This window comes from Lolium perenne, chromosome 7 (genome assembly GCF_019359855.2).
Source record: "Lolium perenne isolate Kyuss_39 chromosome 7, Kyuss_2.0, whole genome shotgun sequence".
Lineage (NCBI taxonomy): Eukaryota > Viridiplantae > Streptophyta > Magnoliopsida > Poales > Poaceae > Lolium > Lolium perenne.
The window spans coordinates 83,222,797-83,294,885 of NC_067250.2; the positions used below are offsets into that span (position 1 = coordinate 83,222,797).

The 72,089-nt window shown below is 45.7% G+C and overlaps 2 protein-coding genes across 6 annotated transcripts; one reads left to right on the forward strand and one right to left on the reverse strand.

The window, feature by feature from the left end:
* Positions 1–30,251: 30,251 nt before the first annotated feature.
* Positions 30,252–35,506, forward strand: LOC127316847 (uncharacterized). Of its 4 annotated transcripts, none has more exons than XR_007860682.2 (4): positions 30,252–30,968; positions 32,046–32,111; positions 32,190–32,300; positions 35,070–35,506. XR_007860682.2 is itself a non-coding variant. In XM_051347315.2 (3 exons), the coding sequence occupies exons 1-3, from the start codon at positions 30,333–30,335 to the stop codon at positions 32,247–32,249; spliced, it is 762 nt and encodes a 253-aa protein (XP_051203275.1). In that variant the 5' UTR covers positions 30,252–30,332; the 3' UTR covers positions 32,250–32,571. The 4 variants fall into 4 exon arrangements, 1 of the variants encoding a protein (XP_051203275.1); XR_007860681.2 differs by lacking the exon at positions 35,070–35,506 and adding an exon at positions 32,699–34,468; XR_007860680.2 differs by lacking the exon at positions 35,070–35,506 and adding an exon at positions 32,389–32,571.
* Positions 33,586–37,619, reverse strand: LOC127316845 (squamosa promoter-binding-like protein 17). 2 transcript variants are annotated; one of them, XM_071822997.1, is made up of 3 exons: positions 36,816–37,619; positions 34,570–34,703; positions 33,586–34,467 (listed from the first exon to the last, which is right to left on the reverse strand). In XM_071822997.1, the coding sequence occupies exons 1-3, from the start codon at positions 37,190–37,192 to the stop codon at positions 33,818–33,820; spliced, it is 1,161 nt and encodes a 386-aa protein (XP_071679098.1). In that variant the 5' UTR covers positions 37,193–37,619; the 3' UTR covers positions 33,586–33,817. The 2 variants fall into 2 exon arrangements, with proteins under 2 accessions (XP_071679098.1, XP_051203274.1); XM_051347314.2 differs by having other exon boundaries at positions 33,586–34,470; positions 36,816–37,614.
* Positions 37,620–72,089: the final 34,470 nt, after the last annotated feature.

Here is a 72,089-nt window from a genome sequence, read left to right on the forward strand (position 1 = left end):
AAATACGTTCTATTACAATACCATCTATACTACATTATTCTTCTCCAGAGCTCTACTCCTCATCGTCTTCATTCGCCTCCGTGTAAATGCCTGGAGTCCATCCGGTACAACGACTTGTCTTCCGAACACCGTCCGGAACATAGGTCCTTCCAGTAGGTATGTAGTCTGAATCGGATGAAGTACCGAGACAGAGATCTTTCATGCCAAAGTAACTGGACAATGACTCGTATGTATCCCCAGTAGGATACACACCTCCCTCATTCGCCATCCATGAAGGGTTTCTATCAACCTGCCCCCTCATCTTCTTCTTTTTCTTCTTCTTCACTCCAGAACTCTCACCTACCTCATACTGAGATGTTTTGGATACCCCCATCTCCAAGTCTAAAGAAATGGAGTTGGTGCCACTAGTAGGAAAAGCATCATCAGTGGCGCATGAAAACATGATTCTGTGGCGCACGGGCGGTGCGCCACAGAAACTTCGCCACAAAAATAGGCTTTCTGTGGCGCACCGAACCATGCGCCACAGAATTAAGGTGTTCTGTGGCGCATACGGTCCAGCTGCGCCACAGAAATAGGTGCGCCACTGAATTCTATTTTGGTGCGCCACAGAACAATGTACAGGTATACTCGATTTTGTGCTCCCTGGTGTATTATACAGGTTTTGTACACAGTATACAGGTATAATATAGACAGATAGACAGATATAATATGGACACATATAACATAGCAACATTATACATCATCATCACAGTACTTAGAGCCCGATTGAGATACATATATAGTGGCAAGTGCCAAATGTTTTGCATACAACTCTTAATTCATACAAAATTCACAATTTCGAGATACAAAGTAGTCTTCCTCCTTTGCTCCCTCCTCTCTACCCACCAGGCTCGCTTGCATCGGGGTCTTCATCCGGTTCCTACTATGATTAAAATGGAAGAAAGTGAGACCAACAAGTCCGATGCACAAGAGAAATGGAATAAATGCCTCATACATTGTTGGTCAACACAAATATTAACATTCAGGGATGGCGTAAGTGAGACCAAGTCCGATGCACAAGAGATTGATATTTGTTCTATCTTACCAGGCTCACTTACGCCACCCCAGAGTGTACCGGCGACCAAACATTTTAATTATCGGCATTTTGAAAATACCAAAGCAAATGGAATGATAAAATGGAATAAGTGCCTCATACATTGTTGGTCAACACAAATACTACGGTCAGAAACCATAGTTGCAGTATACGCCGCAGTATACTTTGCAGAAGGGCCCCCTTTCCCCGGCCGCCGTTCCGTGAACGGGTCCTTGACGAGACAACAACGCCGATCTGCCTCTCCGGCGCAGAACCACGGCAGTTCCAGCCGCCTCTCTTGTGGCCGCGTCTCCTGCGCTCTTCTCCATGGCCGGACCACGATTGGACTCACCGGGGGAATAATGATAATCTCCATCACCACTATCGCCAGACTCCACAGGTGCAGCAGTTTGCAGCAGATGCCACTTTTCTTACCTCGCCGTGCAGTGAACGAGTCCTTGATGCAAAGACCGTGTCGGCCTGCCCAGCATTATGCCGGCCCGTGTTGCCGCGCTTCAGGCCGTGTGTCCCGCGCCCTGCACTGTTTGCCTTCTTGCCCGGTGAACCAATAGACTGATCGTTGGAATAAGGAAACCGATGACGGCCGGTCGCAAGATTAGATTGCGATCGGCCATCATCGGCTTCCTTATTCCAACGATCAGTCTATTGTTCACCGGGCAAGAAGGCGAAGAGTGCAGGGCGCGGGAGACACGGCCTGAAGCGCGGCAACAGGGGTCGGCATGATGCTAGGGAGGCCGGCACAGTCTGTGCATCAAGGACTCGTTCACTGGACGGCGAGAGAAGAAAAGTGGCATCTGCTGCAAAGTACTCTACACCTGTGAAGTCTGACGATAGTGGTGATGGCGATTATCATTATTGTAACACCCCAACTTTTGCAACCTTGTTTATTTGTCCTTAGTGCAAAAATTAGGGGAACAAAAACTTTTTCTATAAACTAATGAGATGAATTGCCTTGATCTGTTTGTTTTAATGGATTGCTTTGATCTGCTGGTAGATGAATTGTCTTGATTTGCTTGTTAAGCTTTGTCTTGACCTACCCCAAAGAACAACACATCTAGTGGTAAAATCATCCTTGAATTCAAAACTTGGGATCATCTACCCCTTAATACATGCTTCTCTCTTACCCTAGTCAAAAACCCTAAGGCATCATAATTTTGACTAAGTCCCAAAATCTGTTTAAGGTTCCATTTTGGAACCCCTGGATTAAGCTACCCCTTGCCATCTAAGACAATGCATTTGGTCCTAGACCTAACTTATCATGAGCACTTCCCAACCATATCCTTGCCTTGAACCAAATCTCTCTTATACCCACTTTTCCTTGTTGGTTTTGAAGTCAAGTCAATAAGAAGTTTTGGCAGGCTTAAAATGTTCCAACTTTGGCAGTTGTTTCTTAAGCACCGACAACTGTTATTTGTGACCTCAATGCATGAATCTCATCTATGCAACACCCTCTGCAACTTCCACATCTTGCATGTCCCCATCTAACCCCTCAATTCTTATTTTCACTTGATCTTGCACCCTACCCACTAATTCAGCACTAGATCACTTCATCCTGTTTTACCTCTTGTTTTTCTCCACTCTTCACAAAACCAAGAGTGGAATGATGGGTACATTATGTAGCCACCCTCTACCCTTGAGATCACTTCTCCCACAATATTTTACGTGCCAAAAATCCTATTTAAGTTTATTCTCAAATTTTCACTACAAAACTAATCCTAGTTTTATCATAGCTTTTCAAGCCTTTAAAATAGGAAATGTGGATGGTGTCTTGTATCATCTCATTTCCTTCAACCCAAAAACACTTGCTATTAAAACATTTAATCTATTCCTTCTTTTTAACAAAATGCATGGTGCATATAGATACACCATTTCTTGCCCTTTTTATTACCGACTAGCATAGAGAAAAAAACTCTACTATGCTTTGTATGCAAGTAGACCAAATTTGTTTTAAAATATATTCTTGTCTCTTTCAAAACTTTCAAAAGGCAAGATCAATGTTAACACCTTTCAAAATTTGATCAACTCTCACATAGTGAGAGATGCCCACCCCTTTTTCATTCAAAAATTTAAAATAGCAATTTAGGTTCTTCAACCACCTCTCACTCATATATTGTTCCCCATCATCACCTTGACCTCATGGGTTGATAATTTGTGTCACCCTCTTCATCCTTGATTTTATGCCTCACTCACTATCTCACTAAACCTTTCCCAACCATCATCTAAACCTCAACCAACACCACCTCTTGGGCAACCTGCGGGGTCACTTGATCTCACTTGTGATCTAGTTCTACTTAGCAAGAAATGGGGCCGGCCATGTTGCTTGTATGGCAATACTTGCCATTACTCCTCTCTCTCTCTACCTTGCTCTACCTTGGGAAGCCCCACACCTGCAAGCCCTAGAAGAACACCACCCCCTCTCTCTTTCCCTTCCCTCTCTTTTCTTCCCACATGACCGGGCCATGGTGCACCAGCACCACCCGCCCCTGTTGCTCCTCTATGACCTCGGGCCCAGCTCAGGGACCACCTAGGCTCCCCTCTCCCCTTCCCCAAGCCCAAAAGCAGGCCAGCCCAGCCCCCCGTACCGAAACCCTTGCGAGTCCAAGGAGAAGCGCTCGCAGGCAGAACCTTCCAGCTCGACCCCTTCTATCCCGCGCGCCACTCCCATCCTGCTGACGTCCTCTGCGTGACGTCACGCCCCAGCACCGCCCAAACGTCAGCAGACTCGCAGCCATTGGTCGTCGCCTCCCGCACGCCCATCCATTGGCCGCAGCCACGGTGCACACCCGCCCAGCGCCTATATAAACCCACCCCGCCCACTCCACTCTCTCTCAACTCCCACTCCACTCTCCTCCACCTCCACAGATGCCCCTGAGAACGCCCAGGGCGCTGCTCAGGGCTGCTGCTCGCCACAGCCCCGCCACCGTCCGTGGTCACCGCCCGGTGACAAGAAGGTCACCGGGCCCTTCTTCGACGACGGCACCCTCTTCCCTCCGTTTCATTCCGCCCCTGGTCGCCCCAGTAGCCTAACCCTGCCCTCCCTCTTCACCAGGGCTGCCGGAGACCGCCGCCACGGAGCTCCGCCCGGGATGTCTGCGGAGGAAGACCCTCCGGGGCGAGGTTGCTGCGGAGAAGGAAGACGGCCCGAGCCTACCCCTGCACCGCCCCCACCCACCGCCGCCGTGACCAGCCGCCGCCGTCGACCGCCGCCGCCCAGGTGAGCTCCGCCCGCCCCTGCCTTCTTTTCCCGTCCGCCAGGACGCGTGCGTAGTCGCGAGGAGGAAGAGGTGGCCCGTGCGTCTGCATGGCCACGTCGGCCCATGCAGATGGGCCCCGCACCGGGCCCTCTCTCCCCCTTTTCTTTTCTTTTTTGTTTTTTTCCCTTCCCCAACCGGTATCAGTGTTTGGGCCGGCCCACTTCTCAAATCTGTGCGGCCCAAGCTTTCCCGCCCGATCTCAATTCAAATTTCGGTTAAAAATTGTGCTAAAACCAGAGACATTAAAATGCAAATATCTCGAGTTATACTTACCCGAATCCAGTGAGACCAATTGCATTGGATCATAAATTTCAATATCTTTCCAATGCCACTGGCCTTGTATTTTTAAGATTTTATTATGATTTTTGGTGAATTAAACTTGTTCTATGTGTGCTGCAGACTCTAGCTAATTCCTAAAATTGTAAAATTAATATTTTTGGGTGAATCCAATTGTGCTAGTATTGTTTTAGTACTGGCCATCTAGGAAAAATATTTTTAGTTTCTGTTCATGCATATTTGTTACTGTTTGTGTTATGTGTGTGTCACATGAAATGTTGTACCAAAACTTTTGTTTATTTAAAATCTTTGACCAACTCTTTTTATTTAAAAATAGTCAACCTATGTTTTATTCTTGCAAAACAAACCCTATGCAACTTAACCTTAGACCTATTGGTTTGCTTAAGTTTTCAAAAGAGTGTAGCATATTGTTTAGCTCCTAATTTTGTATAGTGTCTATTAGCCAAATAAACTAGGAAAATGATTTCCTAATTTTCCAAAAATGTTTAAAAATAAAATATGAATGCTTTTGATGTCTAACCAATGCACTTGTCTTCTTTGTGGTGTTATATACCAAGGGATAATTAATTTATGTCATGGTGATACCCAAAGAGGCAATTGATAATTGGTGAGGCTCTTATGCCCTTCTTAGATGATTAAATTGGGTTTTCAAAAAAATCAAAACTATTAAAGTTGTTTTGTAGTATCTATAAGACCTTAGTATGTTAAGCCCTTAGTAGAGTGGTTATCTATTGATTGTTGCTTGTTGTATGTTGTTTTGTTGGTACAATGTGTTGATTGTGTTCTTTTTCTATTTTCCGGCGATAGATGCGAACAATTCCGGAGAAGAAGAAGTGGTTCGGATAAGGATTTTATTTATATTGATGGGATTCTTATATTGATGGAGTTGAAGAATTCCAGGGACAAATAAGCCAAGGCAAGCCATTTACTTTGATCCATTGTTCTCTATGTTCTTGACTGAGATCTTGCCATCCTTTGGTCTCTTGCCTCCTTGTGTTCCTTGGGTTTCGGTTATTTTGTTTCTTTACATACTTGCCACCAAGTGTGTAATTCTCTTTCGTTACTTTGCGTACTTACTCTAAGTATGCGAATTACATTCATCGCCATTTGACACCTACAACTCTAGTAACAATATGGGTTAACATCATTAGTATTGCCCCAATCTTTGACTATCTCCCTTCATGCTCAATGTGAGTATGGATGTCTTTGACACCCTTCATGGTATGATGGCAACCTTTGTGCTATTATACATCTTAGTCACGCATAAACTTTAGGCTGGGAAAACCCTCAAGGTTTTACCTTGTTGTAAAAGTTTTTGTTAAAACCTTGGGTATAATGTTATGCCCAAGTGAGAATTTGAGAAAGGAAAGGATTTGGTAAAAATGATGGGGATGAGAAAGTGGTTGGGATATTACGAAAACTTTGGCGCCTAAGTACTCACCCATGACAACAAACTAGCGCAACCACATTACTCCAACATGGGCACAGGGCTTAGCTCGACGTTCGTTCTCTTTAGCATGAGACACCGCATAACTATACAAGGGTACGGATACCCCCGAGTCCGGATTGTCGAGGTTGGGACAATAGTATAACGGGAGGCCTTCGGGGCTGACCCGTCCGGAAGACACTATGGGTCTCCTGGCTTGGCGGTGGAGCCACGCTCAAAAGGAGGTGAGCTGCCACGGTGCCGGGGAGGTACATACTCCATAGGGTAGGACCTCTTGCTAATTAGAAGGGGCGAAAGGCTTCGACTGGTTATCCGATACCCACATACTTTCGTATGATGGCCCGGGGATGATCCCGGCGGATTTATCAGATCTTGTGGGGAAAGTGTGCAAACTCTGCAGAGTAAAATCTATTCGAATAGCCGTGTCCGCGGTCATGGACGGTTGGATTGGCTGTTGCTTAGCCTGATGTGTTTTGTTTATGAAAATGTTTGACAACGGAAAGAAACGGGATTTGTGTTGGAGTACTCGGAGTACTGGAAAAATGGTTGATGACCACAATGAGGTGGTCGGAAAGGAATTGATAAAAATTGGGTCTACCCTTCCTAAGTGTTTATGTCGTGAAAGATCTTCCTAAATTGAGTCAAGTAGGGATGTCTTAGATATATTCTCTCATCTCCTTCACCCATGAAGTTGAGATGCTAACTCCACTAAAACACTTCTTCTCGTCTACATAACATATTCTTGTTACATAAGTGGTCATTCCCTCTTGATCCCCTAGTTAGACCTCGGTACCTTGTTCTCTTTGTTAAGTTACTTTGTAAATGGTTTGCGAGTACAATTCAAAATGTACTCACGGCTTTGTCCCTGGCTATTTACTTGGCTAGACCTGGAGGACTTCGACAGATGAAGAAGGAGTTGACGACGTCTATGCGAGCTAGGAACGTCTTCCCGCCGCCGTTCTGTAGGTTTATGGCAGATGACTTGGGCTCCGCGCTGTTGAAGTGATGATACTACTCTGATGTTTGGTTAGGCCCTTCGAGGCTATTATGTAAGTTTGGTCATGAGACCTTATTGTAATTTTCTTATTCCGCTTTGTAATGGATGGTGTAATTTGATATCAGTTCGGTTATGTGTTCACGGCGCACTGATCATGGGATCGTGAACTGTATACATAACAGGGTATTTCGGGCAGTTGGTCCGGGGTGCCACAGAGCTGGTATCAGAGCCATCCTGACTGTAGGAGACCTTAGTTAGCATGGACGTTAGTTAGGAAACGAATACTTGGGAAAAACTATTTACGAAACGAACTCTTTCTTTAGTTGGAAGCATAGCTTCTACTCCTCTTATTTCCTCGAAACTTCTAAACTCTTATCTCTCCGCTTTATAAATGTTTGAAAATTCTTACTCTATTGTCTCATCCACTTCAAACATATTGGACGATGTCCCCAACTCAGACCGGAGACTCGAACTTAAAGATGGATCAATCCCTTGGGAAGACTCTTGAATCTCCAACAACAAGCTATTGAAGATTGGATGCCGACTTAGTCGTGCACATAAAGAGATAATAAGATCATGTCTTTGGTTGTCACCAAAGTTTGTCAAGGAGCTGACCTTGTTTCTCCATGGACTTGCACCTTTTTGCAGTTGTCTGGGATCAAGTCCTCAGTTTCTTGACTAGTATTTTTTTTAGGCCAGCCACCATAAGTTGTCGACTTTGGGAGTTCCTCGACAGCTACCCCTCAGAAGACCTCACATCCCTGGGAGGTTGAGACCAGAAGCCCTACGCAGTTTTCGCCTCCACTTCAACATCGGCGACTCAACACCATGCCACCAACTGCTTCGAGAAATACTTGTTAAAGACAATGTCAACAAGATGAAGACGCCAACATATGTGACCAGCCCCGAACCTATAGGATGGATAGGACGAACTCAATCGCTTTGATTGAGCTACCCCCACGTGTTAGGTATCGCTAGATACTTAGAGTGCCTTGTTTGGTGTGATGATTGCTTGTAGTTCCCTCGTGTGCTGCCTTGAGTGTTTTTATCTGTTTGTTGTGTGTATGATTGTCTTGGTCTTTAGGCCTGAAAAACACTCTTAGTGTGACAACCCAACATAGGAAGCCTCCCAAAGATGTTTTTACCCCACCTACCTCACAAATAGAATGCTAATTTCTAGTTAATTGAATAAGTTAACAAATGGCTCTAACTTTAACCCCGTTAGCAGTTGATTTTTCAACCATGAGGAAAACTAACTCAAAGCCCTATCTGCGTTGACTACCTTCAAGATCAGCTGAAGCACCTCTACTATGCCAAGGAAGCAGAAGCCAGTACCTTCAAGATTAACTGCACCTTCGCAAGAAGACATTCTAAATTGGTCTAACCTTGGAGTATAATCGTGCTAACCTCGAGGATATTTTTTGAAACTACCCTCTAACACACTGTCTAACAAGCTGAGAGAACAATGGCGTCAAAACCAAGCTACATCACATGGTTCATCTGGTCCTCATCAAGAGAAGCTCGTGAAGATACCCCAAGACTCAAGATTAGGTGTAGTTACCGCTCATACCGGATATAAGTCAGCACCGACCCTCGAACTCAAGATTGTTTCCGACGACCTTTGATGCTGCCTCATAGGGACAACAACCAGGCGCTTCATCGACTTACTAACTTACCGCGCGTTATATGGTCTAATAAACCCCGTGAGTGCCTTTTGAAGTCGTGGTCTACATTTCTCTCCTGAAGATTCTTCAACTGATTACGGAAGATCGGCGACTTCTTCAGAAGCCCCAGACAGGACTACAATGCAGAAGCTCTGAGTTTTTCCAAAAACCCGATGAAAAATTGGAGCTAACCCTAAAATTTTAAACCTTTCTAAAAACACCGTTGGGAACTTGGAATGCATTAACTTCTCTTGAAGCTGTGGACTACACATCGCCCCTGGAGATGTTTCAACTCAAGACGAGAGATATCACTTCTTCGTAAGCACCGACAAGACTCCGTGGCCGAAGCTTAGAGTTTTTCAAAACCCCCGATGAATGATTTAAGGGTGGAAGACTTCGTCTTCCATTAAAATTTAAAGCTAACTCTAAAAAGTTTTCAACCCTGCTAAAGCACCGCTGGAGTGCACTAACTCTCCCAGGGTCTTGAACCCCCGCTAGGATCGCTTAGAAGCTACAGATCTAACACCTACATGGAGGAGTCGATCAACCTCTTCACGAAGCTTGCCCTCGGCAGGAATCGATCATGTTTCCCAGAAGATGAAGCAACGACCTTCTCGACAACTGCATGTCTACAAGAAGACGAGTCTAACTTTAGTCAACTAAGAAAACCTACCTAGTCCTACGCTTAGTAATCTCGGGACGAGATTATTTTAAGGGTGGAAGATCTGTAACACCCCAACTTTTGCAACCTTGTTTATTTGTTCTTAGTGCAAAAATTAGGGGGAACAAAAACTTTTTCTATAAACTAATTAGATGAATTGCCTTGATCTGTTTGTTTTAATGGATTGCTTTGATCTGCTGGTAGATGAATTGTCTTGATTTGCTTGTTAAGCTTTGTCTTGACCTACCCCAAAGAACAACACATCTAGTGGTAAAATCATCCTTGAATTCAAAACTTGGGATCATCTACCCCTTAATACATGCTTCTCTCTTACCCTAGTCAAAAACCCTAAGGCATCATAATTTTGACTAAGTCCCAAAATCTGTTTAAGGTTCCATTTTGGAACCCCTGGATTAAGCTACCCCTTGCCATCTAAGACAATGCATTTGGTCCTAGACCTAACTTATCATGAGCACTTCCCAACCATATCCTTGCCTTGAACCAAATCTCTCTTATACCCACTTTTCCTTGTTGGTTTTGAAGTCAAGTCAATAAGAAGTTTTGGCAGGCTTAAAATGTTCCAACTTTGGCAGTTGTTTCTTAAGCACCGACAACTATTATTTGTGACCTCAATGCATGAATCTCATCTATGCAACACCCTCTGCAACTTCCACATCTTGCATGTCCCCATCTAACCCCTCAATTCTTATTTTCACTTGATCTTGCACCCTACCCACTAATTCAGCACTAGATCACTTCATCCTGTTTTACCTCTTGTTTTTCTCCACTCTTCATAAAACCAAGAGTGGAATGATGGGTACATTATGTAGCCACCCTCTACCCTTGAGATCACTTCTCCCACAATATTTTACGTGCCAAAAATCCTATTTAAGTTTATTCTCAAATTTTCACTACAAAACTAATCCTAGTTTTATCATAGCTTTTCAAGCCTTTAAAATAGGAAATGTGGATGGTGTCTTGTATCATCTCATTTCCTTCAACCCAAAAACACTTGCTATTAAAACATTTAATCTATTCCTTCTTTTTAACAAAATGCATGGTGCATATAGATACACCATTTCTTGCCCTTTTTATTACCGACTAGCATAGAGAAAAAAACTCTACTATGCTTTGTATGCAAGTAGACCAAATTTGTTTTAAAATATATTCTTGTCTCTTTCAAAACTTTCAAAAGGCAAGATCAATGTTAACACCTTTCAAAATTTGATCAACTCTCACATAGTGAGAGATGCCCACCCCTTTTTCATTCAAAAATTTAAAATAGCAATTTAGGTTCTTCAACCACCTCTCACTCATATATTGTTCCCCATCATCACCTTGACCTCATGGGTTGATAATTTGTGTCACCCTCTTCATCCTTGATTTTATGCCTCACTCACTATCTCACTAAACCTTTCCCAACCATCATCTAAACCTCAACCAACACCACCTCTTGGGCAACTCCGCGGGTCACTTGATCTCACTTGTGATCTAGTTCTACTTAGCAAGAAATGGGGCCGGCCATGTTGCTTGTATGGCAATACTTGCCATTACTCCTCTCTCTCTCTACCTTGCTCTACCTTGGGAAGCCCCACACCTGCAAGCCCTAGAAGAACACCACCCCCTCTCTCTTTCCCTTCCCTCTCTTTTCTTCCCACATGACCGGGCCATGGTGCACCAGCACCACCCGCCCCTGTTGCTCCTCTATGACCTCGGGCCCAGCTCAGGGACCACCTAGGCTCCCCTCTCCCCTTCCCCAAGCCCAAAAGCAGGCCAGCCCAGCCCCCCGTACCGAAACCCTTGCGAGTCCAAGGAGAAGCGCTCGCAGGCAGAACCTTCCCGCTCGACCCCTTCTATCCCGCGCGCCACTCCCATCCTGCTGACGTCCTCTGCGTGACGTCACGCCCCAGCACCGCCCAAACGTCAGCAGACTCGCAGCCATTGGTCGTCGCCTCCCGCACGCCCATCCATTGGCCACAGCCACGGTGCACACCCGCCCAGCGCCTATATAAACCCACCCCGCCCACTCCACTCTCTCTCAACTCCCACTCCACTCTCCTCCACCTCCACAGATGCCCCTGAGAACGCCCAGGGCGCTGCTCAGGGCTGCTGCTCGCCACAGCCCCGCCACCGTCCGTGGTCACCGCCCGGTGACAAGAAGGTCACCGGGCCCTTCTTCGACGACGCCACCCTCTTCCCTCTGTTTCATTCCGCCCCTGGTCGCCCCAGTAGCCTAACCCTGCCCTCCCTCTTCACCAGGGCTGCCGGAGACCGCCGCCACGGAGCTCCGCCCGGGATGTCTGCGGAGGAAGACCCGCCGGGGCGAGGTTGCTGCGGAGAAGGAAGACGGCCCGAGCCTACCCCTGCACCGCCCCCACCCACCGCCGCCGTGACCAGCCGCCGCCGTCGACCGCCGCCGCCCAGGTGAGCTCCGCCCGCCCCTGCCTTCTTTTCCCGTCCGCCAGGACGCGTGCGTAGTCGCGAGGAGGAAGAGGTGGCCCGTGCGTCTGCATGGCCACGTCGGCCCATGCAGATGGGCCCCGCACCGGGCCCTCTCTCCCCCTTTTCTTTTCTTTTTTGTTTTTTTCCCTTCCCCAACCGGTATCAGTGTTTGGGCCGGCCCACTTCTCAAATCTGTGCGGCCCAAGCTTTCCCGCCCGATCTCAATTCAAATTTCGGTTAAAAATTGTGCTAAAACCAGAGGCATTAAAATGCAAATATCTCGAGTTATACTTACCCGAATCCAGTGAGACCAATTGCATTGGATCAGAAATTTCAATATCTTTCCAATGCCACTGGCCTTGTATTTTTAAGATTTTATTATGATTTTTGGTGAATTAAACTTGTTCTATGTGTGCTGCAGACTCTAGCTAATTCCTAAAATTGTAAAATTAATATTTTTGGGTGAATCCAATTGTGCTAGTCTTGTTTTAGTACTGGCCATCTAGGAAAAATATTTTTAGTTTCTGTTCATGCATATTTGTTACTGTTTGTGTTATGTGTGTGTCACATGAAATGTTGTACCAAAACTTTTGTTTATTTAAAATCTTTGACCAACTCTTTTTATTTAAAAATAGTCAACCTATGTTTTATTCTTGCAAAACAAACCCTATGCAACTTAACCTTAGACCTATTGTTTTGCTTAAGTTTTCAAAAGAGTGTAGCATATTGTTTAGCTCCTAATTTTGTATAGTGTCTATTAGCCAAATAAACTAGGAAAATGATTTCCTAATTTTCCAAAAATGTTTAAAAATAAAATATGAATGCTTTTGATGTCTAACCAATGCACTTGTCTTCTTTGTGGTGTTATATACCAAGGGATAATTAATTTATGTCATGGTGATACCCAAAGAGGCAATTGATAATTGGTGAGGCTCTTATGCCCTTCTTAGATGATTAAATTGGGTTTTCAAAAAAATCAAAACTATTAAAGTTGTTTTGTAGTATCTATAAGACCTTAGTATGTTAAGCCCTTAGTAGAGTGGTTATCTATTGATTGTTGCTTGTTGTATGTTGTTTTGTTGGTACAATGTGTTGATTGTGTTCTTTTTCTATTTTCCGGTGATAGATGCGAACAATTCCGGAGAAGAAGAAGTGGTTCGGATAAGGATTTTATTTATATTGATGGGATTCTTATATTGATGGAGTTGAAGAATTCCAGGGACAAATAAGCCAAGGCAAGCCATTTACTTTGATCCATTGTTCTCTATGTTCTTGACTGAGATCTTGCCATCCTTTGGTCTCTTGCCTCCTTGTGTTCCTTGGGTTTCGGTTATTTTGTTTCTTTACATACTTGCCACCAAGTGTGTAATTCTCTTTCGTTACTTTGCGTACTTACTCTAAGTATGCAAATTACATTCATCGCCATTTGACACCTACAACTCTAGTAAAAATATGGGTTAACATCATTAGTATTGCCCCAATCTTTGACTATCTCCCTTCATGCTCAATGTGAGTATGGATGTCTTTGACACCCTTCATGGTATGATGGCAACCTTTGTGCTATTATACATCTTAGTCACGCATAAACTTTAGGCTGGGAAAACCCTCAAGGTTTTACCTTGTTGTAAAAGTTTTTGTTAAAACCTTGGGTATAATGTTATGCCCAAGTGAGAATTTGAGAAAGGAAAGGATTTGGTAAAAATGATGGGGATGAGAAAGTGGTTGGGATATTACGAAAACTTTGGCGCCTAAGTACTCACCCATGACAACAAACTAGCGCAACCACATTACTCCAACATGGGCACGGGGCTTAGCTCGACGTTCGTTCTCTTTAGCATGAGGCACCGCATAACTATACAAGGGTACGGATACCCCCGAGTCCGGATTGTCGAGGTTGGGACAATAGTATAACGGGAGGCCTTCGGGGCTGACCCGTCCGGAAGACACTATGGGTCTCCTGGCTTGGCGGTGGAGCCACGCTCAAAAGGAGGTGAGCTGCCACGGTGCCGGGGAGGTACATACTCCATAGGGTAGGACCTCTTGCTAATTAGAAGGGGCGAAAGGCTTCGACTGGTTATCCGATACCCACATACTTTCGTATGATGGCCCGGGGATGATCCCGGCGGATTTATCAGATCTTGTGGGGAAAGTGTGCAAACTCTACAGAGTAAAATCTATTCGAATAGCCGTGTCCGCGGTCATGGACGGTTGGATTGGCTGTTGCTTAGCCTGATGTGTTTTGTTTATGAAAATGTTTGACAACGGAAAGAAACGGGATTTGTGTTGGAGTACTCGGAGTACTGGAAAAATGGTTGATGACCACAATGAGGTGGTCGGAAAGGAATTGATAAAAATTGGGTCTACCCTTCCTAAGTGTTTATGTCGTGAAAGATCTTCCTAAATTGAGTCAAGTAGGGATGTCTTAGATATATTTTCTCATCTCCTTCACCCATGAAGTTGAGATGCTAACTCCACTAAAACACTTCTTCTCGTCTACATAACATATTCTTGTTACATAAGTGGTCATTCCCTCTTGATCCCCTAGTTAGACCTCGGTACCTCGTTCTCTTTGTTAAGTTACTTTGTAAATGGTTTGCGAGTACAATTCAAAATGTACTCACGGCTTTGTCCCTGGCTATTTACTTGGCCAGACCTGGAGGACTTCGACAGATGAAGAAGGAGTTGACGACGTCTATGCGAGCTAGGAACGTCTTCCCAGTCAGTTGCCTGTAGGTTTATGGCAGATGACTTGGGCTCCGCGCTGTTGAAGTGATGATACTACTCTGATGTTTGGTTAGGCCCTTCGAGGCTATTATGTAAGTTTGGTCATGAGACCTTATTGTAATTTTCTTATTCCGCTTTGTAATGGATGGTGTAATTTGATATCAGTTCGGTTATGTGTTCACGGCGCACTGATCATGGGATCGTGAACTGTATACATAACAGGGTATTTCGGGCAGTTGGTCCGGGGTGCCACAATTATTCCCTCAGTGTGTCCAATCGTGGTCCGGCCATGGAGAAAAGCGCAGAGCGCAGGAGACGCGGCCACAAGGGAGGCGGCTCGGACTGGCGTGGTTCTGCGCCGGAGAGGCAGGTCGGCGTTGTTGTCTCGTCAAGGACTCGTTCACGGAACGGCGGCCAGGGAAAGGGGGGCCCGTCTACAAAGTATATTGCGGCGTATAGGTGACCAAACATTCTAATCATCGGCACTAAAATGGAAGAAAGAGCCAAGTGGTATCTCAACTAGATATCATATGCCTCATACTTTGTTGGTCAAAAGAAATATTAACATTCAGGGATGGGGTCAGCGAGGCCAGGTAGGATGCACAAGAGATTGATATTTGTGCCATCACACCAGGCTCACTGCCCCACCCCAGAGTGTACAAGTGACCAAACAATTTAATCATCGGCACTAAAATGGAAGAAAGGTCAATGTAATTAAGAAGTAGCTAGTATGAACTAAATGGAATGCCTCATACTTTGTCGGTCAAAACAAATATTAACATTCAGGGATGGAGTAAGCGAGGCCAGGTAGGATGCACAAGAGATTGATATTTGTGCCATCACACCAGGCTCGCTTGCTCCACCCCTGAGTGTACAAGTGACCAAACATTCTAATCATCGGCCAATGCAATTAAGAAGTCAACTAAATGGTATGAACTAAATGAAATGCCTCATACTTTGTTGGTCGAAACAAATATTAACATCCAGGGATGGAGTAAGTGAGGCCAGGTAGGATGCACAAGATATTGATATTTGTGCCATCACACCAGGCTCACTTGCTCCACCCCCGAGTGTACGAGTGATATCGACCAACCATCTAATCATCGGCAAGTACAAAAACACCACCAAACCAGCAACCATGGTGACATAAGTCAAGATGCTCAAACACACATAGCATGCATGGAGCAGATGCTCCAAAGAGATTATTCATCACTTGGTATATAGACCAAGTGATGCTAGCAAAAGAGAGGCCAATCAAGAACTAGTAAATCCAGTAAGTGATAGATATGCCTAAACAAGCAACAACACATAGCATATCCCAGCTAACCAGATGAGACAAGTCTTGGTAGCCAACTTAATCACCTAGCACCACCTAGCCTTTTAAAACCATCAGAAACAGTCCATTTTCTTCAAAGGATACCACAGTGGCATTCATTTACATGATCCCCTACTGTGGATATCTCACTTTTCATCAAAGCCAACAAGAAATAGAAATTTATCATTACTCAGTTGAGTTCAAAACAAAGCTGGGGTACCATAAGGGATTACTCATCACTTGGTAGTAACCAAGTGATGCTGGCAAGAGAGAGGCCAAACCTGAGCTAGTCAATCCAGTAGAGATGGATATGCATAAGTAAGCAAGAACTACTTCCCATTTTCTTCAAAGGATACCACAGTGGCATTCATATTGGAGTCTAGCTAATGGAAATCAAGAACTAGTCTTGATCTCCAAATGGTGATTAGAGAGAATTTATTCATCTTAAGCAACATTAGGGACAAATGGGATCATGCAAGGGACTTGGGTCATTTGGATCATAAGGCATCAATTAAGGAGGCAATTAACCAGGGACAAAGGGAAACATTTGATGATCCAGTAAGTGCATGACACTTTGAGCTACCAAGAATAAAGGCCAACAGTGGATAAACATCTGCAAGCAGCTCACACACACATGCAAACACATGTGTTAACAGTAACTAAACAGCAGAAGAACACCACCAGATATTCATGGGTACTTAGGATCAGTAGGGAATGGATAAAGTACAGTGAGGAGCAAGCATACCATCAAAAACTGTCCATTTGAGAGAAATAACATTGGGGTAATGTTAAAATGTTTGTCTCCATATTTGGGAGACATTTTTAATATTGGAGTCTAGCTAATGGAAATCAAGAACTAGTCTTGATCTCCAAATGGTGATTAGAGGGAATTTATTCATCTTAAGCAACATTAGGGAGAAATGGGATCATGCAAGGGACTTGGGTCATTTGGATCATAAGGCATCAATTAAGGAGGCAACCAGGGACAAAGGGAAACATTTGATGATCCATTATCATAGGCAACAAAGCAGCAACTTTTTCCCCTCTAATCTAGCTAGAGTCCTTAAAAGAAATCCATCATAAGCATGGTCAAATACACATATATAGCATGGGGCAGATGCTCCAAAGGGATTATATATTCATCACTTGGTAATTTGGAGAGCAAACAAGCATTAGCCATATCACTCAATCCAATAATATATTAATTTGGATCATAAGGCATCAATTAAGGAGGCAACCAGGGACAAAGAGACAAAGTAATTTCGTCGAGCACTTTGTGCCCGCACGGGAGAGGAAGAGGGAGGGGAGGGGAGAGGTGGAGCTCACCGACGATGCTGTTGGAGGAGTGGCCGGGTAGAGGAAGAGGGAGGGGCCGGGTAGGGGTGGAGGAGGAGGTTGACGATGACGGCAGGGGTGGAGGAGGAGGAAGACGCGGTGGCTCCTCCTCCTTGACGCGGAGCCGGCCCCTCCTCCTCCACGCCGCAGTGGCTTGTGCTGCTGGTGGCGGGGATGGGTGGAGCTTGGCGGCATGCGGCCCTCGCGGAGGAAGGAGGCGGCGGCGGCGACGGCGACGGCGACGCTCACCATGGAAGGCGGCGGCGCGCGACGGTAGGGAGAGGAAGAGGGGTGGAGGAGGAAGTACGGGCGGGGGAGGGGGTACGGTTGGATATAGAAGGCGTTATTTCTGTGGCGCACCAGCACAAGTGCGCCACAGAATCAACTACTTCTGTGGCGCACCAGAACCAGTGCGCCACAGAAACACTTATTTCTGTGGCACAGCACGCCATGTGCGCCACAGAAATACCTACACTAATAATTGGTGGTGGCAGGATGTGGGCCCCACATAATTTCTGTGGCGCACGGTTCAGTAGTGCGCCACAAAAATAGCTTATTTTTGTGGCGCATTCTTCCTCGTGCGCCACAAAAAATCTTTCTGTGGCGCATTTCTGCTGGTGCGCCACAGAACTAAGCTCCACCTATAAGCATTTCCCTACTAGTGTGCCTTTATCTTCCTGTCCATAGTTTTGGTTAATATTCTGGTTAACCTCTCCCCCGTCATCATCGGTATCACAAGTGATGGGTTCTCCTTCATCCCCAAATGGTTCCCCGAAACGCCAGCAAGTCGAGTTCTCGATTGGTGACTCCGAGCAGTTTAGGTTTCTGGAATCGTCTCCCCTATATCCCAAGCCATATGATGTTGACACTTGTGGATAATGTGGAACGAAGTTGGGTGTGAGTGGTTCTCTTTTCAGCTCCTGGTCACTCAAATCTACAAAACTGTTTAGCTTAAAGAAAGGTGTGGTGTGTTGTGGTTGTGCCCTAAGTTCATGCATTCGAGCCTGGACTTTGTCAGGGTCCGTGAACTCATCTAGCATGTGGGTGACCTCCTCCACCATCTTCATGTGCAGTAGGTACATAGAAGTCAATAAAGACTTACAGCTATCCATGTGTTGGGCTGCTACCTCAGGATGTTTGTGTGCCATAACCAGGTGATTCAAGGAAGGATCCTCATCTTCCTCGGCATGAGGCACATGTGAATATGTTGAACACCACAACTCCACAGATTTGTGTTGCCTGATTTCGAGTATTGCTTTGAAAATACCCATATGGTATGCCGTGATAAGTGTTTTGGCTTCTCCATACGGCATGATTCGACTCATCAGCAATGTGTCAGGAAGTTGTGGAGAGACTCTGCATTTGACCACGATCTCTCCATCATAAAAGATGTATTTGAGAACAGGTATCCTGGTCTCACATTGGAGTTCCTTTAGCATCCCACGCAGGAGATCTGTAAGACTTCCATCGTAACCACCAAGCCAGCCTTCAACTTTCCTTAAAGTCCTCTTGGGAAACATGTACACCATTATGGCTGTATACAAGAATAGAACATTAGTAGTGAGAATGTAACAACGATGTGATGATAACATAACAATAATGTGGTGATGATGTAGTGGTGACGTGATAATGATATATCATAATAGTTATAATAAAGAATTATCGCACTAAAAGATATGATTATGCCACTCTCAAGTGAATAAGCACCATATTTCTAGAGAATTCTTTACTATTCCTACTTGACTCCTACATGTTTTTCCCTTTACTAGGTTTTTCCAACCTAAGGTCGCAACATTTGCTCTGATACCAGCTGCGGTGACCCAGCATACCACTGCATGTTGTAGTATACAAGTCGTTGATATGATCTTCATGAAGGGACTTCTTCACAAATATCACATCCCTCAGAGTGGTACAACAGAAACATTGCAGGTCATAACACTCGATATATTAGTACAATCACAGACTTAACAAGTTTGTATTCTCACAGTTCCGATGAGAACACCCTAAGATCCTACTAAAGTTATTACGAAACCAGCATAACTAACAAACTGAGCTCAGCAACTTATTTAGGTAAGTTCTACGCTGCTCGGCTCTATGATACTAAGGTATGTCACTACTCCTCCATCTCATTGTTGTCGGGCCCGTAGACTATCTCATATTCTACGCCTTCCACTCCTCCGGATAGATCAGGTTCTTCATAGACCAGCTCGTAGCCTCCTTCCGACAATCCATCGTTGGCCTCCACTTCCATATCACAGTCTAGCAAGGGTGTCGAAAGAAAGTGAGTACAGAGGTAGTCAGTAAGCTCAAAAGAGAAAAAGGTGTTTGATGCACTAGCTACGACCGTGTTGATCAGGAAATCTCAGGTCAATGCATGTTTCGAAAACATTTCTTCAAAAGGTTGATTTTATTCTGAAAACTATGCCCGCCAGTCTTCACAGGTTGACCAGAACTTCACGGAGTTCCTTTCCTGCCGCGTTCGTAGTTCCCTTCCCGGAACTGGGAGTGACAAGCCACAATTTTATACACTCTGCAGAGGTGAGTTACTTTTCCCATAAGAGACCTTATCCTTTTTGCCAGCCGCAGGAACTTGTCCCCGTCCACAATTCCTTGGTGTGAGGCCAGGAAATAAGATCCAAGCCCACACCGCCTTCTCCGCGACCCCGCAGACCCACCCTTTTGTAAGTCCGCCCTGCCCTTTATCTATGGAGAGACTGACCCAGGCATTTGTTCTCACCTTTACCATTAAGGTAGACCGTTCCGAACAATTCATATGCCCTATCCTATACACCATAGATAGACTGACCCGGACAACCCTTACAATCCTTCATAGACCTTTAATAAGTCTGCCCTCTCCTGTATCTAATGGTAGACCGTGACAGACCACATGTCCCCACCTTTACCAAAGATAGACCGATACAGGCAACCCTTATCACTAGTCCGTTGGCATGCGAGAGGGAAAAGATACAGTTGGCTTCCCCAGAGCCATTATAGATCTTATGGTTAACGCGAAATGTACGGCGCTAGAATCACTAGACGGCATTGGTGATTAGTCCTAAATAAATAGAACCCTTGCAATGGAAGCTCCACCATGTCAACACACACCATGGTTCCATTGCCAACCACATAGTCATGTTCATAATTGGAAAAGTAACATTTCATTTTCAATGCAGGAATGATAAGTATATAGATTTGCGGTAAATTGATAGAAAATAATCAAGTTGACATGAGCAAGGGTGAACTTGCCTATGGACTACGAGATAGTGCAGTTCAATGCAGTGGATGGAACCTAGACCTCGGGTTCTGTAAAGAAGCATCATTGTCCGGTAAGGACAATGTTATAAAATCCAAATAATGCATGCATGGATGTATTATTTTATGTTGAATCCCTTACCCCGACATATTTATTAAGATTTAGGGTTAAGTTAAGACTTCATGCCTATGGCGGTACTTTGTAGTCATTAATATCATTTTATTTTATAAAGAAAAGAATTTAAGAGTAATAGAATTTTCCTTTTGGAAAATACTTATTTCAAATATAATTTGAAATAATAGAATTTTCTTTTATTTTAGAAATAAAAGATATAGGATTAATAGAATACTTTCCTTTGGAAAATATTCTCTTAAAGGAAATGACTTGGAATAATAGAATATTCCTTTGAAAATATTTGAAAACAAATATTTGAATTCATTTGAAATTCTTCCGCGATTTTGAAATTCCAAGGAAAATTACAAATTAAATTCCAAGTTTAAATTTCAAATTCAAAATTCCAAAATTTGTATTTGTTCTTAAAATTCTGTTGATTATTTTATTCTTGTTAAGAATAATTTTTTAGTTCACTAATCCAATTTTTATTGGATTTTTAGATGTATATTTTATTATTTAAAAATTTGGTTAAATTCTAGGGTTATTTTAGAATTGGAAAAGACTAAAATACCCCTGGCCCCAATTGGGCCAGCCCACTTATTTGGCCCATTTGGACAGCCCGTTAAGGCCTGCCCAAAAACGGTTCGGTGGAACCAAATTGGTCCGGCCCACCTCACTCACTCGCTCGCTCCTCTCTCTCACGAAACCCTAGCGCTATGGCGACATCGAGACGATAGCGTCGCCGCCATGGTCGCCGCCATGCTCCGGCCAAGTCCGGCCGCCCCTGACCTCGCCGCCAACACCACCTGAACCGTCACGTGAATATCTATCGATCCATCTGCACGGTTTCGTCGAATCCTTCCTCCTCTTCCAGATCGCCACCCGGTCAGATCTGGAAGCAAATTGCCTCCAGCGATAGGTGGTCTCCGGCGAGCGATGGACCTCGTCGTCGATGCTAGCGTGTTCCTGGCACTGTCCTGGCGCGGGTGCTGCATTGGCAGCGCCTGTGCCGTCGTCCCCAGGGTGTTGTGCTGTTCGTGGAGCTCGTCGGTGTAACACCGACATCCTCCCTGGATTTGCAGCTGCTACGGCCGCGCGGGCACTGCCTCGCCATGCCGTAACTTCTGCTTCCAGGCGCGGGTAAGATCTTCTGCTCCTCCTCCTTCTCATCACTATGTCTGTGCGCCTCCATGCTGCTGTACTTCTTCCTGCTCTGGCTCCCAGGCTTCCTGATGATCCAAGAATCACAGAGGGCCTTGCTGCTGTCGCCTATACATTCTATGCTCCCTCTCTACAAGCCCTGGCCAATCAACTCATCTCTGGTTACTGGCCAAGTGTATGCTGCTTGCTATTCATGGCCATTGTTGCCCTTCTCACTGGCTTCTGCTATACTATGCCTTGCTATGCCAGGCTCAACATGCTACCTAGGCTTACTGGTGTCCCTTGCTTGCTTGTCTAGGTATATTGCTATGCATTTGCTTGCTGGTGATGATTATTGTCATGCTATGCTATTAATGTGCCACTTGTGATGCCTGTGAGGTGCTTCTGTGCCTTCTATATGATCCAATGATTCATTGGATTAGTAGATCCTGGTGGCTAGACTCTCTGTGTTGCTTGGCTTGATCTAATTGATCCATTTGATCAATTAAATGCTAGTGGATGGTTTGCTTGCTGCTGCTGCTACTCATGCATGCCTATGCCCTTGTGTGTGTGTGCTGCTGCCATCCATAGCTCCCTGGACTTGATCCAGTAGCTAGGATGCAATGGTACATGCTTGTGTTGCCTCACAGTGATGCTACTATATAATTGTTGCATGGATTTGTTATGTTTTCATGCCTGGATGGATTAATTATTGATGAACTGCTTATGCGGTGTTGATTAAATGACTTGCTAAGCATGATTTGATATTTCCATGATTAATTTGGAAATAAATGAAGTCTGAATCCATTGCTGGATAGTGATGACTTAATGTTTTGCTTTAATTGGATGGATTTGTGCTTGTTGTGATGTCAGTAGCATTGCTACTGACTGGTTGCTCACACAGTTGGCTGGATCTTGTTGGCTACTCATCTTTGCTTGCATAGTTGGGAATCATAATTAATATGAATGCCATTATGCTTGCCTGTGAAAAAAATCTAGGTTTCCTGATGGTTACTTGCTTAGGATCTCACTGGGTGGTTCTTGGTAGCTTCTATTCCTAGTAATCCATCTACTGGTGCTATCTGTGCATCAGTGCATGTGTGCTTGCTTGTATGCACATCTGTGCATGTGTTTTAGTTTATATGCACAGGATTTGTATCTGGATGGTTCTAGCTCTAGTGGTTTTCCTTTTCTGTCAGTGATCCTTGGTGAAAACCAAGTGATGATCACCCCTTGAGCATCTGCTCAATCCCATGACTTGTGTCATGCATAAATAATGGATTGGATCCATTGGATCCACTCCAGGAACTAGGTATACCTTGTTCCAGCTCCTAGAAAGAAATATTGTGTTGATGCAGTGCTTCTGGTTGGTTTCTGTTCACAACCCTTCACCTCCAGCTCTTGATTGATCTCCTCCTTAAGTCACCATGTTTCTCTGGTTGATTGTTTGGTGGTTTTGGATGGATGGTTGGATTCTGTGTTGGTTGATGCTGTTCTTGAGCAAGAACAAGATGAACTCTAACCTATTTTCTTTCTCTGGTTGCCTGGTGAATACTTATTTGGTCGACTGTACATGGTTTCTAGGTTTTCTGCCCTACTTATACATCTGGTCCTTCTTCTTTAGCAATGCCACACAAGCCTGGCTTGGCCTGGTGACTAAGCTTTGCCTTGCCTTGTTGTTGCTTGCACAACAACCCATGAGCTGTGTGCTCACATGGTGAAACTTGAGCCCCTGGGTGTGCTCAGGTTTGGTCTGCTTCATCTTATCCTTGTGCTGTCCATGGTTTTGGACAAGCACAAGCTAGTGTCTATGACACTTGGTTCCTTCCAAAACTGAATACAGGCTTACTATTAAACCCCTGCACAGTATTTCCCTTTTTTGTTCTTGCGGGTTTTGAAGATGAATCTGACTACAGAAGCATTTCTTCCAAGTCATTAGTTTAGGATTTAGTTTAAGATCAGCAATGTAATCTTCTTTTTATTTATGTATGTTATTCATTCAATTCTTGTATCAAGAATATTGTAAAGACAATGTATATGTGTATGTCTATCAATAAAGCTCCAGGTTTTCCTTATGAGCTCATTTGTATTTGTATGATTCAATTTTTAATGTTTGTTGAATTTATATTTCAATTTGGAATTCAAAGTCATTTGAATTATGAGTTGTATTTAAATTATGAATTCATATTTCATATTCACTATTGCTTATTGTTTAATCTTTGAGTTATCAATTCAATATTACTTATCAAATGAAATAAATTCCCAAAATCAACAAGATACAAAAGAGTTCATGTCAAAATTCATAACTCAACTTGCCTAACCCTAATTGCAATTGAGAGAGAACCTCGATCCCTCTTAGGTTTAGTTGCAATAAGGCGCGAAAATTTCACTCGTTTTGCGATGAAATGCACATCCCATTCCTAAATCTACCCTTCGTTGTTCCTATGTTCTGGGTTATTACATGTATGCATTTTACATGCATCACTCACGTGTTAGAATCCTACAAAATAGAAATAGTATCCTATCATTTAGGCAAAATGACAATGAACATGTAGCAACAACTTGGGAAAGGATTATAAAATATGCTTAGAACTTGCCCATCACATGGAGTAAATGAATGGACAGTCCTACACTTGAATGTACAAGGATGTCGTCTAGAGGGGGGATTAATAGGAGGGTTATAAAAATTCTACTTGAGGGCTTAACAAGGCGGAATAAAACTACAGTTTACTTGTTAAGCACAAAGCCTACAAACTAGGCTTTACCTATGTGCACCAACAACCTATTCGAACCATGATAAGCAACAAGGTGATAGCAAACTAGATATAGAACATCAAGCACAAATGCTATCACAATGTAAATCGCATAGGTAAAGGAGCTCGGGTTGAGAAGTAACCGATGCACGAGGAGACGATAATGTATCCCGAAGTTCACACCCTTGCGGCTGCTACTCTCCGTTGGAGCGGTGTGGAGGAACAAGACACTCCAATGAGCCGCTAGGGCCACCAAATTCTCCTCGAGCCTTTCCTACCAAAGGGAAGGCATCGATCCACTAAGGGACCCTTGAGGGTGGTCACCGAACCCGTACAAGTCTGGGGCAAACACCCAAGTATAAAGCTTGAGGCAAACTCCACAACACCGGAGGTCTCAAGTACAAGGCCACAAAGGCTACAACGCGCCACACACGGTTACAAGGACACAAAGGCTCCAAGGCCTCACAAGGGCAACATCACCACAAAGGCTACCATGCCACAAAGGCAACAGGGCCACAAAGGCTACCACGCCACAAAGGAGACAAGGCCACGAAGGCAACAACATCACTAAGGCCAACAAGCCCTCTAGGGTTCCAAGAACCCTAGAGGGAACACACACGAACTCATATGAGACCGAAACCTCGGAGAGAACCCAAATCGATGCACCTAATGCAATGGCTAAGAAAACCACTAAGATGTCCAAGTTCTTCTCTCCCAAATTTCAACAAAGCTACAAAAGCTATTGGAGGAATACGGGAGGGAGAAAAAAAGGTAGAGGAACACCAAATTACTCCAAGATCAAGATCTAGCAAGATCCCCTCACTAGGAGAGGGATCACTTGGTGGAGCACTAGATCTATATCTCCCCTCTCATTTCCACCAAAAAAGGTGCAACAAATAGTGGAGGGATCAAGATGAGAATCAAGTTATTCTAGGTCAATAATGGATGAGAGAGAATAGATGGGAAGAGGTGGAAGAAAAATATATATATAGGGGCTCCACAAATATGTCTGTTAGGGCAGAACTCTAGGCATATACGTGCCCAACCGGTACTACCTCTCTTCAAACCGGTACTACCTCTTTTAGAAAACCTGTGCAGAAAATACCTGAAAAAGTGACGCGAAGCGGTACTACCGGATTTTGGACCGGTAGTACCGTTTGTACAAAACGCAGCAGCAAGTGAGTGAGAGAGAGAGCAGTAGTGGCAGCAGCTACAGCAGGGTGGGGGCGTGGGGCCAGCATGGCATGCGGCGGGAGCGGGAGCGGCCGCTGCGCGCAAGTCAACGTGGGAGCGAGGGCACGCAGCGCGCGGGATCTCCCGATCGAGCGCAGGGTCAACGCTGCGTGCGAGCGCAGTAGCGACCACGTGTGGGGCGAGGGCGTGCGGCCTGGTGCACGCGCGATTGGGCCAGGAGGCATCGGCCTCGTGGGCAAGCGGAGGTGGGCCGGTCGGGTGGTGGCGGCCCAAGGTGGCGTGGAGGCTGGTGGGCTGGGGAGGAAGAAGAAAGAGGCCGGCCGGTACTTCCGGGCTACTGGCCTGGTACCGACCTAGCCTTTCGGGCTTGCAGATGCTCTGCCGGTACTGGGCCGGTAGTACCGCTCATTTTTCTTTTTCTGCGATACACAAAACTCAATATCTTGATCTAGAAAATTCGGAATGCAGTGAAACCAATTTTACTAGAAAGAGAACGACAATAGCTACCACCACACAAGGTGAAAAGATGGAAATGATTGGAGAATGGTTTTCTATGAATTTAGAGGTGTAACCTCTCAATACGGTAAACCGGGAAAATCATCCAACTCGAACACACAACATGAGATGCATCCGGAATCTGTTTCCGATGAGTTAGTGTTTGTCATGAGAATGAACACAAGCTCAAAAACATCTCATGGATAAGAACCAACAACAATCAAGAAACACGATGCAATGTATGCAAGGTTTGAGCTCTCTCCGACGATGCGATCAACTATCCTACCGAGCACAAACCTTGACCTTGCGCATTCCACCCGAGCCGGCAAGCTCTGTCTTCATCCCTCTTCAACATTGCACATGGCACCATCTTCATCCATCTTCATCTTCTACACCGTCTTCATCCCCCTTCAACATCGTCGTCACGCCGTATTCACCCCCCTTCAACACCGTCTTCATTCGTCTTCTATATTGCACTTGATCTTCTTCATCTTGCAACCTTGAGACCAACATATGGCTCAAGCATTGCCTATGGACATGATCTAAGAGAGAACCTCAATACACTCATTAGTCCATAGGGATTGTAATCAATTACCAAAACCACACATGGGGGCTCCATGTCTTTTCAACACTCCTTTTATAATGCGTTAAACTATATGTCAAGAAGCATGACAGACTCAATGGCATGCTGAAAACATCTTACAAAATATGCTACACAACCATAGTCAATGGCATACTGAAAGAGCACCAAACTCATCTAGGAAAGTGACCTCTATTAAAGAAGTAGATCCTTTATCCAATAAAATAGATGCCATATTGTTGTGGGTAGACTTCATGGGTATGCCAACGACGTGGTCTAGATTCGGCAAGCCCGGGTGGCCCACAGATGGTGGTGGTGTCTTACAGCCCACCGGGCGGCCAAGTTGTTGTTGATAGAAGATGGAGGAAGTCCAACCCAGGAACAGGAGCCGGATCCCAACCGACCTACGCAGGAGTCGGATCCACGAAGGCCCATGCAGGCGTCCGGATCCATGACGACAAGTTAGACGTAGGTGGATCCTTGATGTGCACGACAATGTATATTCCATAGTTAGGCATCCTATGTTCCGGCTAGGACTATCCGTAGAAACCCTAGATTCTGGCGCCTTTATAAGCCGGATCCCGGGAGCCCTAGAGGCAAACCACAACTCATTGTAACAACGCGAAGGAGCCTAGATAATTCCAGACAAGCAGCAGTAGGCCCTGCCTCCGAGCAGCGTGTTCCGAAGCTAGGTAAACCGCGTACCACCGACTCGATAGCTCTCCGTCCAATGACCCCTACTTCTTCCCCCTTTGTGAGGATCTCTCCTCTGGGGTACCGTCCATTAGGCAACGCCACATATTTTCCTACACATCAAAACAAAATATTGATAATGTTCCCCTACTAGAACTAGTGGAAACACCAATGAAAATGTAGATGTCAACTACATAAGAATATTTGGTAACAATGGATATGGGAATAATCACAACAACTCTTATCGTAGGCCACCCTATGCTAAAAAAAATATTGAAACCGTCCTTTCATTCCATAACCTAATGTCAATGAAAACAAATGAAAACCTACCACTATCCCACAAACTAGTGAGAACTCGTAAAGATAGTTTTGGATTCATCAAAATTGAGAGATATAGCCAGAATAGTGTTCCGGAGTTGTCCGAAAGTTGTTCGGAATAGTTCGGGTGGTAACTCGAACAAAACACTACTAGGGAAACCCCTACCACCGGCAAACCAATTTTGGTTATCCCTAACACACCAGCGCCCGCCGGTGGGAATAGGCCGGTGGTAATGGCTTAGCGTCGGCGCACCAGTGGGTGCGCCGGCGGGAACACGAGTTATCACCAGTGCATCAGCCTGGTGCGCCGGTGGTATGCTATTTTCAAAATTCAAAAAAATGTCGATCTAGATCTAGAGCTCGGGCTCATCTTTGAAAATCATGGTCATGGGCCACCGTGTTGTCATTGTCGCGCCGGTGTAGGATGTGTAGTAGGAGGAGGCTGGAGGTGTGGTGTAGGTGGAGGAGGAGGCCGAGGGTGGACGAGGACGAGGACACTGAAGGAGGAGGAGGCCGAAGGTGGAGGAGGAGGGGGCCACCGAAGGAGGAGGAGGCCATCGGGGAGGGGTACAAGGTCGTCCAATGCAGTAGTAGGACGAGGCCGTCGGTGAGGAGAAAAGGAGGAGGAAGGAGAAGATGAGGAGGATGAGGGAAAGAGGAGAAGGAGGGGGAAAAGTGAGGAAGGAGAAGAGGCAGAGGGCCGGTTTACCATATATACCATAGGTTACCGCCGGCGCACCACTATTCCCGTTCGCCGACGGTATTTTTTTTATTTTTTTCACCAAAACCTAAAACCTGAAGAAAAAAAAATTTCGCTTTTGATTTTCAGGAATCTAAAAAATCCCTATATGGTCAAAGGTCATTGAAATCAGATGTAAAATTTTGCGTAGATACATTTTGATATAAACAACTTTTACATTGGAGGTCATATGCAACCAAAAAAGCCGTTTTGCCGAAGCATGACACAATTTTGCATAATATATCAAAATTCATGTTTGTTAATTTTCCTAACAACTAGAACACATAACTTGTGGTCATCTCGAAGGATTTTATTTGTTGATTTTTTACATTTTCTCTTGTTTTTTGGAAACTGAAAAGGCGATTCCAGGGGAGGGGTGGTGCACGGTCGTACGCCACACTTACCGCCGGCGCAGCTGCATAGTGTTGCGCCTGTGGTAGTCAATTTACCACCAGCGCACCACTATGCAGGTGCGCTTGCGGTAAGTGTGGCGCACGTTCCGTGCACCCTCCCGAACCAGGCCTAGGCTTATCGTCGGTGCACCAAAACGGACGTGCGCGAGCGGTATGAAGTTTTTACCAGCGCGCCAAAACGGCCGTGCGCAAGTGGCAAATACAACTAGGGTGTACTTTTGTTGGTGCGCCGACGGTAACCCTAGCGGCTATAGGTATTTTCCTATTAGCGAAAGGCAATTAAAGGATATGTTTAATATGTTAATTAAATGAATTAATATAATAAAATATATTTAATTAATTAAAATATGTTTTATTTAATTAAAAGAGCCTCCCTACCCTTATTGGACCCATATGGAAAGGGGCCTGTGGGAAAGGAAGAGGGGGTGGCCGGCCAGGCCAAGTGGGCCAGCCCACCAGGGTCGATCGGGTGGGCGGGAGGGGGGCAGCCCTAGGGCTGGCCGGCTGGCTCCCCACCTCCTCCTCTCTTTTGTCCCACCTTGCCTCCACTTTGCCCATTGTATAAAGAAACCCATAGGGGCAAATTAAATACATAATAAAATAGAGAGATATCGCTATCTAGTTTCTTCTCCGTGCGTTCCCCAAAAAACTTCGTAGGAAGGAGACAACTCAAACCAGTACGCGGGAGCGCTACTGGGATCCAGATCCAGAAGATCTACTTCCGCAGTTTCGCTAGATCGAAGCCGGGAGCATCATTGAGGTAGAAATTTCTCTAGATCGAAGCCGGGGTCTACAACCTATTGCATCATCTTTATGCTAGGATTTGATGCGGAAATACCAAGTTTTAAAGGTAGAAACTTCATAAATGTTTGTGCCTTTGCTGATTTTTTTTAAATCCTCTAAATTTGGTCAATTTTGCATGATTTTGATTAAACCAGTATTTTTATCCAATACCAGAAGTGATAGTAAGGCTAGTTTCCAAACCTTGTAATAAAGTAGCCCATGCCACTGTAGAGACAGGTCAACTTGAGCCCAAGCTGCTCTGGATAGAGTCGGTGCCCAACTCTGTTTGTGTTTTGGTGGCTACTGAGTTTGCTGAGCCTATATAATGGAATGCGGTGGTATTTCATGTAAAAAACCTTTGTTTCCTTCACAAAAAAAATGTTTTTCTCAAAAAAAAAAAAAAAACAGGAAAGGCACGCTTTCAAACTAGCCCACCCACTAAGCAAGGCCACGGTCAGCCCAAGCGCTTCTAGCCACGGAATGGCCTGAGAGAAAACGTCAATTGGTCCATCTACAGTGCAAAGCCCAGCCCGAAGGTAGTCTAAATCGACTTGACCAACAAACCGCCGCAGGGGCAGGGCTACGCCGATCCCCGGCCCGCCTCGCTTCACTCCGACCACCGCACACGATGGACCCGAAGCCGGCCGTTGAGGCCGACGCCGACGACGACTACATGGGGGACCTGTCCCTCTTCCTCCCGCCGAGCCCTTCCAGGAGTCTCGGGGTCCGGAAGCATCCCCCGGTGCCGGCTGGGCATGCGCGAGGGCAGGCCAAGCGCGCCAAGGGGCTGCCCTGGAAGGAGCGGCGGCGGCAGGACCGCGAGAGGAGTCAGCGGGAGGAGGATGCGCGGACCTTGGCCGGGATGGCGGAGGCCATCCCCGAGAGCAACGTGGGGTTCAAGCTTTTGAAGCAGATGGGTTACGACCCGGCCTCGCGTGGCGGCGACGCGGAGCCGGTGGGGATCGAGATCCGCCGCTCGCGAGCAGGGCTCGGGGCGGAGCCGCCTGTCTCTGCCGCGCCTCTGCCGCAGCCGTCGGAGCCGAAGACCCGGGAGGAGGTTGAGAAGGAGAGGAAGAGGGAGGAGGAGATGGTGGAAGAGCTAAGGGCGAGGAAGAGCATACAATGGAAAGGGCGGAGGTTGGTGTGGGACTACCGCAAGGCCGACGCAGCGCTCGCGCAGCTGGAGAACCGGGAGGTGGCGCTACCGGCTCCAGATGGCGAGGAGAAGGGAGAAGAAGAAGAGGAGGAGGTGATCACCGAAGAGGTAGCCATGTCTCACTGCTCTGTGATACTCTCACTTTTGCACCATCCCTTGTTCTTCAGTTCTGTTGCTTGGTTACATTTGGGCTTGCAACTTCAATATCACTGTTCTAGCATTAATGTTCAATGTTTAGTATCACTGTTCTGACAGAATTGTCCAAAGATGTGCCAGTCACTGCCCATCATGAAAAATTCCTCAAACATTATGGTTTTATGAGATGTGTGATGTCACTGAAATATGATAGTGTCAGACACAATTGTTTCATTGAATGGTTGTTAAGATAGAACACTATAGCCGCTGAAATATGACACTGTCAGACTCAATTGTTTCATTGAATGGTTGTTAAGATAGAACACCATAGCCATTTTAGGTCTTATGGATGTCATAGCACATAATTCAGTTACCTATCTAGTATGGACTCAAAAAAAGCAAACGGAGGCCGAGCTACATGTAGCTCGTTATTTTTTTAAAAAATGAAAGTTATATTTTAAAGTTTCAAAAGAATTTGAAAAAAAATCCTCAATGTAGCAACTGATGTATGGTAGAAACGTGCAAAATCGGAATGTAAAATTCTTTGGATTCTAGGAGGCTACACAAAAATGATAAAATCTGACAAGTTTTATGTTTTGAAATGTGCACTATTCACTATACTCAGATTCACACGTTTGTCATTTTTGTGTAGCCTAAATTACAGAGAATTTAACATTAATATTTTGCACATTTATAGATTTCATCATTGGCTACATCCGGGATTTTTTTTTCCGATTTTTTTGAAACTTAAAAATATGATTTCTGAAATTTTCAAAATAAAGAGGTACATGTAACTCGGTCTCCGTTTGTCCACTCTCGGATGGACTGCTCTATCTAGTATGGACTGCTCACACATGTTGTTGCATTATCGTGATCATTGTGTCGTCCCAAGTGCAGTAGGAAGTGGCCTGGCTCTGAATTATGAAGTTTTTGGCATTAAATTACTCCCTCCGATCCATAATTTGAACTAAAGCCCTGACACTTACTATGGATTGGACGCAATATTTCATTTCCATGTGCTCTTTTCCAACCTCATTTGTATCTTCGTAGGGTCTGCAAAACATACTGGATAAGCTGCGATATGAACACCGCTATTGCCTTTATTGTGGATGCAAGGTGAGCTTCATTCTGGATATAAGTGAACTAGCTGATTTCCATCTTACAGTTTTTAAATTGTACATTTTGTTTTTACAGTATGAATCGGCAGAAGCGCTAGCAGATGAATGCCCTGGGCCTAATGAAGATGATCATTAATTCACTTTCTCAAATGTCCGTGGTGACAAAGAATTGCCCTTCCTTTTACAGGTGACGGTTCTATAAGAAGTCGATCCATGTTCTGTAACGATCAGCATACTGTATTAAATTCCTAACCTACTGGATTGCAAACTTACAGGTTCTTCTTGTCTTTATTGTGGACATAAGAGTAAATTTGACATTCAGATTAGTTGATTGTGTACACCTGTACGTTTAACCTTAGTCCCTATCACTAGTTTAGAGTCATTAACTGTAGAAATTGAGCGTCTACTTGTTGGTGGAAGCCATATCTTGTGGATTTTTATGAAGTGGATTTTTTTTTATACCAAATGTCTCAACATGAGCGAGCACGTTGGTGGAAGCCATATGTTCTGGACTTGTATTATCTAGATTATTTTTCTATATCAAATGTTTCAACGTGACCAACATGAAAAATTCTTCTGTATCAGTTTAAAGCTTGAGACATATCTGAAAGCTTCAGGAAATTTGCATATGGTGTGAAGTATGAACTTCATGCAAAATACTGAAAGGAGCTCAAGATATGTCTGATATGTCCAGAACTTCAGCGGTGAAGAAAGATGTGGATTTCGGCTTTTAGATCAACAGATTTGGGTTTGTTCACCAATCATCGATGTAACTGTTGAAGTTGGCATCATTTGAAGGCTGCGACTATTATCCCTGGTTCTAGCACTTACATAATACTACACGCCAATGCTGGATCTCTGTACAGTGCTATGCTAGTCCTACAAGTGCCAATCTTACATGTGAACTTACGATCTACCCATGATCATTGATTGTTGGTCACAGGCTAGTGACCTAGTGTGGCTACAGGATTAGTCAGTATGAGTTCAAATATTATGTCGTGCTCTTACTCTGGCAATTATTTGTTCTCCTTTTTGGTGTGGGCTCCCTAATTCTGTTTGGACCCAGTGACACTCTTTGCAAAGATCAAAAGTTTCAGCCTTTACCACCAGATAAAATCAACAAGTCCGTAAGGTTTGGATCAGCATCCCAGCAAATGGTCATTGGAAAAAGGGGAAGATTCTTGGAACACTTAAGTCTCTCTCACATGAAAGCAAATGCTGATGTTTTGGGAGAATATACCAGAGCTCTCACCACTACTGATCAGTTCTTTTGGAGTAAAGAAGCTGCTGAACTGCATTGCATTGCGTTGATCTCACATTCTCACCTCAGCCAGCCCATCAATAGGGCACCACCGGTGCTGAGAGCATGCTGCAAAGCCACGATGTGCGTGTGGTCTCAACTTTGCATAACAAGAACAGATTCCTGGCAGTGCTACGCAGTGGCAAGATTAATCAGGGAATAACACGCCGAGTAAAAGTCCTCGATAAGCATACTGATACTTGAATTCATGGAGGTTTACATGGGCGCAAATAATTAGGAGTTCATGGACGTTATGCATCAAGAACAAATTATTCGCCTGTCACTTCGGATTTTCCTTCCCATACTTGTGACCAGAAGGTAGCAATGAGCGCAGGCAACATCCTGGCAGTTCTTCAGTTCCATGGCTCTTTGCGCGGACTAAGGATTCTTAGTTGAAATGGCCCCTACAGGGACCAGTTCGACGAGCTTCCAGGGTGGTCAAATGTGTTGCCACCGCTGCCATGATCGCCACGTGGTCCAGGTGCTGGCCTGTTTCCCTGCAGAGCTAGCTCGAGCTCACCTGAGAAGTGGCCATGCTGGCTAGAGCCTGCTGCAGGGTGAACCTCGTGCAGTTGGACGTTATGTGGCAGCTGCTGATGCAGCACCGTCCGCCCGCCTTCGTGACCCCGGGAGCTATTCCAGGGGTTCGATGGTGGCGGCATGTAGTTACTCGCCATGATGGAGGGTGACACTGCCACAGGGTTGCCGTCGAAGCCCGCGGCCGCGGACATTGCCGCGGACCGATGGTCGTGGCTGGCACCGTGGGTGGTGGTATCCCATGGCTGAGTACTTGACAGAAGAGAGAGAGCACAGCTTGAGTCGGCGGCGACCCCTGTGAGACACCCGCCTGGAGGGAGCTCTGGACTGGGGAAGCCGTGGCTGCCATATGCATGTGGGCCATAACCCGTGTGAGGACGCAGGTCTAGGTTCCCTTGCCACTGGATTTCACTGGGCATTCGGTAGCCTGGTCGAACTGCAGGCCAAGCATCCCGCACGCTGCTCGGAACCCTTGGGTAGGAGAAATCTAACAGAAAGCTTCTGTACCTGCCGGGTTCTTCTGCAGCAAGAATTGCAAGAACAAATTAGCCAATACACAATTGGATAGATAGGATCCGTATAGGGAGAGGATTGCTAGAAAACATGAGCCTTTGCTCACCAAAGGATGCAGCGAGTCGGCCATAGCGTGATGCCAGAGGGCCAGGAGGCGGCTTCCTACGGCGTTCATTGTGACCGGCGAGACGTCTGCGGCAGCTGCGTTTTCCATTGTCAAATTCAGGCAACTGGTGGAACCTGCGATAATGCAAGCAGATAATTAGTGGTACAAGCTTCCCCATGTACATGCCTCCTCAACTGAATTTACCAGGGAGGTGTATGAAGTGAATTCTAGACGCAATAAAAGTTACGGGATATAAATCACATAAGTTTCATTGTATGTCAACAAACAAAGATTTTTTTCATGTTGACGTAAAACTAGTTGAGTAGAAATGCAAATCAAGTAGGCCAAGGAGAATTCATGGAATAATGTGCTCGCAATGTTAAATGTTTTGGTAAAATCTAGAGGAGTACAAAATTTAACAAAGATATATCCGGCTGCTCAAGTACTACTGTATGTATTAGTTTATCTTAGGAGTTAACATGCATAATGGATAGTAACAGGTCTGGTCAAAAGGCTATGGCAACTGGTGGAACCTGCAATAACGCAAGCATAGAATTAGTGGTACAAGCTTCCTCAGGTACATGCCTCAACTGAATTTATTAGGGAGGCGTATGAAGCGAATTATGGATGCAATAGAAGTTAGGGAATCTAAATCACATAAGTTTTCATTGTATGTGATTAAACAAATATTTTTTCATGTTGATGTAAATAATTCAGTAGAAATGCAAATCAAGTAGGCCAAGTAGAATTCATGGAATAATGTGCTCACAATGCTAAATGTTTTCGGTAAAATCTGGAGTACAAAATTTAACAAAGATATATCCTGCATTCCCGCTGCTCAAGTACTACTGTCTGTATTAGTTTATCTATAGGAGCTAACATGCATAATGGATAGTAACAGGTCTGGTCAAATGGCCATGGCAATGCTTAAGGGTCTCTCTCATCTTGGTATAGTAGCACTGCAAATTCCACTAAAGAACATTATCTTAGTGGCTTACATAGTTACACTGCACCTATAGTACATGTAAAACTATTCCCAACAAAGAAAGGGACAGAGGAACCATGCAGGTGTAATGAAGATTGTAATCATTCATACGGATGTGAGATGTATAGCTTAACACAATAATGCCCTTCCACCAAGTGGCCATCCATCTTTTGTGGAGGAGATGTCTTTGTAGCTCATTATTCCTCTAGTCAGTGACACGCTGGACATTGGCACAACTCAAAACATATTATGGTTGGCATAATTTTGGTTAGTCATAGTTGGTATAGCCGTATAGACAAGTAAAGGAAATGGGAAAAGATTCGACATCACCAAAAGGTATTCCTACACTACGTAGACCCACCCAGATTGAGTATCTTGCTCTAAAAACTAGAAATTAAATAAAGACAATTGAATCGATGCCAAATATCATATAATAGCTAAGCATGCACGTCTCAAACTTGCACATTACTTTACGAAGCGCATGCTTTGCAGAACTAACAAACCATTTAGTTCAAACTGCAAAGAAGCGGTAAAGTGCACATTAAACAGCTAGAACTCAGCACTTTTCTAAGCTGCTTGAAACGAGAAATAACTGGGTATATTTCAACAGAAAGTTGCATGAAGCATACGCAGTCAGCTAAATATAGAGAGGGGCTTAAACTGAATGTATTTTGGTTTTCGGGTGAGAAAGTGACCCAGACTAACCGGGTTCAGACTACCAACTAACTGACACAAAGGAAAGCTAGCTAGCACTTTGACTTGACCATGTTGAAACTAACTAATTATACGGAATGGCTATTTTCGGACTTTAGCACTAACCGACTACTACTTCTCTAACTTAAATTATAGTAGAAATGCTAGGTAGAGGAATCTTATGCAAAGCACCAGGCAGGCAGGGGTGTCACATCACTAAAACATATCAATCAAGCTACAAGCTTAAGAATTCTCATGAGTACCGCTGACATATAATAGTAGCCAGCTCCCCAGAACCAATGAGAAAAAAAATTAAGAGAGGCAGAAATTATCAACATAAATGGAAGGCCCCACCAAGCTAATTAAGTTGGTCATAATAATAATATCTAATAATGTTGTAGTCAGAAAACCTTGCAAAGAACAAATGAAGTTAACCGCTAGAAACAAAACAAAACAAAACATGTACGAAAGCAAGGACAAGAAAAGAGAAATGTGGGAGCAAAAATATGCCGGAACCGGAAGGGAAGAGAGTAGAGGAGGTAGGCGAGGATTGGATTGGATGGATGACCTGCTGCACTGCTGGCAGAAGCGCTGCTCGAGGCCGGCGACGACGACGCGGGGCGCCTTGGAGTGCATGGAGCAGACCTTGTGGCGGCAGTAGTAGGTCTTGTAGCCGCTCAGATCCACGTCGCAACCCTCCACCTGGCAGCGCGGAGGCGCGGGCACCGCCGGGACGGCCGCGGCCTTGCCCTTCCTCCCGGCTCCGGCGGGCGCCCTGGAGGAGGACGACGCATTGGCGCTGGTGCCGCTGCCGCTGCCACCACTGGGGGCCGTTGCGTCCTCGAAGTAGATCTTCTTGCCGAACTGGAGGCCGTGGAGCGGCTGGTCGTCCCCGCCGCCCCCTCCGCCGGTTCCTCCGCCGCAGCCTCCGCTGCTAATCTCCATTGCGGTTCCCTAGCTAGCTTTGTGTTGCGGGTGGCGATGATGGTGGTTCTTGGGCCCCTCTCTTCTCCTCTCTCGAGGGAGGAGAGAGGGGGGGAAGGAGGGAGCGAGGGGGGAAAACACACACGAGTGACCAGTATTCGCCCTTCAAATGAAAAACCCCCCTCTCTCTCTCTCTCCGCGAGACAGCCCAGTGTGGGTCGCTCGCTCAACCTGTCATGCTAGCTATAGTCACCACTCAGCTCAGCTCAGCAGCAGGCAGCACCTTTTGCTTTGCTCGATCGATCGATCCTCAAGTCGGGAGAGATGGAGATGGAGATGGAGTGCCCCTCTTACCATGCTGGGTAAAACGGCTGCGCGTGTGCTGGCCGTGCATGCCGGGGAGGAAGTACGTATGAGGAAAAGGCTGTGACGCCTGCCGTTACATGCCATCTTTGGCTCGCCTCGTCTGCCTCCACTTATCAAATCACGCGCGCAGGACCGAGAGAGAAAGCATCTGCATAGACGCGAGCGCCAACGCATCTACCGCAGCAGTGCCATGAATGAACAGCACGGCTGCCATGGCAGGAGGCCGCGCCATCCACCAGCGCCAGGCCGCCGCAGCCAGCGTCTCCACACAGTAGATGTTTCCCTTGGGGGGCCAACGCCCTAGCTTGCTCTCTCTCCTCCTTTAACACCGGACCTGTGGGTGGCAGAATTGGTAGGTGAATGTCGCTGTTCATCCGGGGTACTCTATTTTGGGGGTACAAAGTTTACCCACCCTGCGAGGAGTTTACCTCTGGGTTAAAATCGGGCAATGCCTACTCACTAGTCACTACTACTAGTAGACTGGCTCAGTGAGTGAGTCAGTGAGTGAGTGATTGTGGATGGGATGTTTCTTTTTTGCCCTTTTGGGGTACGATGGATCGCAGGGATTTTCAACTTTCCGGACAACTTTCTTACCTTTGCATGATCTCATGTGCTCGTGGCTTTCCATTTCCTGTGTAGAAAAGTGGTAGAGCACCATCATTTTTGTGGAGAGTGGAGTGATGCTACGCACACGAGGATTTGTCAATGTGCCGAAATCTTAGTTTGCTCTTTTTTTTCTCCTCTTTCTTTTTGGTTTCCTTTTATTTATGGTGGGTTTCATATCTAACATATCCAACATGCTTGGGAAGGGAAAATTTGCTACAGGACACCGTTATTTTCTAGCATTTGCTGAAACACATTCTCTTGCAGAAATACAGGTACTGCCTTTCTTTGACTTGGCGGATTATTCGTCCCTAAATTTTGAGGATCCAAATGCTTAGATTTTATTTTTCTATGTGGTTCACCAGGGTATCGAATCCTCATTTTGCGGGTCATTTCATCCACTCAAATGTCTTGCCACAATTTTTATTTTTATATGTCAAATACTCTTTGGTATTAATCCGGTTGTTTTTTCCTTATTATAGGATTTTAGTGGGCATGACATTGCGATCGTATGTTTTTTTTCCTATTATCATGCTTTTGGAATCTTGTGCATCAAAGAGATCGTAACATTTTATTTAGTAAGAAATACAACTAAATTCATGTGAGTGCTATTGTATGTGCTGCAGAATCATGGGAACAATGCACAGGATCATTGGTGAGTTCGTGTAGTTGTAAATTATCAGATGATATGTGAGCTTCAAAATTGCGGTCAACATTACATATATTTGCATTTTGTACAAAATTACAAACTAATTACATTGTGCTGACTTTTCTTTCTCGGACTCGGAGTTTATTGGTTCTCCTTTGGGAATGGTTAGGACATTTCTGCTTCATAAGTCACGATATTCAAAATGTCCGGGAATATTAAAACGTCATATTATTATGTATTGCTCACTTTGCTCCTACAAGAATACATTTATGACTTAATTCATGTCGTTGCACCGTCGAAAACAAGGGTCATTTCCAAGATGTTGGAGTCAACGTAAAGTTGTGCAGTGAAACCTTTAGGGGAAAATCCTACAAGATGCAATTATGCAAATCAAACAAACACTTATAAAAAAAGATTTTGTTCTATAAGATGTTATATCGTGATAAAGGAAAAGCAACATATGATCATACAATGTTCATTCTAGTAGTAATTTACATGATTGATTTGTATAGAACTTTTTTTTATTAGAACAAAGGACTATAACCCAAGGTTGTTGGCAATGCCATATATATTTTGAAATTTAGTGCTAAATATTTTTTTAGAAAAAAATCCTAGGGGATTATTCGATCTCAGAGGAAAACCCAAGTAAGAAAATAGTAGGGGTTTAAAATTCTCTAAAATTATTAGGAGGGTCCTTTGACTGAAAGAGGCATTTTCAATCATTTAAATTTTGTACAACAATCCTATCAATCAAAGAGTTGAATTGGAGAGCTAAATACTTTTACATACAAATTTACTATTCCCTCTGTTCCAAAAAAAAATGTCGCCGATTTAGTGTATAAATACATCTGATTTTAGACAAATTAACGACATCATTTTCGAGACAGAGGGAGTAGTAAATGAAATATTGTGATTTCATGCCGCAAAATTATGGTATTGTAAGAACAAACGCTCAAATACTTGAGATACACACCTCATCAGTGTGGTATGCCGAAGGAAACGGTCGAGTTTTGTAAGTCCAGGAGGATTAAATATTTAGGGCCATTGTGAGTGAAGGTGCATTTTTGGCTTTCACCTTTTTGTGCTTTTGAGTTTGACAAGATGGCACCTCACTTATTTTAACCTCGCTCAAGCATGTGGTCCATTTGCTGCCTCGGTAGATTCGGGATTCCTATTAGCCGAGAATCTTTTGGACCGAAGTTCTGTTTTCTTCTGGAGTTTATACCAGAAATACAGTTACTGTTATGTTTTGGGACTTGGGCTCCTATTATTTTACTTGTTTCTTTTCCGTTCCTCAAGTACACGAACCCTCTGTTTGCCCGTTGGTAAACAGGCCTGAAGCCTCGTGCGAAAACCAAGAACCGGCCATAGGATAAAGAGAAAGCAAGCGCCTATGGTTGGATGGTCAGGAGGGCAGTAACACGTTCAGCCCACCAGAGTTTAAATTCTATATTTGATACTTTGGTGTCTCATAAAGACTGAATATTCTTTAATGAAAGACGACGTTTCCGTCGATAGCGAGGCGACTGAGGTGACTTCGTCAATCTCAAGACTCGCCAGATCAGTTCTTCGATGCAGTACCTTGAAGGTGCTCATAGAGGTAGGATGTGCGTGCGTGCGTTCATAAGAGTGAGTGTGTGCGTATATATATGAGCGCCTTTGATTGTACTTTGTTTCGCAAAAAAAGGGGCTAGGAAAGAAAGGAGAGGCAGATCAGCTTAAGTAGTGTTAAAGTTCCGAAGCAACCCCTTTCTCAAGGCCCTAAAAGAAGTATGAACATAGTAGAATGGTTTTAGTATATCTTAACCATGTTTTAAAGAATCTAGACCATGCTTTAAAAAATCTAGACCATGCTTTGATTCGCTGCGCTTGATTCGCCAGAACTTGATTCGCTGCGCTGTTTGCAAACGTTGTTGCTTTTCTAGAAGGTTGTACTCTGTACTCTTACACGGTACACACCCTCAGTTCCATAATTCTTGTCATGTTTTAGTTTTAATTTAAAACAAAATCATGACAAAAAAAATAGAACAGAGGAGTAGCAACATTTGGAAAGTAGACCAATTATATTAATCGTATTTTTTCAAGAAAAATGTTACTCCACCTCTCGGACCTCCTGCCTCTGAATTTGTGGAAGCACACAACTATAATATAATAAAGATGTATTAGCACCTGGGATACATAAACTTGCACAAAAGGAGCAAATTAGTACATAAACTTGAAAAGGGAGGCCGGTGGTACACTAACTTATCATGGCTTTGCAAACATCATACAAAAGCAATCGGAGCTAGCCATGTAGGATTTGGCGATTAGCAGAAAACTCCTTGGAACAAATAGAGAATTAGGAGTTCGTCTCACGTACACAGGTTATCGGTAAAACGTCTCATATCATACGTATTAAAGTCCAGCACCTGATCGGTTGGGCTTGGAATTGCACGTCGTGCACGCCGCCATTGCGCCGTCTTGCTCCTCACCTTGGCTCCTGCGCATCAACGATTCTCTTCTCCCATTTTACCATGGCGGACAAAGCGTGCCACCGGACGTGGAAGATGCAGCCCCCAGACTACGGTCAACCTCTCTCCCGCTTCTCCTCTCGACTGAATTCCGCGACTTCCATTCGTCCTAGCCACCATGATTGGCTAGGGTTCATGGCCGCCATGATGGATGAACCATGGATTTTGATTCTGGACATGGATCGTTAGAACTAGATAACATGTTACCCAGATTCCCCGTTGGTTTCATGTTTTATATTGTACTGTGTCCTCATCTTGACAGTTAGAAGTAGATGTGATTTTATTTGATACAAGATTTGATGCGTCCATGTATCAGAGGATCATGTAGTTTATGTTGAACATGTACTGTAGGTGATAGATGATAAAAGACAGTAGTTTGCAGGGTAAGAAAGACAATAGTCACTGGAGGAAAAAGGGCCTTTGGTCGCGGTTCGCAACTGCCATTAGTCGCGGTTGCGCAACCGCGACCAAATGAGCGCGACTAAAGGCCCCCCCTTTAGTCGCGGTTGCTTACGAACCGCGACTAAAGGCCCGTCCACGTGGGCGCCAGGCGACCGTCGGGGCGGAGGACCTTTAGTCGCGGTTCTTCTGGCCAACCGCGACTAAAGGCCGCCGCAGGTTTAGGGTTTTAGGCCCCCCCTAAACCTGCCCCCCCCCCCCCCCTAAACATATTTTCTGTTTAATTTGTATATTGTTTCATTTCTTTTGTGCTTTATTGTAATTTTGAAGGAGTTTCACATATTCTACGGTACTACATATATACATGCATATGAATGTACAATTTCAAACAAATTTGAAATTAGAACCAAAAAGAATTCAAGAGGAATATACAATATATATTCAATATCATCGGATGACCATATACAAGTTTGAACAAGTTTCCATACATAATTTAATGCATGTATAGTTCTACGTCGTCGCAATGGTGTTCTCCTTTAGGATCGAGGACTTCCCTCCTGAACCATCCAGCTAGTTCCTCTTGAAGTGGTCGGAAGCGAGCTTCTGGACTAAGCATCATCCGAACGTTATTCCTCTGAGCATTGAGATCACTCGGAACGCGCTCAGAGGTGTATCTCCGGATCATCTCACAGACATAGTATCCACACAGATTGGTTCCCGGTGGCTGCATATCGCTACCATTCTTAGCCTTTGACCGCATGAAATTTAGCTCTTTCTTGAATTCACCGACCTTTGTATCTGCGAACCGTCTCCAAACCCTACGAGGCAAAGAAAATTAAATGAACAAGAGAGTTATTAGTTAATTACTTGAAGCTTAATTAGGAAATGAACGAAATAGGCCGATCGATATAGAGCGCAAATGAATGAAAAAAATTACTTTTGAATCATTTGTCTCATGTCGGCCCACTCCGCCTTATCCATATTCAGAGAGTCGTGGACGATACATTCTGATTTGTCAACTTTAATTACTAGCAGAATCCAGTGGAACCTGCGGAGATGATACATGCACAGTATGTCATGCATAACTCATCGATTAGCCGGCCACATACCATGCATGGAGTAAACAAAAGAGAATGTGCTCAAGACATAAACACTCACCCAAAATGGTAAGGAAATAGAATATCACTTTTGAGTTCCTGCTTTTCAAGAAACCGCCACAGGTCTTTCTCCACGTCGGCGGGGTGATGCTTTAACGTATATCCATTAACGATGTGTGGGTCAATGAACCCAACATCATGGATGCTCCTTACTCTGCATTCCTTAATCTTCAATCTGCATGTATAATAGCGGACACAACAATATAGTTAGGACATATATATATATATAGTGCAAGCAATATGAACGAGATGGGGTAGAAATAAATCACTTACAGAACGTAGCAACTGATGATAGATTTGTCGAGCTCGCGTAGATTGAAAAGCTGGAACAATTCACTCAGATGAATTTGTACAGAGTATTGTTTGAAGTGATGCTCATATCCAACTTCCGCATAAATATAATCTTTGGCATTTTTATGTTTTACGTAACCCTTGTACCAGTTCAGCAGACCTTTCATTTGTGGAGGTAGATCCTCTTCCTGCGCAGGCTCGACGAGAGACCCATTCTTCACATATGTAAGTACTACCTCCTTCACTGGCGCCTCATCAAGGCCTAACAGTTCACGAAGAGTAATACCTAAGTTGGCCGCTTGTTCTCTGGCACTCGTTACAGTCAATCCCTGTGCTGCCGCAGCTTCTATGATTTCGGGGGCATCCGGACCGGCGGCTGTCACTATAAGCGGGGCAATCGATTGTTTACTTTGTTCCCCGAGCTGGGCAACAACTCGTTTCCCGCTTTGTGCACTTTGTAATTCCGCTTTATCGGCCTCCTCTTTCTTCTCCTTGAATATGCGTGCCTGATTCTTTAGTTCACGTGCATAGTCGTCAGGCAGATTCTTTGCGGCTTGGGACGGTGTGTTCAAAAATGACTTAGCCCACTTCTTTTGCTCATCAGAAAATACTGGCTTGGGCTCGGGCTCTCTTTTCTTCTTGCAGCCCGCCTTCCCTTTCTCTAAATCAGCAGTCGCGGCCGCCTCGACTTCCTCGGCACTACGTTCCCAAGGCCTCGTGGGGAGAGGCTTCAGTGATGGCTCCGGTACCTTTGTTTTCTTAGGTACGTAAGGGTCCGGGTTAATAATCCAGGACTGCTGCTTCTGCTTCTTCGCCGGAGGTGGATTGGGGGGCGGCGTCTGCTTACCCGCCCGGGGCGGACTAGGGGGCAGCGGCTGCTTACCCGCCGGAGGTGAATTGGGGGGCGGTGTCGGCTGACGTGAAGGAGGTGTAGGTGAAGCACCACCACCACCACCGCCACCGCCGCCACCACCACCACCGTAGGGGGGTGGACTTGTTGGCGCCTCGCCTGGAAACTTGATAAACTTCTTCTGCCATAGAATGAACTAGCGCTTGACATCTCCAAGTCTTGTCGCCCCTTCAGGTGTAGCAATGTCAATGTCCAGGTCCTCAAACCCTTGGACTATGTCCTCCACCGTGACACGAGCATAGCCATCTTGAATGGGGTTGTTGTGGTGGAGTGCTCCAGGTGGTAAAGCACTGCCGATGGCTACCTTCATGGACATGTTCCCGATATGATAATAGAGATGACATGCTTTCATCTCCTTTATATCGTCCACGGGGTAGCGAGGAGGCTCCGGTGCAGTAATTTCGACCACCAGAGGCTCCGGTGCAGTAATTTCGATCGTCGGTGCACCAGCCGGTGGGGCCTCCGTGGAAGCCACGCTGCTTCTCCGCTGCTGGCTTCCGAGATCCAATGGATGATCTTCATGCTGCGCCCGAGCTGCATCTCTTTCGGCTACTAGTACACTCACGGTTTTCTTCATGACATCCATTTCCGATGCCAACCGTGCCACAACATCTGCTTCCCGATCCATCTTTCTCTTACGGCTTCTGTAACCGTATGGGTCATCGTTCTGGGGGAACCCTACTTTCCACGGAATGTGCCCCATGCCTCGTACACGTCCTCCGTGTTCAGGATTCCCGAGGGCTTTTGTCAGGGCGTCGTTCTCTCTGTTGAACTTGATCCTCCGCTCTTGAGCATCCCTCATTGCCTCAATAAGCTTTTGGGTGGGTTTAATTATTTTGCCCTGGTAAACACACTCCCCTGTCTCCGGGTTCAGCGATCCCCCATGCCCGTACCACCAGCTTTTGGCCCTTGGGTCCCATCCCTCCGTACCTGGACGGATTCCTCGCGCCTTCAGCTCGTTCTCCATCTTCTCCCACCTAGGCTGCAAAAAGCGATACCCTCCTGGCCCCATAATATGATTGTACTCCTTCTTGGCCGCATTATCCTTATTTTTTTCGATATTTTAAGGAACTGCTCCGATTTCTTTTGCTTCACAAATTCTGGCCAATCATGTTGCAGTTTCTCATATTGTCCTTTGAAATCCGGAGTCTTGCCCTGCTTGACAAAGTCATGGGCTAGATTTTGCTTGTATTTCCGGAATGCATTGGACATCTTAGAAAGAGCGAACTGTTTGACTAGCTTGCACCTCTCCTTGTTTTCCTCAATCTTGTTACCCTCCTCATCGTATTTGCGGTATTCCGGAGGTAGAACGAAATGTTCCATAAGCTTGTTGAAGCAATCTTTTTTTGTTCTCTTATCGACAAAAGTGAAACCAAGACGTGCCTTCTTTGGCTCATTCCGCTCCTGGACGGTGATCGAGACGTTGTCTCTAACAACGGCTCCGCATTGGCTGATAAACTTGGTGGCGTTCTTGCTGGGCTCCAGCGGCCTGCCGGTTGCTTCCTCGACAACCTCGATGGTGCATGTTTCTCCTGGTTTCATCGTCTTGGTTGCGCCACGCTTTGACGACGTACTCGATTTTTTCGACGATCCGGCTGAGGGCTAAAATAAGAAAGAGAGTCGCGCGCGTTAGTACACACATATTTATTCAAATCAGTTAGTTTGTATCACCAGAGGCTCAATGTATATATATACCTCGGCGCCGGAGGTGGTTGCTACTTCCAATTGAAGATCGTCGTTTATCGACGTTTCTTCGGCATCATCTTGCTGACGGCGCCCTTCATCTTCACCCTCAAGGTTCAGATAAGAAGAGATATCATCTTCTTCTTGTCCGGTCGGCACATATACAATATCGCCGTTTATGATGCCGAACATATGGTCTTCAAGGTCCGGATCATAGTTGTCCACAATCGGGTCAGCTCTATCGTCCGCCATATGTCAGTCCTGAAAACATGTAGTCAAAACAAATTAATTGTGTATATGCATTATCACATCCCTACATATAAACAGAGAGGGCGACGAGGGAGGCGAGAGGGGCGACGCAGTGACCGCGTGACCGAGAGACCGGTGGCGGTGGCGAAAGGGCGGTGGCGGTGCCGAGGACACATAACCCTCGCGGTGGCGGTGCCCCCTCCGTATACGCGCGGTGGATAAGTTATTTTTGTTATTTTAAAAGTGACAAACTTTTGTTAAGTTATTTTAAAAGTGACCGAGAGACCGGTGGTGGTGGTGAAATAGCGGTGGCAAAAGGAGGGGGCGAGGAAGGGGTGGGAGAGGGTGTCGCGGAAGAGGGAGGCGAGGACGAGCGCGTTGGCGTTGGCGCGTTGACGGCGTTGGCGTTGGCGCGTTGAATAGAGGCGGTAGCGCTGACGGCGTTACATTTTTATGAATAGAGGTAGCGTTGGCGCGTTGACGGCGTTGGCGACGGTACGGCGGCGTTACAATTTTAGTTCATTTTTTATTAAGTCAAAATTTTAGTTCATTTTTTATTAAGTCAATTTTTATTAAGTCAAAATTTTAGTTCATTTTTATTAAGTCAAAATTTTAGTTCTTTTTTTAAACAAAGTTTTTAATTAAGTCAAAGTTTTTAATTAAGACAAAGTTTTTAATTAAGTCAAAATTTTAGTTCTTTTTTTAGTACCCATTTTAGTTCAATTTTTATTAAGTCAAAGTTGTAGTTGTAATTACACTTTATTTAAGTTCCAATTTGATTTAAGTTACAAAATTTAATTTTTTAAAAATTTGAGTTCCAATTTGATTAAGTTCCAATTTGTTAAAAATTTGAGTTCCAATTTGTGGCCGGCCGGCCTCTCTCATCTCTCCTCTCTCTCTGTGGCCGGCGGCCTCTCTCATCTCTCTGTAAGCGCGCGCGACACCGAGCGGGCGGCGACGACCGGCGAACGGCGAACGGCGGGCAGCGGCGGCGACACGGCGACAAACGCAGCGAAAAACGGCGCGCGCGCGGCGGGGACGAAGAATCGGGCGGGGCGACGGACGCACGGCGGCGTCACGGCGCGCGCGTCGAGGGCGTTAGCGGGCGAAGCGGCGGCACTGGGGCGAAGCGGCGTCGTTGGCTCGAGCGCGGCGAAGCGAGCGTCGCTACTGAGAGGGAGACGAATCCGATCGATCGAGGCGAGGAAGAAGCAGTGCGAACCACCCGCTCGCGCGGGGAAATATATAGCCCCCCCCCCCGTTAGTCGCGGTTGGGGGGGCGACCCGCGACTAAAGGGTACCCTTTAGTCGCGGTTGGCCAGACAGACCGCGACTAAAGGCTTTTTCGCCGAGTTTTTCGTTCCCGCGCGCAGAGACCTTTAGTCGCGGTTGGCGAGGCCAACTGCGACTAAAGGTCTTTTTTCAAATTACTTTTCTTTTTCAAAATCATAAAATACAAATAATATATCAAAAAATTCAGAAAAATAAAACTAATTCAATTCAAAATGTTGAAAATACAAATAATATATCAAAAAATTCAGGAAAATAAAACTAATTCAATTCAAAATGTTAATAATACAAATAATATATCAAAAAATTCAGAAAAATAAAACAAATTCATTTCAAATTCTTCAAAATACAAATAATACATCAATAAATTCAGAAAAATAAAACTAATTCAATTCAAAATCTTAAAAAACAAATAATATATCAAAAAATTCAGAAAAATAAAACTAATTCAATTCAAAATTTTAAAAATACAAATAATATATCAAAAAATTTAGAAAAATAAAACTAATTCAATTCAAAATTTTAAAAATACAAATAATACATCAATAAATTCATAAAAATAAAACAAATTCATTTCAAATTCTTAAAAATACAAATAATATATCAAAAAATTAAGAAAAATAAAACTAATTCAATTAAAAATCTTAAAAATAGAAATCTTTCCGCCTCCCTCTTCCCACCAGTTCTTCCCACCAGTTCTTCCCGGCCGCCTCTGTCTTCTCGTTGGCCCCCTCTTCCCGCCTCTGTCTCCGCCGACCCCCTCTTCCCGCCTTTTTCTTCCCGCCACTTTCTTCCCGACTCTTTCTTCCCGCCACTTTCTTCCCGCCTCTTTCTTCCCGCCTCTTTCTTCCCGCCTCTTTCTTCCCGCCTCTTTCTTCCCGCCTCCTATCTTCCCGCTCCCATTTTTCCCGCCATTTGTCACTACATATATGTAGCCCGGCTTGGCCAGCATTATCACATCTCTACAATCTCTCATCACTCTCTCATGGCTTCCACCGCACCCACTCTAACCTACCAGCAGGTGGAGGAGCTTTGCGCCTCGAACTACCCTTGCCCATCGGGCTACCGCGTCCCCGCCGGCTGGAGCCTAAGCGCCGGCGGCGTGCCGGTCCCTCCCGTCCCTCAGGGTACTGCGCGCCGGGCGGCCATCACGAACCACTACTACCTCGACCTCACGCCGGAGCAGCGGATGAATCCCCGCTGGCATCCCGATAACCAGCATACTTGGGACGCCTTCTTCATCAATCGGCGTGAGAGGGCGCTCGCCAGGTATGAGGAGGACGGTCTGCCTCCTGGAAACTTCCACGAGGCCGGCCGTCGGCTATGGTGGTACGGCCGTACTCTGCAGTGCTTCATGGACTACATCACGGCCGGCGATATCCCCCGCCTGCGCTACCCTCAGTTCGATCCACGAGCGCCGCCCGACAGCGACGACAGCAGCGACGACGACGGCGGCAACTTAGAAGGCGACGACTACCAGTACAACGGCGGCGGCTATGAAGACTACGAGTATGCATATTACACGCCTAGGCAGGAGTATGACTAAATCACTCCAAATATCATGTATGCAGGAGTATGACTTAGTCACTCCAAATTTCATGTATCATCAGTGCTATCTCGAGTCAATTGAATCATTCGAAAATGGACACCAAACACATCACGGGTAATATAATTCACATGATCCATTCAACAAAGTTTGGTACAATAAATTATTACACATCATTTCTTTCCTTGTGTCCCTGCTTGCTTACGATTGTGCCGTATCCATGGAGCATCCTCATCATTTAACTTAATGCTTGGGTCGGTGTTCACTTTGAAGGGCGGAATTTCAGCAAACATATTATAATCTTCTGACATGTCTGTCTTGTCCTCTACTCCCACGATGTTTCTTTTCCCTGAAAGAACAATGTGGCGCTTTGGATCATCGCATGATGTACTGATCGTTTTCTTATCTTTCCGTTTCCTCGGTTTGCTACTCATGTCCTTCACATAGAAAACCTGAGCGACATCTTTCGCTAGGACGAATGGTTCGTCAAGGTAACCAAGATTGTTGAAATCCACCATTGTCATTCCGTATTGCTGGTCCACCTTTACCCCACCTCTGTTAGCTTGAACCATTTGCAGGAACAAAGGGACCCTAAAGGAGGGTCCATAGTCAAGTTCCCATATCTCCTCTATGTAACCATAATATGTGACCTTTTGCCCATTCTCGGTTGCTGCATCAAAGCGTACACCACTGTTTTGGTTGGTGCTCTTTTTATCTTGGGCGATCGTGTAAAATGTATTCCAATTTATCTCGTACCCTTGGAAAGTCGTTATAGTCGAAGATGGTGTCTTGGCCAACATGTACAGCTGATCTACAACATGATCGTCATTCATTAAATGTTTTCTCAACCAACTGCCGAAAGTCTCCATGTGGGCCTTCCTAATCCAGGATTCGGGCTTCCCGGGGTTGTCCGAGCGTAAAATATTCTTGTGTTTCTCAAAGTACGGAGCCACCAAGCTGGAATTGGTCGAACCGTGTGGTGTGCTTCGATCGGAGAATGGCCGTCCATACATATCGTTGATTTCCTTCCGATCGTGCCTTTTCCACTTAGTCTCCCCTCGTGCCGCGATCGAGGAAGACCAATCGGCTTAAGGTCAGGAACAAAGTCAACACAAAACTCAATTACCTCCTCATTTCCATAGCCCTTGGCGATGCTTCCTTCTGGCCTAGCACGGTTACGAACATATTTCTTTAATATTCCCATGAACCTCTCGAAGGGGAACATATTGTGTAGAAATACAGGACCGAGAATGGAAATCTCATCGACTAGGTGAACCAGGAGGTGCGTCATAATATTGAAGAAGGATGGCGGGAACACCAACTCGAAACCGACAAGACATTGGATCACATCGTTCAGAATCGTGGTAGAACTTACGGATTGATTACCTTACGAGAAATTGCATTGAGGAATGCACATAGCTTCACAATGGCTACTCGAACATTTTCCGGCAGGAGCCCCCTCAAAGCAATCGGAAGCAATTGCGTCATAATCACGTGGCAGTCGTGAGACTTCAGGTTTTGGAACTTTTTCTCCGCCATGTTTATTATTCTCTTTATATTGGACGAGAATCCAGACGGGACCTTCATCTTTGCTCAGGCATTCAAAAAAGATGACCTTCTCTTCTTTGGTCGTAGCGTAGCCGGCACGACCTTGAAACCGTTCGGATGCCGGTCATCGGGGTCTTTCAAACTTTGCTGGTCTGCCGTGCTTCCTTTGTATCATTTGACTTCCCATACACGCCCAAGAAGGTTCGGAGGTTCACGCAGATATTCTTCGTAACGTGCATCACGTCGATTGCAGAGCGGACTTCTAGGACTTTCCAATATTCTAGCTCCCAGAATATAGATTTCTTCTTCCACATGGCTGCGTGCCCGTCAGCTCCCTTCGGAACTGATTGTCCGCCAGGACCCTTTCCAAAGATGACTTTCAAATCCTTGACCATATCAAATACCTCAGCACCAGTGCGTTCCGCAGGCTTCGGCCGGTGATCTGCCTTGCCGTTGTAATGCTTGCCTTTCTTTCTTCTTTGGATGACCTTTCGAAAGAAATCGACGATGCCCAAGGTACACGTTCTTCTTACAATTTGGCAAATGTACACTTTCAGTCTCATGTAAGCGGTGCGTGCATGCATTGTATCCCTTATTTGACAGTCCCGAAAGGTTACTAAGAGCAGGCCAATCGTTGATGGTTACGAAAAGCAACACTCGTAGGTCAAATTCCTCTTCTTTGTGCTCATCCCACACACAGACACCAGGTCTGCCCCACAGCTGTAAAAGTTCATCAACTAATGGCCTTAGGTACACATCGATGTCGTTGCCGGGTTGCTTCAGACCTTGGATGAGCACTGGCATCATAATGAACTTCCGCTTCATGCACAACCAAGGAGGAAGGTTGTAGATGCATAGAGTCACGGGCCAGGTGCTATGGCTGGAGCTCGCTCGCCAAAAGGATTCATGCCATCCGTACTTAGACCAAATCATATGTTCCTTGCGTCGGCTGCAAAATCTTTGAACTCTCTCGTCGATCTTTCTCCATTGCGTTCCATCTGCGGGGTGTCTCAACTCCCCGTCCGACTTACGGTCCTCTTTGTGCCATCGCAACAACTTGGCATGCTCTTTGTTCTGAGCAGACGTTTCAACCGTGGTATTATAGGAGCATACCACATCACCTTGGCGGGAACCCTCTTCACGGGTTTCGGCCCTCAACATCGTCACCGGGGTCATCGCCTCGATCTTATAACGCAATGCGGTGCATACCGGGCATTCATTCAAATTCTCGTATTCACCGCGGTAGAGGATGCGATCGTTGATGCATGCATGTATCTTGAACCTCTAAACCTAGAGGGCGGACAACCTTCTTTGCTTCGTACGTCTTTGGCGGGCAACTCGTTATTCTTTGGAAACATATTCTTCAACATTTTCAGCAAGTTTTCAAATGCCGAGTCAGCTACACCTGCTGTGCCTTCCATTTCGGTAAATCAGTGTGCAGCCCAGCTTTTTCGGACCATCATCGCATCCGGTACAGCGCCTTCTGTGATCCTCTAACATGTGATCCAAATTCTCCCTCTCCTTTTCAGTTTCGCAGCGTCTCCGTGCATCGGCAATGGTCCGACCAAGATCATCAACGGGATCATCACGTGCCTCTTCTTCACCTTCCCCTTCACCTTCAGCATCCTCCATGAAAGTATCACTGAAATGAGCAAGATAGCTTTCATCGATGAAATCATCCCCTTCTTCATCTTCTTCCATTATAACCCCTCTTTCTCCATGCTTGGTTCAACAATTATAGCTTGGCATGAAACCGTGCCGAAGCAGGTGCATGTGAACATCTCTTGAGGAAGAGTAACCCTTCTGATTCTTACAGTTAACACATGGACAGATAACAAAACCCCCGCATTGTTCGCATTAGCCACTACGAGGAAATCTTTCAAACCCGTACTGAACTCGCCGGAGAGTCGGTTACCGTACATCCATTGCCGATTCATCTGCATTATTATAATATAAAATATATAATTAACCATCATGCATTTGTTAAACTAACTAGCTACAAACAATATAAATTAAACAATGAACTACACACATGCATATTTTATCAATGACACATCAAAGGTTCAAGTTGCTAACCGCGATCGAGGAGGAAAAAATAAATGAGAAAGCTCAAGTGTGGCTCCAACACTTCATATCATGTTTGTTTCATGCTCTTGGGGCATTTCATCAAACACCTTATGTGCATAAGAGGAACCAAAAGCAAACCTAACACCCACTTGTGAAGTTTGTGAAGAGAATGGCTCCAAATGGCTAAGTGTTGGCTGCTGGATGGGTATATATAGGGGAGGGGCTTTAGTCCCGGTTGGCCTGGCCAACCGCGACTAAAGGCCTTCGGGCACCTTTAGTCGCGGTTGGCCTAGCCAACCGCGACTAAAGCCCCCCACGTGCACCAGCTGGCCACCGAGCGCCCTGGGCCCAGGCCTTTGGTCGCGGTTCGCCTCCCGAACCGCGACTAAAGGTCCCATTAGTCGCGGTTCCTTTAGCTTCGCGACTTATGGTGCTGGACGGAAGCCTGTTTTTCTACCAGTGAGTTTGTACTTTTCATGTTTAACTGAATTTTGGCACTACGTGCATTCAGAAAAAGGGTAATTTTTCATCCACATCCGAGCATGAAAATTGATGAACTACTGCATGGTTTAAATTTTTATAATGTAGTAGTTGCTTTAGTGAAGATATTTTAGTTACTCATCAGTTTATGAAATTTTAGTGGCTGCCCTGTTTCACTGCTAGTTATGACTGAATTTTATGCACAGCGAACTGGAAGTGTTCAAAGCCATTACTGAAGAACTGGCCTTGTGGCGATCGGTCGGCCGTGTAGTTGCTATCTGATCCCTTCTAGGTCTTTAGTCTTCTGTCTTGTAAGTTGAGGTCTCGGGCATGTCTACGAACTTGAGAAGAATTTATTAAGTGATTTTGAATACGAACTATAGCCTCCATATTTTTTGTACCGTAATGCTGCGGAACAAGTAAATTGAGCGCGAAAACTAGACTCATGTTTGTACTTTTCATGTTTAACTAAATTTTGGCATTTGTTTCCTGTATTGTGTTTTGCACTATTCTGAACATTTACTAACTTGTTCCATATACTTTTTAAGGTGGAAACGCTAATGGATTTTCAGTCGAGATATTTCACAATGGTTTCTTTTTTTGGATTGCATGAGGACCTGTTGTACATTGATGGAAGTCAAGATTTCTTTGATAATTGCAATGTGGAGTTGTGGACACTTGGTCAATTCTCTGGATACATGATTTTCTGTCAGGACTTGGTGTTCAAATGGATGAGGAGATGCAAGTGTTCTGGTGTAAGCCTGGAAAAGATTTTAGTGATGGGCTACTTTGCATTGAGAATGATGCTGACATTGTGTCAATGATAGAAGCTGCCAGGGTGCATAAGACACTGAGTTTGTTTGTTGATCACACAAACTTTGTGAAGATCCTGAGAACTGATCTGCTAGGCAATGATAGGATTGAGGAAGATGCAATAGAGCTTATGCAGAATGCAAGTGGGAGAGCTGTTGGGAATGAGAAAAATGCAAGTGCCAGAGAGGTTGAGCATGAGAGGATGGACATGGTAGACATGGTTGTACCTTGTGAAAAGAAGAGAAGAGGCAAGCAATCTTTTGATGAACCAGTAGATGAAGAGACTGATTTAGATTTTTATGACAGTGTCTTTGATGCTGAGGATGGTGATGATGTCATATTTTTGGCTACTGTGGATAGAAGTGTGAATGACAACAATGAGCCATTGGAGATCACTGAATTAGAGGATGATGCTGGCCTTGACAATGAGGATTTGCAATTGACAAAAGAGCAACAAGAGGAGCTGCAGTACAAGTTCAAATAGTTCAATGCAGAAGTGGACATGGAGCATCCAGATTTTAAAACAGGGATGATTTTTGCAAATGTGAAGGATTAAGAGCAGCAATTACAGCTTATAGTGTGAAGGAGAGAGTGAAAATTAAGAAAGTGAGAAATGAGAGTGGTAGGATACATGCTGTCGGTCTTGGAGAATGTCCAGTTGGCAATTGCTCCTAGTTTTTGAAGGCATCAGAGGATAACAGGAAAGAAGCTATGGTTGTGAAGAATTATTGTGGAAAACATTTGTGTGAGAGAGTATGGGAGTTGAAGGCTTTGACAGCTACTTTCCTGACAAAGTACTTCATTGATGAGTTTAGAGATAACCAAAAGATGGATTTGCAGACATTCGCAAATAAGATTCAAAGAAAGTTCAACATGTGTCCAAATAAGTGGAAGCTAAGGAGAGCAAGAAAGCAAGCACTTATCAAAATCCATGGTGATGAGGCAGAACAATTCAGTTTGTTGAGGGATTATGGTCATGAGATGACCACAAAGAACCATGGATCTAAAAAAATTCTTAGCACAAATAAGTCGAATAAGAACGAAGAATTGAAGGAGCATTTGGCAACATTGTACTGGTCTTATGATGCTTGCAAGAGAGGATTCTTGGAAGGATGTAGGCCTCTTATTTGCATTGATGGTTGTCACATAAAAACAAGATACAAAGGTGTGTTGCTCACTGCAGTTGGCATTGATCCAAACGACTGCATATTTCCAATTGCAATGGGTGTATGTGAGGTAGAATGCACTAGTTCTTGGGAGTGGTTCTTGACTATATTAAGAGACAACCTAAACATAACAAACACTGGTAACTTCACTATCATGAGTGACAGACAGAAAGTAATTACTTCATTGTCATTGTACTTACTTATTTTAATTATTTGTACTGCTGCAAAGTAAGTTGAAAAAACACTCAAGAGGCCTAACATGTGTAATATTTTCTTCTCTAGGGCCTCATTAAGGCAATGCAGACTGTGTTCCCAGATTCAGAGCACAGGCATTGTGTGAGGCACATTTATCAAAATTATCACAAGAAGCACAAAGGAGAGACGCTGAAGAATGATCTTTGGGCAATTGAAAGATCAACCAACATTCCATCCTGGCAGAAGCATATGGACAAGCTAGAGGTTGATAGTCCATCTGCATTTGACTAGGTTTCAGAGTTGCCACCAAATACTTGGATCAAAGCCTTGTTCAGTGATCTCCCTAAATGTGATATGCTACTAAACAACCACTCCGAAGTGTTTAACAGGTACTATGTGCATTCGCTATTTAAATACTAAACAATCACTCTGAAGTGTTTTACTTGTGCTAACTATTTTACTTTTCAATAATTTCAAGCTACATCATTGAAGGGAGAGAAATGCCTATGCTATCCATGTTGGAGAATTTATTCTACAAAATGGTTCATAGAATTGTTGGTAAAAATAAGGAAGCACAAACATGGCCTGGGAGAATTTGTCCGAAAATTAAAAAGAAATTGGATAAATTCACAGAATGGTCTGCTAAATGTCCAGTGAAGAATGCTGGTGGTGGACTATTCAAAGTTGCAAGCTCTGAATATGAAGGTGGATATTGTGTTGATCTAAAAGGTAAAACATGTGATTGCAAGAGGTAACAACTAACAAGTATACCCTGCCACCATGCTATTGCTTGCTGCAGAGAAGATATGATTGATCTAGAGAGATTAGTGCACAACTGTTATACAATTGAAACACACAAAAAGGCATATGCTTACACTCTGGCTCCATTGAGAGCTAAATGCTTCTAGGAGAATCAAAGTGGTGTGTTTGTGCATCCCCCTCTCTTCACAAAGGTGCTAGGAAGGCCTAAAAAAAGGAGACAAATCCCTGAAGAGTTGGAAAACAATGGAGGAAAAATGCTAACAAAGGCTGGTGTGAAGATGCATTGTTCTGTGTGTGGTAATGAAAATCACAATAAAAAAGGACATGCCAAATACATGGAAGAGCAAAATGCATTAGGAGTCCATGTTGAAGATGAAAATGGAAATTTTGATAATCCAACAATATTGCAGGTTATATTAATTTCCCTCATTAATTATCTGGCTTTGCTTCCGTGTCCTCATTAACTGAGTTTCTTCCGCAACACATATTTCCACAAAATAGAAACCCTAATGTGGATCCTTCTCAACAAACTGAGATGATGGTGTGTAGGATGGTCCAAGAGGTAGAAAAGCTTACATAATGCAAACATTAAATTTACAATGCTATGGCTATTTCTAACTCTCATGTTTGTGCAATCATGACAGGAAAGAGCACATATATCTATCCCCGGGTGCATTGAACCATTGCCTGAAGAAAGTGCTTTTGTTGCAGCTGAGAGAGAAGCTATGCTAGTTGCAGGAGGGAGAGTGACGACTGCCCAAGCAAGAGGTGCCATAAGGGGAGGAGGAAGAGGCAGAGGGAATGCAGGGTCCCAGAGAGGGAGTGGAGTAGGAGCAAGAGGGAAAGGCAAGAAAAGAAAAAAAGGTGAACATACAGAAACCAGTGCTAGAGGCAGAGCTAGAAGAAAAGTAAATGGAAGCGGCGATGGAAGGGGAGATACTTCTTCTACCAATGCAGAGGCGGAGGAGAGGGCGCAATACAGGATAGGACCAGGCAGTGCTCACGATCTGCTATTTGGCGATGAGGATGCAGAACAGAGAGCAAGAAGGGATTCATTGCCTGACCTAAATGAAGATGTGCCCTTTGATGAGGTGCAGATTTCGCAAAATGCACCACATTGATCAATGATGTCAAAGCTTGTGTTTACGGAGTTATTTGTGATCTTTACTTTCTACTTTGTTAGCTTGCAAGTTTTAGTTCATCTATGAACTTGGATGTTTTATTGTACCACACTATGGATCTTATTTACTTGAACTTGGAATATATTGTGTAAGAGAAGCAAGAATATTTTCTGGAATCATATGTTTGGTGCCAAAGTAATTGGCAATATGCTCTCTGGAATCTTACTTCTCTCCAGTTGCTTATTTGTTCATTGCAGTAACCATGTGCATCCTGGGCTTCTTGGTTACATAGCATATATTGCAATATTTACCTATATTGATGCTTGCTTTTACTTGCAATATTCATTCATACAATTAAAAGACATATTTATCCAGAAGAGGTAGTACATTGGTAAAAACACAACACAATTACATTGATACAAATGCCAGACTCATATTCTTGTCTTTGTTCATCTCTGAACTTTGGTACAAACACAACAAAATTCTTCCACTCTGTTCTAGAAAGAGCATCTCTAAACTGTGTTGTATCTCCTCCATGGTTTAACTGAACCCAGTCATGACTGAACCTTCACGTACTGCAAAGAGCTTCTCATCATAAGATCAGGTAGAAAACACCTCTACTCGGATACCGAGAAGGTACATATTGTATTCCTTATATAGATGGCCATATTACAACGTGGGGAAGAGGGAAAGCTAAACCATATTAGGCAACAACTCGCTACATACACGGAGATTAATTCTATCTCTAACACCCTCCCTTAATCACAACTTTCTCAAGTTGAGATTAAACCTAAATTCTTCAAAACTCCTTACTGGAAGTGGTTTTGTGAAACCATCAACCACTTGATCTTTCGAAGGAATGAATCGAATCTCAAGTTGTCTCTTCAGCACTCGTTCTCTGACAAAGTGAAAATCTATCTCAATGTGTTTGGCTCTTGCATGAAACACTGGATTTGCAAACAAATATGTAGCTCCCAAGTTGTCACACCATAAGCAAGGTGTCTGGTTCAGTTTCACTCCAAGTTCATCAAGTAGTGATTGTACCCATATTATTTATGCTATGGCATTGGCCACTGATTTATACTCTGCCTCAGTACTAGACCGCGAAACTGTAGCCTGCTTCTTGGCACTCCAAGAAATCAGATTCGGTCCAACACAGCAAATCCTCTAGTAGATCTTCTATCATCTGGGCATCCAACCCAATCTGCATCAGAGAAGGCACTAACCAAAGTAGAAGTAGACTTCATGTATTTTAGTCCCATGCTTACTGTATGCTTCACATATTTGAGTATGCGTTTTGCAGCTGTCCAGTGTACAGTGGTTGGAGCATGTAGATATTGACGCACCTTATTGACTGCATATGATATATCAGATCTTATGAGAGTAAGATACTGCAGCGCTCCTACCATGGACCTGTAATTAGTACTATCTTCAGGACCTAACAGATCTCCCCCCTTGTTGTTATCTTCTCAGAAGACGAAAGTGTCGTGGGATAGCCAGAACAGTGAGTCATACCAACACGGGCAAGAACATCCTGAGCATATTTCTACTGGCTAAGAAGGAGACCATCAGGGACCGAGTGAACCTCAAGTCCCAAAAAATAATGAAGTTGACCAAGATCCTTAAGAGCGAATTCTTTGCTAAGAGCTTGTAGAAGCACATCAGTAGCAGCTTGAGAAGAGCTAGAAACAATAATGTCATCAACCTAGATGAGCATGAACATAGTAACATGATGCTTGTGATATATGAAGAGAGATGTATCAGACTTCGATGCCTTGAAGCCATACTGAAGTAGTTGGGAGCTCAACCGAGAATACCATGCTCAAGGTGCCTACTTCAGCCCATATAACACCTTGTGTAGTTTGCAAACATAATGTTTATACCGAGGATCTTCATAGCCAGGTGGCTGTGTCATATAAACTTCCTCTTCCAGAACACCATGTAAAAATGCGTTCTTAATATCCAACTGTCGCAAACTCCATCCCCTGGATACTGAAATTGCTAAGACAAGACGAACTGTATCTGTCTTCACAACAGGACTGAAAGTCTCCTCATAATCAAGTCCGTATCGTTGTTTGAACCCTTTGGCGACAAGACGAGCCTTGTACCTATCAACAGACCCATCAGCCTTGTGCTTGACCTTATAAATCCATCGACAGTCAATAATGTTAGTACCATGTCGTGGAGGAACAAGATGCCATGTTTGATTCTTCATAAGTGCATGATATTCTTCGTCCATTGCATTCTTCCATTTGGGATCTTGCAAAGCAACCTGAAGATTTGATGGCTCAGTGGACACAACAGACAATAATGTTACTCACGAGGTTTAAGTACTGCGGGACGCATGTGTGACTGGGCGAGGTGCAGGAGGAGCCACAGAGCTAGAGGGCGCAGAAGATCCACGAGCTGACGCGCTGACAGGATTTGGTCGGGAGTGCGCTGTCCTGGCGTGGTCAGATGCCGCAGAAGATCCGGTGGGCGATGTTGTGGCCGTTGCGCGGGAGGAAGCGGGCGCAGAAGATCCTGACGCGGAGGCATCACGGTCCCGCACACGCGGAGAGGCGTCAGGGCACGTAGACGCGCCAGACCGGTCAGCAGGCTCGTGATTGGCGGACGGTCAACCCGAGGCGGATCCTGGGGACGATCCAGAGGGGGATCCTGGCAGAGAATCTATCTCGTGTCCAGTGCATGTTTCTTCTTCTACTAACATTTCATGTGACATATTTGAGCTGCTAGAGGCATCAATTTCATCCGAGTTTTGAGGAGTGTCTTGGTGTTGAGCTGCAGGACCCTGTGGAGCAAGAAAAGGAGCACTTTGCACATGATTAGTAGCATGCATAAAATCATCATGTGTGTCATCAAATTGTTCGTTCTCGGGTGTACACGGATGGAGGGATGGGTCAAGCAAGAGTATCTCTTTGCGAAGCAAGGCTCCGGCATTGGGACGAAGAGTTTTAAAGGGGAACACTGCCTCATCAAACACCACATCTCTGGAAATATACACCCACCCTGTTGTAACATCAAGACATTTTACCCCTTTATGCCGAGGACTATATCCAATGAAGACACATTGCTTGGATCGGAAAGCAAGTTTGCGTTTATTGTAGGGGCGCAAGTTTGGCCAACAGTCACAACAAAAAACTCGAAGAGATTTATAGGATGGGTGAGTTCCTAGTAGGCGATGAACCGGATTGTCATTATTGATGACTTTACTAGGGAGCATATTAATAAGATATGTCGCGGCTAGGAAGGCTTCATCCCAGAATTTGAGAGGCATGTGCGCATGAGCAAGAAGTGCTAGCCCAACTTCTACAATATGGCGATGCTTTCTTTCAGCAGAGCCATTCTGTTGGTGGGCATGAGGATAGGAGACATGATGAGAAATCCCCTGTGATTGAAACAGAGAGTTGAGTTTTTCATACTCTCCACCCCAATTGGACTGAACAGTGAGGATTTTGGTGTCAAATTGGCGCTCAACCAATTTTTGAAATGGACAAAGGCATTGTAAGCACCAGATTTTTTCTTAAGCAAATAGATCCAAGTAAACTTGCTATAATCATCAATAAAGCTTACATAATAGTCATGACGACCCACGGAAGTAGGTGCAGGACCCCATACATCAGAAAATATTAACTGAAGAGGGGCAGTAGAAACACTAGTGGAAATTGGATAGGGAAACTGATGACTTTTAGCTCGCTGACACAAATCACACACTGAGTCAGAACTAGAATCTCTAACTGAGAGAAGTTTGTTCTTGCTAATAATTTGCCTAACAATGGCTAAAGACGTATGACCTAAACGACTATGCCACCTTGCTTGTGATGGCTTGGCAGCAGTATAGGCATGCTTGGGAGACTGTGATGATGACATCAGGGATGATATGAGTGGATAGAGCCCCCCAACGCAGCGACATCTATGAATTATTTTCCGTATGACCTGGTCCTTGATCAAAAAGAAGAAAGAATGGAATTTAATAAACACACGATTATCATAAGTGAAGCGGTGATTGGAGAGCAAGTTTTTAGAAGCATGTGGAACATGGAGAACATTATGGAGATGACAATTTTGAGCAGGAGTACGAACAATTGAATGACCAACATGAGATATATGCATACCATGTCCACCTGCAGTGTTGACCTTGTCATTGCCATGATATTTGTCGCGGACAGTCATGTTTTGGAGCTCCCCTGTGATGTGATGAGTAGCACCACTGTCCTGGTACCAGTTGGTATCAACTCCATATGACGCAGCATCAGCTTCTTTATCATCAACATCATCATCTTCTTGAAATCGCCACCAGCAATCTTTGGCAGGGTGGCCCTCCTTGTCACAGATTTGGCAGGTTACATCCACCCATGGCGTGTTGCGACGGCGTCCACGGCCGCGTCCATGGCTCCCTGCAGGAGGCGCACGGCCACCACCACGTCCTTGACGAGGCGGGCGATTGTCACGACGATCATCGCGTCACGTGTCACGGCGGTCAGAGTAGTCACCACGGTCGCCACGCGACCGATTGTTCTGGCGCCCGCGTCCCTGACGCTGAGCAGCGTTGGCAGAGGACTCAAAGTCCATGTCGGACGAGCCATCGCCGAGCATCTCTTGGCGGTGATCATAGGCCCGCAACTGTGCATACAAGGAGGACAGCGAGATTGGGGTAGTGCTGATGCCCAGGGCGGCGACAAGGGAGTTATAGGAGCCTCCCAAGCCGGCGAGGATGAAGGAGACTTGCTCCCGGGTGGTGATGACCTCGCCAGCAGTCGCAAGCTCGTCTACAATGCACTGCATCTTTGTGAGAAAGGCATCGGTGGACATCTGCAGTTTCTTGGTGTTCGCCAATTGGATCCGAAGATTCGTGATCTTGGTATGGTTGGAGCGGAGGTAGGGTATCACATGAGGACGTGGATCCTCTCACGTGTAGCTACCATGATTGTTTGCCACTTAGAGCAAGTACAATAAGATCCAGTCCTATAAGAAATAAAATATTGTATGTTTGCTTAGTTGGAGGAGTGATTAGGAGAGGGAAGGGAAGTGAACTCTTATGTAATAGCCAGTTCTAGCGCGTGAGAGACTAAAAAATGGATCATGTAGTATAAAATTACTATACTTTTATAGATTATTATTGAATATACTAGCTATAAGTTAACTATACTCGGCCGGTTCAACGATGCACTTTCCGCTGCGAGTGTGGACTAATAGAACCCGGCGTTATGTGAACCTAGCTTAAGTCAGCATCTAATTGGTCCAGGAAATGTATGTGGGTCCGCTGCTGTAGTGTGACGTACGTATACCACAGTAAAATACATGTGTGGTCCCCCCCATCTCCCCATTGCATCCTCTCTCCTACCATCTATCCATCCCCTCGCCTACAGTGGTTCAAGGCCGTCGTGGCCGACTGCTCTGCGCACTGCCGCATGCGCCTGCTGCTGCAGTTCCTCGGCTTCCTCCCCGTCGCCGAGCTCGGGCCACCTCGACGGTGCCCATCCCCGACGCCACGTCTACGGCTCCCAGTCCCTGATGCCACGTCGATGACGCCCTGTCCCCGATGCCCCATCCACGACGCCTGGTCGACGATGCCCACGTCTCCGACGCTAGCTCGATGGCTCCATGTCCCCGACGCTGACCAGTCCTAGACGGCGCCCTATCCCCGACGCCATGTCCCCGCCGCCCCATCCTCGTCGCCGCCATGTCCTCGACGACGCCTCCATCTCCGACGCCAGATCGACGGTGCCATGTCCCCGACGCCGATCCGTCCGAGACGGCGCCCTGACTCCGACGCCACCTCGTCCCCATCGTTTCCTTGTCCTCGACGCGGCCCTGTCCCCCGACGCCAGCCACTCACCTGATCAGGCGCATCGACAGTGCCGCTAGTCGAGTCGCCCTCCGCCGCTAACCACCACCGTGCGGGCCTGGCCATAGGCGCACCACCACAGGCAGGAACGCTCGCGACGGTGTCCGCCTCCTCTGTCTGCCCGCTACTCCGCTGACCGCTCGCCCGACGGCCGCCGCGCCTCGGCCATCAGCCTTTCGTCGCGCTCGCGCCGCGCCACCACCGCCCGACGGCCACCTGCTACTGGTGACGTTAATTATGTAAGAGTGGAGGCCTGAGGAGAGAGAGGGGCCTGATTTGGGGGAGAGGTGCCGCCCCACTCTTCTCTTAAATGCATTTTGCCCACCTCTGTATTGTATCTGTATCGCGTGGGTTCAGAAAAGTAGATCAGCTGCTGCGTTGGCCCCACCAAACACATGGACCAATTGCAGGCTGACTTCCACCAGGAAATATGCCGGCCGATTCAACGATGCACTTTCCGCTGCCGGCTTACTATTGTTCTTGTTCTTATAGGTGGCTCCACGTGTTAGTAACTCAAATTCATGATTTGCTAGATCCACGCGTGACTAGCCAACAAAGAGACCTCAGAGCATCTCCAGCCGTCTCCCCGACGAGGCCCCTAGGACGCTTTTTTTTCATCCGGATGGATGAAAACGGCCCAGTCGCGCCCCCGGTTACTCGTTTTCATCTGGATTTTCATCCGTCCGGAGAGCCCAGGCTATCCCCGGGTTCCCGAGGCCCGGCCGGGGACTCCGGATGAAACAAAAACACGCGAAATGTCGAGCGGGCCCGTGTTTCCGGTGACACAACTGGTAGTTCCCTCCATTAATTTCGTTTTCCCTCCAAATTGCGACGCATAGAACCATTTTCCCCGCCAGAATTTGGAGCTACCGCCATTCTCCCCCACAGTTGCAGCTCCTCCTCTTCTCTTCCACCACCATGCCGCCGAAGAAGCTCGCCGCCGATGGCGCGCCGAAGGCGAGGAAGCCGCGGGCGCCAAAACAGAGGTTGCAGGGCATGTCAAACGCGGAGTGGGCGGCGGATGTGGAGCGGCGGTGGAACGAAACTCGTAGCCGGGTGGACAGGGATAAGAAGTGCAACGCGAAGAGGGTGGCGGCGGCGGTGGAGGAACATGCGAGGCTGATCTCCATCAACTTCGGCCGCCCGCGCATCGCCCAAATACCCGGGCCATGGCCTACCCAAGGTATGGTCGGATCTCCTTCCTTCTCGCTGGCGTCGTCGGCCATGGCCATGTTCCGTGACACCTACGCCGCCGCCGGCATGGCTAGGTTTACGTCGTCACCGCCGGTGTACGACGATGCGATGTACGAGGGCTACTCGCCTGCCCTGAGACGTGGGCTGCTCCCCTTTTCTAACCTCGGGATGCCGCCGCCAAATGAGCCTGTGATGCACGAGATGATCACGTCGGGCTCCATGGCCGCCGCATCGAGCCCGAGCTTCACACAATAGGAGGCAAGAGCGACGGAAGTCGTCGCGTCGCGGGGCGGCTTCAACTCCAACCTCGACCAGGACGATCAACATGTTGATAAGAACGGCGGTACTCAATACGTCGACGAAGAAGATGAACAGACGTACGTCGACCAGGACGTTGACGAAGAGGAAGCGCCCGAAGCCCCGGAGGCGCCGTCCAAGGGGAAGAAGAAGAGAAGGAAGAAGAACTCGCCGCCAGCCGAGCCTCGGATCAAATGGACGGGCAAAGAAGAGGAGTGCCTCGCTGAAGCTTGGAAGACGGTGTCTATGAACGGCATCACCAGCGCCAGTCAGAACTACGACACGTACTGGCAGCGGGTCAAGGTGACGTTCGACGAGCGCAAACTCGTCAACCCGTACTTCAACACGACGATGATGGATCGCGGCGACAAGGCAATGGGCACCCGTTGGGGGATCGTCCAGGCGGCATGCAGCAAGTGGCACGGCGTATAGGAGTAGATCGACAAACATGTCGTGAGCGGCGAGGACTTTGAAGCAAAGGTATACTCACTCTCCGTGGCTCTTCCGTCGACCCTACATCGCCTAATCGCCGGCCTATTTTTGCAGATGCGGGGACGCTCGACTTGTACGCGGCAGACAACGGCGGCCAGATGTTCAAGTACCTCAACGTGTTCGCCCGCATCTCGGAGTGAGACAAGTGGAAGGCGGTGCGCAAGAATCTCGCCAACAACAAGGGCGAGCAGTACAACCCCGACGATCCAGCCCCTGCCGCGTCGGCGGGCCGCCCCGAGCTCGGCCAGAAGAAGCTCAAAGAGCAGAAGAAGGTTGGCCATCCAACCGACAGGTTGCAGGCGTCCTTCGACAAGTGCTGGGCCGATGCCAGTGCGCACGCCGCCGGGAGAGACAAACAACACGCAGTGCGGTGGAAGGCGATGCTCGCCAACCAGGGCGTCCGGATTGCCTTTCTCAAGGAAACAGCCGCGGCGAATAAGAGGAACACCGACCTGGCATTTCTGATCAGCGGCAACGACGCCAACATGGACGAGGAGACGAGGGCTTGGTACGACGCCCATCGCTAACACATCCTCCGGCCACCGTCGGCTCCTTCGTCCTACGCATAGACGTCTACTCCCACCGCTTCGACAACTGCAGACGCCGATGCTTCGCCTGACGATGCCGATGTGACGCCCGATGCCGCGCCAGACGCCGTTGCTCAGGACGGGACCGCCGATGAACCTGTAGTCGTCTAGTTTCGATCGCTGGAATGTGGCTGATCCGAGGACCGGACATTGGCGATTCTTTTATGTAGCGGAAAGACAATATTTTGAATCTATCGCCGCTAAATAGGCGAAAGCCGGGGGTGCGACTGGGAACATGTTGCCCCCCCCCCCCCCCGCCACCCCCACCCCACGTCCTTTTTAATCCAATCCGGCGTTTGTTAAATCCTGCTCGCACTGCCGCTGTCCAACTGCACGAGACATGATTCATTCATTGCATTCGAGAGATTGAGAAGTGTTGTGGCATGCAAAATTTTGTGCAAATCATTTTGTACGTGCATCCTCCAACAGAGTTCACGTGGACGGTGGACGCGCTCAATTATTACTACTCCGTAGTAAAAAAGTCGCGCTGTAGCTAGGCATGCAATCTGCAGCAGCCAGCAGGCGTGTTCCGTGTTTTAAAATACTCGATCCATCTTATGAGAAGTACATCGACTGGTGTATTACATTACAACATGTAATATTACTCAACCTACGTACGTACGTGCATGGGACCACGTACGCATCGACTGGAGTATATGACCCGGATTGGAGGCATAAAACTAGCTAGGACCATTCAGGATGTACTTGCGTATGTACCAGCGGCAAGTTAATTCGGCGATCGTTCTTGTACTTCTACACGGGTAAGATATGCTAGCCTAGAGGAATCAATGGAACCGAGCTAAGAAAATATTCCAGAGAACAGTACAATTACTACGCGGATTTTGCTAGCCGAACTGGCAATGTTGGCTTCTAAGGCCATATACTATGTGGTGCCGGTTCGACACAAAAGTTGAGTCGAGCCACATTTAGCTGTTATGTGTGAACCGCATCAATACTGCAGCAATGGGGTCCAGTTTGAATAAAAGATGATTATTTAACACCCTTTCCTACTCCTTCCATGCATGAACTTTGCTCTTCACAGTCAGGGATCAGTAAAGAATGCATTGTTTAGTAGAATGAATCGAACCAAATTTTTGATTCGCTTCTTCTGTCAGAATCCACAATGCGATGCCCTGCTATGTATAGAACCGATTCAAAGACCATTTTGGTTCGCTTTGCTACAACATAGTGCATGGTCTAAGAGCATCTCTAGCTACGTCCTTCAAAGCGTCTTCCAAAGAAACTTAAAACCTATTTTTGTTCGGCGTGGTCCGATACGGTATCCGGCGACCCGAGCCCGTCCCCATCCCACAGGGGACGCTCCGGGGACGCCGGACACACCGAAAAGCGAGGCGGGGAGTGGCGGGGCCGACCCGTCAGCGGCACAATAAATTTTAACCTAACCGTCGCCTACCTCACGGCGGAAGTTATTGGCTTTGCAGCGACGGTGCAGTTCAGGCGCAGCGACATGTCCCGTCGCGTCTAGCTCTGCGTAACGACGTTAATGAGCGCCACCGCTCCTCCGCCTCCCTCCGGCCTATAAAAGGGCCGCCTCTCATCGTCCCTCTCACACACAAACCCTAGCGCCTCTCTCCCAAACCCTAGCCGCCACCATCTCAACACGACTCGACGCTATGTCTGGTAGAGGCGGAGGCCGACCTCGCGGCCGTGGTCGTGGTTCTGGTCCTGGTCGTGGCTGCGGCAGAGCTGAACGCTCGTCGTCGCCTCCCGCGTCGTCGTCTTCATCGTCGGAGATGGACGTGGAGCCGGACGTGCTGTTCGAGTTCGTCCTCGTCCTCAAGGGCGACCCGCGCGGCATCTAGAGGCTGCCGGACTCCTTCACCGAGTACGTCGCCAGTGACGACCGCCCGCGCACGATGCATCTGCGGGAGGCTTCGTGCGGCTACTACCGGTGGATCGTCGACGCGCGCGGCAAGATGCACCTCAATATCGGCTGGGAGAAGTTCGCGTGCCACCGCATCCTCGAAGCCGGCTTCATCCTCCTGTTCTCCTACTTCGGCGACAGGGACATGAGCGTCAAGGTCTTCGACGAGACGCGCTGCCGCCGGGACTACCATGGCGACAACACCGACGAGGAGGACGACTGATGATGAAGAGTGTTGTTTCTTCGCAGCGAATACGTGCACAGGAGTTTCTGGATGTCCGCCTCATCGGTAGAACCAACAAGGGCACCATCCTCCCGCTGGATTTTCCAGTTTGGGTGACTGGGTGCGCCCTCGAGTATTCTTTCTTAGCAGCGAACACAGGAAAACTTCGATGCACGGCCTAGTTAGGTTTAGTTTTTTTGCAATATTTTATATTTGTGTCCACCATGGTTCAAACTATGTATTAGTTTGTGGAAAACCATGTTCCAAACTGTGTCTTCGTGTAAACCACGTTCCCAATTATGTATTAGTTTGTGGAAATTGAAATAAAAATGCCAAAAAAAATATTTTAAATGTTTGGGGGAGGCGTTTGGGGGACGAGGCTGGGGAGCGACGTCCCCCAAACGCGGCACGAACAGAGCACGTCCCCCAAATGCTCAATCCGGCGTGTTTTGGGGGACGGTTTGGGGGACGCGACTGGAGATGCTCTAATACTGTTGGGATTCATTCCACATCGGTTGTGTGAGGGCAAACTTATAGCATCTCCAGTTGCCCCACCCACCCCCACCCCATCCTCCAAACCGTCCCCTAAAAGGATTTGAGGCGCGCCGGACAAAAAAAAACATTCCTAGCAGCGTCTCCCAAAGCCCCGAGCCCGTCCACGCTTCACAGAAGACGCTCCGGGGACGCCGGACACACCGAAAAGCGAGGCGGGGAGTGGCAGGACCGATGCGTTAGCGGCACATTGAATTTAACCTAACCGTCTACCTCGCGATGGAAGTTATTGGCGCACAATGACGGTGCAGTTTCCGCAGAGATGCAGCGAAGCGTCTCGTCGCGCCTAGCTCTGCGTGCCGGTGTTAATGAGCGTCACCGCTCCCCCGCCTCCCTCCGGCCTATAAAAAGGGTCGCTCTCTCATCGTCCCTGCTTGCGCGTGACAGGGATTGCAACGGCGCCAGAAAGTAGCTTCTTGTGACGGTAAAGCACACGTCCGTTGGGAACCCCAAGAGGAAGGTGTGATGCGTACAGCAACAAGTTTTCCCTCAGTAAGAAACCAAGGTTTATCGAACCAGTAGGAGATGAAGGCCACGTGAAGGTTGTTGGTGAAGGAGTGTAGTGCGGCGCAACACCAGGGATTCCGGCGCCAACGTGGAACCTGCACAACACAATCAAGATACTTTGCCCCAACTTAACAGTGAGGTTGTCAATCTCACCGGCTTGCTGTAAACAAAGGATTAAACGTATGGTGTGGAGAATGATGTTTGCTTGCAAAGAACAACAGAGAACAATGATTGCAATAGGTTGTATTTCAGATGTAAAAGAATGGACCGGGGTCCACAGTTCACTAGTGGTGTCTCTCCAATAAGATAAATAACATGTTGGGTGAACAAATTACAGTTGGGCAATTGACAAATAGAGAGAGCATAACAATGCACATACATATCATGATGACTACTATGAGATTTACTTAGGGCATTACGACAAAGAACATAGACCGCTATCCAGCATGCATCTATGCCTAAAAAGTCCACCTTCAGGTTAGCATCCGCACCCCTTCCAGTATTAAGTTGCAAACAACAGACAATTGCATTAAGTACTGTGCGTAATGTAAACAATACAAATATCCTTAGACAAAGCATTGATGTTTTATATCTAGTGGCAACAGCACATCCACAACCTTAGAACTTTCTGTCACTATCCCAGATTCAATGGAGGCATGAACCCAGTATCTAGCATAAATACCCCCTCTTGGAGTTACAAGTATCAACTTGGCCAGAGCCTCTACTAGCAACGGAGAGCATGCAAGATCATAAACAACACATATATGATAGATCGATAATCAACATGACATAGTATTCCATATTCATCGGATCCCAGCAAACACAACATGTACCATTACAATAAGATGATCTTGATCATGATAGGCAGCTCACAAGATCTAAACATGATGGCATAATAGGAGAAGACAACCATCTAGCTACTGCTATGGACCCATAGTCCAAGGATGAACTACTCACACATCAGTCCGGAGGCGGGCATGGTAATGTAGAGCCCTCCGGTGATGATTCCCCTCTCCGGCAGGGTGCCGGAGGAGATCTTCAGAATCCCCCGAGATGGGATTGACGGCGGCGGCGTCTCAGTAACTTTTCTCGTATTTTGGCTCTCGGTACTAGGGTTTTCCGATACGAAGGAATATACAGGCGAAGAGGCAGCGTCGGGGGAGCTAGGGGGTGAGCTCCCCATACCCTGGTGCGGCAGGGGGCAGGCCGCGCCTACCTATGGGGTGGCCCCCCTGCTGGCCGCCTCCGACTCTTCTTCGATGTTCTGGAATCCTCCGTGGAAAATAGGGCCGTAGGCTTTTGTTTCGTCTAATTCCGAGAATATTTACTGTGTAGGATTTCTGAAACCAAAAACAGCAGAAAACAGGAACTGGCGCTTCGGCATCTTGTTAATAGGTTAGTACCGGAAAATGCATAAAAATGATATAAAGTATGAATAAAACATGTAGGTATTGTCATAAAACTAGCATGGAACATAAGAAATTATAGATACGTTTGAGACGTATCAAGCATCCCAAGCTTAGTTCCTACTCGCCCTCGAGTAGGTAAACGATAAAAAGAATAATTTCTCAAGTGACATGCTACCAACATGATCTTGATCAATACTATTGTAAAGCATATGAAATGAATGAAGTGACTCAAAGCAATGGTCTATAGTTTGTTAACAAATAGATAATGACTAAACAACTGAATCATATAGCAAAAACTTTTCATGAATAGTACTTTCAAGACAAGCATCAAAAAGTGTTGCATAGGAGTTAACTCATAAAGCAATAGATTCTTAATAGAAGGTTTTGAAGCAACACAAAGGAAGAATTAAGTTTCAGCAATTGCTTTCAACTTTCAACATGTATATCTCATGGATAATTGTCAACACAAAGTAATATGATGAGTGCAAATAAGCAAGTATGTAAGAATCAATGCACATAGTTGACACAAGTTTTTGCTTATAAGATAGAAGGAAGTAGGTAAACTGACTCAACATAAAGTAAAAGAAAGGCCCTTCGCAGAGAGAAGCAGGGATTAAATCATGTGCTTGAGCTTTTCAAGTTTTGAAATCATATAGAGAGCATAAAAATAAAGTTTGAGAGGTGTTTGTTGTTGTCAACGAATGGTAGTGGGCACTTTAACCCTCTTGTCAAACAGACTTTCAAAGAGCGGCTCCCATGAAGGATGTTATCTCTACCAGCAAGGTAGATCATCCCTCTTCTCTTTTGTTTACACATGTATTTTAGTTTTATTTATAGATGACACTCCTCCCAACCTTTTGCTTTCACAAGCCATGGCTAACCGAATCCTCGGGTGCCTTCCAACATTTCTCATACCATGGAGGAGTGTCTATTTGCAAAATTAAGTTGCTTACTGATGAATCAGGGCAAAACATGTGAAGAGAATTATTAATGAAAGTTAATTAATTGGGGCTGGGAACCCCGTTGCGAGCTCTTTTTTGCAAAATTATTGGATAAGCGGATGAAGCCACTAGTCCATTGGTGAAAGCCTGCCCAACAAGATTGAAAGATAAAACACCACATACTTCCTCATGAGCTATAAAACATTGACACAAATAAGAGATAATAACTTTTGAATTGTTTAAAGGTAGCACATGAAGTATTTATTTGGAATGGCAGAAAAATACCACATAGTAGGTAGTTATGGTGGACACACATGGCATAGGTTTTTGCTCAAGGTTTTGGATGCACTAGAAGCATTCACTCTCAGTACAAGGCTTTGGCTAGCAAGGTTGTTTGAAGCAAACACAAGTATAAACCGGTACAGCAAAACTTACATAAGAACATATTGCAAGCATTATAAGACTCTACACTGTCTTCCTTGTTGCTCAAACACTTTTACCAGAAAATATCTAGACCTTAGAGACACCAATCATGCAAACCAAATTTCAACAAGCTCTACGGTAGTTCTCCACTAATAGGCTTAAACTACATGATGCAAGAGCTTAAACATGATCTACTTGAGAGCTCAAATCAATTGCCAAGTATCAAATTATTCAAGACAAATAGCATTTTCAGTTTCCAACCAAATAGCAATAAATGCAGTAGCTTTCAACTTTCGCCATGAACACTAAAAGTAAAACGAAGTACACCAGTGTTCATATGAAAAAGTGGAGCGTGTCTTTCTCCCACACAAGCAATGCTAGGATCCAAATTTATTCAAACACAAACAAAAATAAAAGCACACAGACGCTCCAAGTAAAGCACATAAGATGTGACCGAATAAAAATATAGTTTCACTAGAGGTGACCTGATAAGTTGTTGATGAAGAAGGGGATGCATTGGGCATCCCCAAGCTTAGATGCTTGAGTCTTCTTGAAATATGCAGGGATGAACCACGGGGGCATCCCCAAGCTTAGACTTTTCACTCTTCTTTATCATATTATATCATTCTCCTCTTTTGATCCTTCAAACTTCCTTCACACCAAACTCAAAACAATCTCATTAGAGGGTTAGTGCATAATCAAAAATTCACATGTTCAGCAAGGACACAATCATTCCCAACACTTCTGGACATTAC

Excerpts from the sequence above, each read along its gene's own strand:
- LOC127316847 (XM_051347315.2), top strand. The coding sequence starts at position 30,333 with ATGGACCCGAAGCCGGCCGTTGAGGCCGACGCCGACGACGACTACATG. Across the intron at positions 30,969-32,045 it reads AGGAGGTGATCACCGAAGAG|GGTCTGCAAAACATACTGGA; the intron begins GTAGCCATGTCT and ends GTATCTTCGTAG. Across the intron at positions 32,112-32,189 it reads GCCTTTATTGTGGATGCAAG|TATGAATCGGCAGAAGCGCT; the intron begins GTGAGCTTCATT and ends TTGTTTTTACAG.
- LOC127316845 (XM_051347314.2), bottom strand. The coding sequence starts at position 37,192 with ATGGAGATTAGCAGCGGAGGCTGCGGCGGAGGAACCGGCGGAGGGGGC. Across the intron at positions 34,704-36,815 it reads TTCTGCCAGCAGTGCAGCAG|GTTCCACCAGTTGCCTGAAT; the intron begins GTCATCCATCCA and ends GCATTATCGCAG. Across the intron at positions 34,471-34,569 it reads CCGACTCGCTGCATCCTTTG|AAGAACCCGGCAGGTACAGA; the intron begins GTGAGCAAAGGC and ends TTCTTGCTGCAG.